Consider the following 72,089-nt stretch of genomic DNA (forward strand, 5'->3'; position numbering starts at 1 on the left):
CCTCTCTCACATAATGGTTCTGCTTTTGTTTTTTGTTGTTGTTTTGTTTGTTTGGAGAACTTTGGATAGCACACCAGACATCCTTCTATATATTTTACAAAATTATTTCATCACGCCATGTTATGCAACATTTACATGTCTGTAAACATTACCTTATTTTTATACTCAAAAATATGTTGACAACCTGAGAGTGCAGTGGGATATATTTGTACTCCTAGCCCTCAACAATCAAAGCAGAAATTTTGCCTTTGATGCCAACCTGATATATTCAGGAAGACCTTGTATAAAATAAAATAAAATAAATGTTATCTTTCAGGATGGACCATTTAGTATTAGATAACAAATGGGTGTGCTTTTTCCCTGGGGAAGACTGTTTTTTTTTTTTCATATGAGGGTATTCCTTAATTACCTACAGCTCTTTTTGTTGAGGCCTCATGATTTTTCCCATTCATATTAGCATGTCTAATTCTATCAATCTGGTTAAGCACATGTTTGGGTAGACATGTTGGTAGGACATGAGTGTTGCTGCTGACATTCTTAGAGGAGACACAGCCACACAGCAAATTCCTTATTTCTCTTGCTCTTACAGGAAGATATACCACTTGGTTACCCAATACCATATGATCATCCCTATGTACTCAAAAGTAAAATTCTACAGACAATGAGGTTACATTTATGTATTAGTAATGTATGTGAAGTATGGAATGGGAGACGAACTACTATATTTTGAAAGAGTTAATGGTTTACCATTTTAAAGATTTAAACATTCAGATGTGGAAAAAGATTTGTGATTCTATAGTGTCATAAACTACTAAGTGGCTGGACAGGAATGTCAAAACTCTTCTATTTAAGAGGAATCCTCTACATTTCTTAAGTAAAGCTAACTGCTTTAGGTGAGAAGTCTTATATTAGTGTTACGTTAAAAGTGTGCTTTGTTTGAAGTCAGCTAAAAACAATGGAATGTATACCTGTATGGAGTCATCTCCATACATTACTTTCACTTTAGAGCATGTGCTCCTTGATCTGAGTATAGCCAGAACTGTAGCTGTCATTTATTATACTTGCACTACAACCTTAACCTGAACGTGCTCAGAAATGTGATAACCTCCTAAGCTCTCATGGATGCATATGAGCTTACTAAACAAAATTATTTTTTCAAGGAAAGCACTGTTTGGAAATAACTTCTGGTGTTGTCTTGACTTGCTACCAATAATAAACCTTCCTTCCCTCATTTAGCTTTTGGTTATACTAGTTTCTCATTCAAAAAGACACATATACATTGTGCTCAGTAGCACTTTGAAACAGAGGAGATTCAAGGCTTTTGCATGTTTTTTGTTTTGTTTTTATTAGAGTTCATTTATTTTTATTCCCCTTGTAGCTCCCTCCTTCCTCCCTGCCCAACCCCACCCTCCCTCCCCTTTCTCCACCTATGCCTCTTCCCAAGTCCACTGACAGGGGAGGTCCTCCTCTCCTTCCTTCTGATCCTAGTCTATCAGGTCTCATCAGGAGTGGCTGCACTGTGGCCTGGTAAGTCTAGTCCCCCCTTAGGGGGAGGTGATCAAAGATCAATCAGTTCATGTCAGAGACAGTCCCTATTCCCATTACTATGGAACCCACTTGGACACTGAACTGCCATGGGCTACTATTCAGGGGTTCTAGGTTATCTTCATGGTCCTTAGTTGGAGTATCAGTCTCAGAAAATACACCTGTGCCCAGATTTTTTGGTTCTGTTGCTCTCCTTGTGGAGCTTCTGTCCTCTCCATGTCTTTCTATCTTCCTTTTCTTTCATAAGATTCCCTGAACTCTGACCAAAGTTTGTCTATAAGTCTCAGAATCTGCCTTGATACACTGCTGAGTAGAGCCTTTCAGAGGCCCTCTATGGTAGGATCCTGTGCTGTTCCCTGTTTTCTCTCTCCGATACCTTGTAAGAAAAGCGTTGGCTTAGAGTACATGTTTCTCTCATACTGAAGGAGTTGATGTTAAAACTTGTGGAATCTCCTCCAGACTCAGAAAATGAGTCCATGGGCACTTAATGTGAGGCTTTGTGACATCAGCACTCATAAGACCACTTGGAGTTCAGCTGCTCATAATGAAGCTCTCTTTTTAAGGCCACACCTATCATTTTGAACTCATACATTCTTTATAATCATTGTCTCCCCTTAGGTACTCAAGGGACAATGGTCAGGGTTCAGTATAAAGTTTTAAATGTTACTGAAAAGGAAGATGAAGCCTTATTTTCCAATATGCAATAGTATGACTCACTGGCCACCCTGACTTCAAATAAAGTTACTTCACTAGGTAATGAAAGTCCTCCAAGCTTACTAGACAAGGAAGAGCTTAATTAAAATCAATGAAGAAAAAATCTGTAAAAACAATTAGGCACTTAAGTTGACTCCTTTTAATTTGAGGTCTGAAGGTCTTCTTGGAAAATTACTGAATAGCTGGGATGATTAAATTTGGTGACTTGAATTAAGTCTGAGTAAAATCGAAATTGTCTCTCAGATACTGTATAATATGTACCACTGAGAAGCAATTCAGGAGTAATAAAAAATCCAAAGATAAAAGAAAACATTTATTTAAAGAAACAGCTAGATGCAAGAGTCAGCTCTTCTCTAGAACAGATTTCTTTTGTTGAAATATTTCTTAGCCTTTTTTCCCTTCCATAACAGCTTGTTGGGGCCATTTTTTTTTTGTTTGTTTGTTTTGTTTTTTTTTTTTTTTTTTTAGAAATGAATAGAAGTTTTACTTCAGGAAATGTCATGCTTCAGTACCAGCCTTTTTGTGAGTATTCATTGTTTCTAGGATTTATTTTGAACAGTACTATAACATAGGTGATGTCATGAATAATTGTGGAGAATACAATCATTATGACAGCCTTCTATCTCCTGGTCCTGATTGTCAGCTTTCCTTGAATTTTCCTGGGGAATTCCCTTTCCTCTACTCCTTTTCTGTTTTGTAGATGGCTAATCACAGTCCTGACCTTTTGCTTTTAATCTACATCAAATACAATTGGTTAATCTAGTTTACTGTATTGAGAGCAATGTGACTCAATTCCTTTAAAAATTAGTTATTGATTACATGAGATCAGGTGTGTTTCCTGGAGGTGACAAGAGTTCCACAAGGAGACCAACAGAGCCAAAAAAATCTGAGCCTTCGGGGCCTGCTAGAGACTGATGCTCCAACCAAAGACCATGCATGGAGAGAACCTAAACCACCTGCTCAGATATAGTCCATAGCCAGCTCAGTCTTCATGTGGATTCCTAGTAAGGGAAACATGGGCTTCTCTAACATGTACTCAGTGGCTGGCTCTGAGTCACCACCTCTGATCACCTCCCCTTAATGAGGGGGAAGCAACTTTGCTAGGCCACAGAGGAAAACAATGAAGCCAGTCCAAATGAGACCTGATTGGCTAGGGTCAGATGAATAGGGAGGAGAATCTCCCCTATCAGTGGACAACAGGGGGTCATAGGGGAAGAAGAGCTAGGGAGGAAGGGACTAGGAGGAGATGAGGGAGGGGCTACAACAGGAATACAAAGAGATTAAATTGTAATAAATGATAAATAAATATATAAAAAGTAAACAAACAAAGGACAACCAGGATATTGGTCCTCACCTTCCATTTTGTTAAAAATAGAGTCTACTAGAATTTTTTATTATTATTATTATTATTATTCTGCTTTTTAAACAAGGTTAGTGTGAATTTGGCTATTTAAATTCTGGAGAGTCTCCTATTTACATCTCTCTGTGTGAATGATGGGATTGCAGGTCTAGAACCACTTAGAGCAGTTTTTCACATGGGTTCTGAACATTTAAACTGAGGTTTTCAGTCTTGAATTACAATAGGTTTTACCCACTGAATCATTGCCCCAAGAATTTCATTTTCCATTGTTTTTGACAGGCTTTAAATTGAGAGAATTTGGGCCGAGCTTATTTGGGATTGCATTGTAAATAGGGGGAAAGGGTCAGAGAGAGAGAGAGAGAGAGAGAGAGAGAGAGAGAGAGAGATGTTGCAATTTCATGATAAAATATAGACTCTGATATAACTCATTCAAAAGTTTCCTATGATTTTTTTTTCAGAGTTGCTCATCTTTCCACATAGTGTATCTCAAGTGCAGTTTTTCTGTAATCTACCATGAAATAAATACTTTTAAGGAGTATCATTGTCTCACATCTCACTGCAAACCATGTGATATCATTTTGGAGACAAATATACAAATTTGCTTTCTTAGCAAAGGGTCCGTTTTTCTGTTTTTTTTTGTTTTGTTTTGTTTTGTTTTGTTTTGTTTTGTTTTGTTTTGTTTTTTCAATAAGGTTAACTGATGGGTAGGTGAAGTGTCTCAGCAGATAAAGGTGCTTCCCGCCAAGACTGATGTCCTGAATTAAATCCCTAGGAACCACATTGTGGAAAGGGACAGGCCATTCTCACACGCTGTCCTCTGATCCCCACCACACACACACATATTCTCACGGAACATGTGCACATGCAGACATGAACACACAGACATTTATAAAATGAAAGAAAAATGTTTCCTGTTAACTAATGTTTTTAATTCCTTGAGGAATGTATTTGACTAGTTTGAGAATTTTCTCATATTCACCTCAAATACGAATTCTGGGAAGTTTGTATCAGATATTTTTTTTTTAAAAAAAATATCACCTCTGGAGTTTTAGGAGGCCCTCTTATTTGTGAGGGTAAGGTGTTTGGAACTATCCCCTTGCCAAAATCTGTGTTCTGAAACTAACACATAGTGTGATCATAAGTGGAATCAGGGATTATGTTATTTAATTTTCTTGTTAAATGACAAAATTACTACCAAAAATGACTTGAGGGGAGAGTTTATTTTGACTGGCAGTTCGAGGAAATATCAGTCTCTTTTTAAAATTTATTAATCACATTTATTTATTTAGTTCGTTAGTTAGTTATTATTTTTTATAAATTACAGTTTATTCACTTTTGTATCCTAGCTGTAGCCTCCTCCCTCATCTCCTCCCAATCCCATCCTCCATCCTTCATCTCCTCCCATACCCCTCTCCAAGTCCACTGATAGGGGAGGTCCTCCACTCCTTCCATTTGACCCTAGCTTATCAGGTCTTATCAGGACTGGCTGCATTGTCTTCCTCTGTGGCCTGGTAAGGCCGATCCCCCCTCAGGGGCATGTGATCAAAGAGCCAGTCACTGAGTTCTTGTCAGAGAGAGTCGTGTTTCCATTATCAGAAACCCATGTGGAGACTGAGTTGCCATTGTCCACATCTGTGTAGGGGTTCTAGGTACTCTCCATGCATGGCCCTTGGTTGGAGTATCAGTCTCACAAAAGACTCCTGTGCCCAGATTTTTGGGTTCTGTTGCTCTCCTTGTGGAGCTCATGTCCCCTCTAGATCTTTCTATCTCTCCCTTCTTTCATAAGATTCTCTGCACTCTGCCCAAAGTATGACTGTGAGTCTCAGCATCTGCTTTACTTTATATGCTTTAGCCGTACCTTACTGGCTAGAGTCTTTCAAAGTCATTCTTTAGAGGGTTCCTGCCCTGTTCCCTGTGTTCTACCTTTTCTTATGTCCATCATTTGCCTTTCTGAGTGAGCATTGATCATCTTACTCAGGGTCCTCCTTCTTGATTAGTTTCTTTAGGTGTGCAGATTTTAGTATGTGTATCCTATATTATAGGTCTAATATTCATTTATAGGTGAGTATATGCCATGTGTGTCTTTCTGCTTCTGGGATACCTCACTCAGGATGATCTTTTCTAGAACCCACCATTTTCCTGAAAATTTCATGATTTCCTTGTTTTTAATTGCTGAGCAGTATTTCTTTTTTTTTAATTTTATTTTTTTCTTATCAGTTACATTTTATTAACTCTGCATCCCAGCCATGTCCCGCTCCCTCATTCCCTCCCAGTCCCTCCCTCATCTCCACCGTGCCCCTTTCCAAGTCCACTGATAGGAGGGACCTCCTCCCCTTTCATCTGATCCTGTTTTATCAAGTATCTTCAGGACTGTCTGCAAAGCCCTCCTCTGTGGCCTAACAGGACTGCTCCTCCCTTGGGGGTGGGGAGGCCAAAGAGCCAGTCATTGAGTTCCTGTCAGAAATAGTCCTTGTTCCCCTCACTTTGGGAAACCAATTGGTTACTGAGCTACCACAGGCTACATCTGAGCAGAGGTTCTAGGTTTTATCCATACATGGTCCTTGGTTAAATGTCAGCCTCACAAAAGACCCTGTGTCCAGATATATTTGGTCCTTGTGAAGCTCCTATCCTTTCCCCATCAGACTAACTCCCCTTCTTTCTTATGATTCCCTGTACTCTGCCAAAGGTTTGGTTATGAGTGTTTGCTTTAAAAACACTGCTAGTTAGAGTCTTTCAGATGCGCTCAGTAGACTCCTGTCATACGTTCAATGCACATCCCATCTGTCTTTCTAAACGAGGATTGATCATCTTACCCCATGTCTGCTCTCTTGATTATCTTTTTTAGGTGTATAGATTTCATTATGTTTATCATATCTTATAGGTCTATATAAGTGAGTATATCCCATATTTTTCTTTTTCCTTCTAGGATATTTCACTCAGAATGATCTTTTCTAGATCCCACCATTTGCCTGCAAATTTCATGATTTCTTCCTTTTTGATTGCTGAGTAGTATTCCATTGTGTAAAAATACCACAATTTCTGTACCCATTCTCCGTTGATGGACATCTGGGTTGTTTCCAGGTTCTGGCTATTACAAATAAAGCTGCTATAAACATGGTTGAGCAAGTATCCCTTTTGTGTATTGAGCAAACTTTGGGTATATACCTAGCAGTGGTATAGCTGGGTCTTGAGGAAGCACTATTCCTAATTACCTGAGAAAGCGCCAGATAGATTTCCAGAGTGGTTGTACCAGTTTACATTCCCACCAGCAGTGGAGGAGGGTTCCCCTTTCTCCACAACCTCTCCAGCATGTGTTGTCACTTGAGTTTTTCATCTTGGCCAGTCTAATGGGTGTAAGGTGATATCTCAGGGTCGTTTTGATTTGCATTTCCCTGATGGCTAATGAGGATGAGCATTTCTTTAAGTGTTTCTCTGCCATTAGATATTCCTCTGTCGAGAATTCTGTTTAGCTCTGTTCCCCATTTTTTAATTGGATTACTTGGTTTGCTGTTTTTCAGCTTCTTTAGTTCTTTGTATATACTGGATATGAGTCCTCTGTCAGATAAAGGGTTAGTCAAGATTCTTTCCCAATCTGTAGGCAGTCGTTTTGTTTTGATGACGGTGTCCTTTGCTTTACAGAATCTTTTCAGTTTCATGAGATCCCATTTATTGACTGTTGCTCTTAGAGCCTGTGCAGTTGGTGTTCTGTTCAGGAAGTTGTCTCCTGTGCCAATGAGTTCTAGGCTGTTCCCCACTTTTTCTTCTAAGAGATTTAGAGTATCTGGTTTTATGCTGAGGTCTTTGATCCACTTGGACTTTAGTTTTGTGCAGGGTGATAAATATAGATCTATTTTCATTTTTCTGCATGTAGACATCCAGTTAGACCAGCACCATTTGTTGAAGATGCTATCTTTTTTCCATTGAATGGTTTTGGCTTCTTTGTCAAAAATCGAGTATTCATAGGTGTGTGGGTTTATTTCTGGGTCTTCTATACGGTTTCATTGATCCTCCTTTCTGTTTTTATGCCAACACCATGCAGTTTTTATTACTATTGCTGAGCAGTATTTCTTTGTGTAAATGTACCACAATTTCTGTATCCATTCCTTAGTTGAGGGTTATTTCCAGATTTAGGCTGTTATGAATAAAGCTGCCATGAACATGGTTAAGCAAATGTCCTTGTTGTGTACTTGAGCATCTTTTGGATCTGTGCCTAGGAGTGGTATAGCTGGACCTTGAAGAAGCACTATTCTTACTTGTCTGAGAAACCATCTGGCCCTTGTCATTTTTTTGGAAGGGAGACATTTGATGACTGCTTCTATTCTCTTGGGGGATATAGGATTATTTAATCTGTTTACCTGATCTTGATTTAATTTTGATAAATCGAATATATCAAGAAAATTTTCAATTTATTTAGATTTTCACATTTTGTGGCATATAGGCTTTTGTAGTAAGACCTAATGATTGTTTGGATTTCCTCAGTGTCTGTCTTTATGTCCCCCTTTTTCATTTCTGATTTTGCTGGTTTGATTAGTTTCTCTCTGCCTTTTACTTAGTTTCGCTAAGGGTTTGTCTATCTTGTTGATTTTCTCAAAGAACCATCTCTTGGTCTCATTGATTCTTTGAATTATTTTCTTTGTTTCTATTTGATTGACTTCAGCTCTGAGTTTGATTATTTTTAGTTGTCTACTCCTCTTGGGTGTGTCTGCTTCTTTTTTTCTTTAGGGCTTTTAGGTGTGCCATTAAGTTGTCTATATAAGACATTTCATGCTTCTTTCTGGAGGCACTTAGTGCGATGTACTTTCCTCTTAGCACTTCTGTCATTGTGTCCTGTAAGTTTGGGTAAGTTGTGCCATCATTTTCATTGAATTTTAGGAAGCCTCTAATTTCTTTTTTTCTTTTATTCGCTTAACAAACTATCATTAGTAAAGAGTTGTTTAGTTTCTATGTGTATGTAGGCTTTGTTATTTCTGTTGTTGAGGTCTAGTTTTAGGCCATGGTGGTCTCATAGGATACAAGGTGTTATTTCAATCTTCTTCTATCTGTTGAGGCTTGCTTTGTTCCCAACTATATGGTCAATTTTTGAGAAGGTTCTTGAGGTGTTGAAAGAAGTTAGATTCTTTTGAGTTTGGATGAAAAGTTCTGTAGACATCTATTAGGTCCATTTTATTTAGGACCTCTTTAAATGTCATTATTTCCTTACTTAGCTTCTGTCTAGATGATCTGTCCCTTGGTGTGAGAGTGGAGTGTTGAAGTCTCCCACTATTAAGGTGGTGGGACGGATGTGTGATTTAAGCTTTAATAATGTTTCATTTATAAATGCAGGTGCTTTTGTATTTGGGGCATAGATGTTAAAGATTGTAATGTTCTCCTGGTGGATTTTTCCTTTGCTGAGAATGAAGTGTCCCTCCTCATCTTTTTTGATTAATTTTGGTTGAAAGTCTATTTTATTAGCTATTAGGATAGCTAACCCAGCTTGTATTCTGGATCCATTTGCTTGAAAAACATTTTTCTAGCCCTTTACTCTGTTTATCTTTGTTGCAGAGGTGTGTTTCTTAGATACAGTAGAATGTTGGATCCTGTTTCAGCAACCATTCTGTTTGTATGTGTCTTTTTATTAGAGAGTTGAGTCCATTGATGTTGATAGATACAGTGACCAATGACTGTTAGTTCTTTTTATTGTGGAGTTGGTGGAGTTACTGTGTTTCAATGTTTGTTTTCTTTTAATTCTTTGTTGTGAAGTTATGTATATACTGGGTTTTCTTGGGTGTGGTTGATTTCTTTCTTTTTTTATTTGATTTCTTTTGATTGGAGTTTTCCTTCTGTAGGTCTCGGTTACTGTATAGATATTGCTTAAGTTTATTTTATTTTTTATTTTTTTCTCTTTTTTTTTTCAATGCAGTTTATTCAGGAACCTTGAACAATCATCTGACCCTGGGGAAAGCCAGCCCACAGCTTAAATAGCCAGCGTGCCACGTGGGCAATGCAGATAGGTTCACATACATGGAAGCAAGCCAGATCCTCAGCCTTAGCCAAATGTGGAGTTGTTCATGACAGAGAGCACTCACCATCAGGAAGGTGGAAGTCGGAAACCAGCTCCATCTTTAAGGCGCGGCATTACGCAGCTCTCCACAGTTCCCCCTTTTTGTTTTAGACGCATCAGACAAGAGTAGAGGTCTGATCTCTGATATTAGAAATAAATTGGGACTTTGTACTGATGTTCATTTAGGTGTCATCCACCCAAAGAGCATCAGACCCGTCCGATACCTTTTTCTCAGAGGCGGGACCTGGGGCATCAACCTGCATGCAATCAGACAAGCTCTTCTCTGGGTCGAAAGCGGCTGACCCTGAGTGCAGTGCTTAGCCTCACATCCTGAGCATAACATTTTAGCTTTTTATGGTAGCCAACCATGCTTGGGGAGACTGCCCTGCTTCAATGGCTGTAAAGGCCTGAATGGTCATGGCTGCATTATGCTGTTGTGAGACTCTAATCTTGCATAGTCACTAGCATACAACATGAGAATTTTCCCTGTGCTGCAAATCTGTCTAAACAATTGTCTAGCTATATTTTAAGTAATTGGACTGGAGAATTCGGTACTACGATGGAACAGCTAAGAGTGGCCATTGTCACGGTAAATTCTACCAGAGTGCACGCAGGACTAGCCACAGGATTATCACCATGGATTGCTGCAGCCATGAATCATCTGAAGGAATGGGCAGGCATGGGAGCGTTAGCAGGCCTTCTGGTGTTGGTCTCCTTGGTTTGCTTAAGTTTAATTTTGTGATGGAATATTTTGTTTTTATTTTTCCATCTATGTTGATTGAAATGTTTGCTGGGTATAGTATTCTGGGCTGGTGTCTGTGGTCTCTTGGAGTCTGCATGATATCTGCCCAGGTCCTTCTGGCTTTCATAGTTTCTGTTGAGAAGTTTGGTGTGATTCTGATAAGTCTATCTTTATATCTTACTTGGCCTTTTTCTCTTGCAGCTTTTAATGTTTTCCTTTTTTTCTGTAGAGTTAGTGTTTTGACTATCATGTGATGGAAGAAGTTTCTTTTCTGGTCTAGTCTATTTGGTGTTCTGTAGGGCTCTTGTATTTTAATGGACATCTCTTTCTTTAAGTTGGGAAAAATTTTCTTCTATGATTTTTTTGTGAATATTTTTTGGACCTTGGAGCATGGAATCTTCTTTTTCATCTTTTTATTCTTAGGTTACATCTTTTCATGGCATCCTTGATTTCTTGGAAGTTTTATGTTTGAAACTTTTCTTATTTTACTTTTTCTTTGAGAGATGTATCAATTTCTGCAATTTTACCATCAGCGCCTGAGATTCTCTTTCATCTCTTGTATTCTGTTGGTGATGCTTACCTTTGTGGTTCCTGATCTTTTCTCTTAGTTCTCCAGATCCAGGGTTTTCTCTGTTTGTGTTTCCTTTATTGATTCTAATTCAGTTTTCATGTCTTGCACCATATCCTTCATCTGTTTGAATGTGGATTCCTGTCTTCCAATGATGGCCTCTATTTTTTTGTTCATTTCCTCTCTATATGCCACTACGTGTGCCTTTTTTTTTTTCGGCTGTATTTGTCTCTATTTCTTTGAGAGCTTTGTTTGTTTCCTCTCTGTGCCTTTACTTGTGTCTCTACCTGTGCCTCTATTTGTTTGGCTGTATTTGCCTGTGTTTCTTTGAGAGTTTTGTTTGTTTCCTCTTTATGTGACTCTAATAACTGAACAAGCACAGCTTTAAAATCATTTTCCAATGAATTGAAATATCCTTTGATTTGGGGGGGTTGCTGTTGAAACCATGATGTCCTGATTTTTATTGGATGTGTTCTTAAGCTGACCTCTAGCCATCTGCTTCTCAGTAATCTTTGCTGTTTGTTCCTGGAGTCTGTACTTCAGACTGGGTCTGTCTGTCTCTGGTGTCTGGAGTATTCTTCAGGAAGATGAGAGCAGTCCACTGGTTCAAGAGTAGATGTTGGTGTTTAAGCTGTAGCTAAGGGAAGAAAGTCACAGGGGCTTATGCGCAAGCACAGGCATGTGTGTGGGAGTGCGCCTTAAGCACGAGGATGCTAGAGTGTGTAGATGGCTGGAAGGGTGGAGCTTAAATGTGGGAGGGAGTGCTGAAGCTGTTAGCAGCTGTAATGTGCATGTGCACGTGGCCAGAATACAGGTGTTCTGAATACCTCAGTGGCCTACAGGCCTATAGTACTGTCCTCCTGATATTCAGACCTGTCTGGGCTCCAGGAATTGTTCACCTAGACTGCACTGGTAGACCCACAAAACAGGGGCTTCAATGTTGAGAAAGCTGTCCCAAGGATCCCTATGTTGCCCAAAGTAGGGGTGTGGGAAGGAAGGATCCGATGTCTGGATGCTATTTTAGAGGGACCCTGGCCTAGGGCTCTGCTTGTACTCACTTGAAGGCACATTCACTCACTTGTAGGCCTAATCAGAAAGCACAAGGATTCCCCCTGTTCTCTTCTCTCAGATTTTGGCCTGCTGGGTCAAATGCAAGTGTAGGAGATCCACGAATTCAGTGGTGTCCACTATTTGGCCACCAGGCAGGGAGGCCTGTACCTAGCTAAGCTGTGTCTGCCATCACAGTCACAAAGCATGGAGGTCCACGCTTGTACGCTGTCGTTCTGCTGCAGCCACAGCCACAGCTCTTGGTGGCCCACCTATGCCGTTTCAGTCACTGAGCATGGAGGCTCATGCTTGGGGCAACCATAGCCACCTCTGCGCAGAAGGGATATCTGTGCTTGGGGCAGGGGTTAAGTGCAGGGGAGTTGAATATTCACCACTCTCAGTCCCCAGAGACATCCACAGGTGACTTGTATCCACTTGTAACTGGCCCAGCTCATGGGTTTTCTCCTCTCACCCAGGAAGCCTCAATGTGGATATCCTGGCTTCAGATGCTCCTCCGGTCACCGGTTTCAGAGTTTCAGATCCTGTTCCCCTCAGATAGAATGAGCGCTGGTTTCCCCATATCAAACTCTAATGTTTAGAAATGAATGGCAAGGATGGCATGGCTGGAAGAGCATTGACACATCTGATCATGTTGTGTCTGAAGTCAGGAGAGATATGCAAATGCTCAGCTTGTTTTCTACTTTATATTCAGTCTTGAACCTTAGCAAATGGACTGGTGCTGATCACATTTAGTAAGAGTCCTTCTACCACATTAGGATCAGTCTAGACATTTCCTCATAGAAACACCCAGAGGTTTGTCCTCTATGGAATTCTAGATACTCTAAAGTTGACAATGTTAACCATAATAGGTACTGTGGAAGGTGAATGAGTTATGCAGCGGGAGGTGTCCTTATGGGAGTGTTTTTCTCTTTCTCACACACACATGCACACATTCACTTACACTAGAACCCAAACATACTAGCACAGTAACTACAGACTTCATTTTCTCCAGAACTGAGAGTCAGGGATGTGTGCAACATCTTCAAAACGATGCTGTCTTAGTGACAGCAGCTTCAAATGACTAAAGCACCTGACGTAAGCAGCTAAGAGACTATATGCCAAAATATCAATATGAGCTTTTATAATTCATCATCTACATCTGTCCTTCAAATCATCAGTTAACAATAGTTACAGGTAAAAATGACTCAAGGCTACTATTATAAAGTGAATTCAAGTTTATAAAAATCAAATAACAGATAAAGAGTATACCCTGAAACAAAACAGCTTTACATCATTTAAAATGTTATTAAATTGGTGTCATTTGTTTTCTAACTTTTGAAAAGCATAGGCATTTATACACTTCTATGGTTATACAACAAAATGGACTGAGTTTCCCAGTGAATCCTTCCTCCAAAATGTTTGCTTGTTAGGAAAAAGGAACAAACAGCCAAGCTAACAATAACACGTCAACATGGGTTTTCACATCCATGTTTGAGATAAGTTCAATGAGAATTCTAGAAAACCTATACTCTGAACCTCTGTGCCATGACAAACTTGTACTACAGTTGTTTGGCTCTGTTTGGCTTTCTTTACTCCTCTTTAATGGCTGACATAGTTCCCACTGAGTCACTTTGGATTTAAAATTATGAAATGATGCTGAAACTTTTTGAGAAAATGAAGTGCTCTGTATGTGATTCATAATCAAAACAATGATGTTAACTTCTACAGTGTCTCCTAAAATAATTATGTTTCACAGACTCGAAGTCAGTACAGCTGGCTCTAGTTTTGCTTACAAACTCATATTAGGTTTGACGCTTTAGGTCAAGTAAACTCAGATTAAGAGCGGTGAAGATGCTTGAGATCAGACGGTGTACTTGATTGACAGAAGACATCAAGGAAAAGAGAATCCAGACAAGGTTCACTGTAATCCCTATGCATAAACCAAGGGCTATCCTCAAGATTAGGGATACAATTCTTTATTTTTTTACAAGAGGGAGAGGCTGGAATTAAAGCTCAGTATTGGACAACTTATCTGGCATACACAAGACCTGAGGTTTTATCCCCAGCATCACAAAGGAACAAACAAAAAGACTTCACAAAAAGAGGCAGAGAACTGATAAAGCCAGGGCCAGATTAAGATCCTGCTACTGAGCCATGGTGATATACAGTGAACAGATAAACTAGGGGTATGTGCTTTCTTATCTATTTCAGACCACTCCATTAGAAATTGTATTTATTAAATCCTGTAATTCAGCCAAAAAGCAAAACTGGGAGTTCAAAGAATTAAGAAGCTTAAAAAAATGGAGCTTTATTCTAGAACCACAATTAGTTACTGACAAAATAAATACACTAAATGTGTTATGAAACTTTATTTTTTACAAAAGGATTTATTTATCATTTATTACTTGGTTTGCACTTTAAAATAACATATTTTCATCATTTACATAGACAAAGAAATCTAAATTATATTATAAAAGCAGTAACCTTCTAGTATCTATTTCTCTCCCTCTTCCTCTTCCTCTCCCTCCTCCCCATTTCCTTGTCCTTTCTCTCCTTCCCCCCCATTTCCTTGTTCTTTTCTGTTTCCTCCTCTCTCCCTTCCTCTTTTTCTCCTTTCTTTTATTCCTGATGTCCCACTAATGAATCTGGATTGCATAATGACCATCAAAACTGAAAAGCCTCGCTTACAAAGCATAATAATTATTCAAAACATAGTTGAAGATTGAAGTATAGTTACATTGAAGTGTTAAATGATCAGAGACTACTCATTATATGAGGCAGAAATTCCTGCTATCAACAGTGGAACTCTAATGTTATTTAATCAGTGAGAAAAGATTGGACCTCCTTATTAGATGAAAAGTATGCGGGCAAATAGACTTTCATGTCCACTAGAACCAATAACTGAAATGATCACAAAACCTTTGTTCTTTTTAATCAGACTCATACTCCTTTCTTTCAAAATTGCTTCTAACATGTAGCTCTTTTACTGTGTTGGGTTAATTAGCTTGTTTAGCAATTGTCAATTATATGTAAGACTAAATTCATATTTGCATACTGCCATATATTGATAACATCTATATCATCATTAACCTCACCATCCTCATATCTTCTTTATTTTTGTTCTGAGATGGAAGAATCAACACTAACATAGTAGACATTCCATTATTAAGCTCTTCTTGTTTCCCAGTAGCTGTGGATCAATTTCTGGGAAGGGATATGACTGATTTGCAGGCGTAAAATGCTCCATCTTTGGACCAATCAATGACACTGGGAAATGAGAACTGAGGTGGTCCATACATATAAATAGCTCTTCCCCTCTGCACACTCAACTGAGGAGGAGAGATAGACAGAAAGAGCAGATATTCCTTAGAAGCATAGATGTTTATGCATACACAACGTAAAACACCTTATTAATCCTCACAAGACATTCAACAAGCTGATGATTCTTTATACATACAATGAAGCAAATGCCAATTATGTCTAAGCCTGAATATCTCAGAATTAGGCTTTATTTTAATGCTTCGTTCTTTATATATAATGCAGTATTTACATTGTTCTAAAATTTAACAATTTTCTTATTTTTAGAATACTTAGTTTTAAGTATTTCTTTTCTGTTTTTTCTTTAAATATCCTCCTCCTATAATCTATTATCCACCCTCTTTTGATATGCAGAAGTCGGGGGTATAGCAAACAAAAATTATCATCAGTTTTACTTTCTGCAATTGCGATTACTATAGCTCTCAATAATTGCCTGGATATGCAAAAGAAACTTTTTACAAATTAATAACTCATAGGTATTAACACATTCATTCTATTGGATATAATGAAGAATTCTTGAAGTAATGGACTCCATCACATTCCTGTTTACCTAGGTTCTGAATCATCCATTTCTGTCAGGGAATCCACACTGTGCTATGACCTGCTAGTCATAGCAGGATCAATGATCAGACTGACTGCAGAAATAGGAAAGAAGCTTTCTAATAACCCACAATTTCGTAATACCACTCTCAGTGTGGAAGAGTATACTGAATACTCAAATGTGTCATACAAAATCTGAAAAATTTTTTCGTTAGGTGTCTCTATGTTTTGGGGGAATCCACCACAGGTCATGGACAACATCACTATGAGGAACAAAAGACTAACCAAATTGTCAATACAACATAGTGGAGAGCTAATCTGAGTTTAGTATCACATAAGATGACTAACACTGGACTTCTCAAGAAAAGTGTAGGTATATTGATGTTTTCTCAAAATAAGGAGAAAGCATTGCAATAAACATGTAACCAGGAAACTACTATCATTAAAGACATTGGTTAGCATTCACAGTTTCTGAACTCATTTTATATATTAGCTACAGTACCTTCACTGAAAATATCAAACACAGATTAGGATCTCAGTTTTTAATCTGAGGAACATTGCTGACAGTCCTAGGTTTTACGCAACTGCTAAAGAGACTGTTAAACATTTTCTGCCAAGGATAGCCTTCAGAGAGGTGGGGAATTAATATATTTGCTCAGCAAGCCTCTGCAGCTTGGCATCCCAAGATTTTAAGTATCTTCCTAATGTTCTCAACTTTAGTTTAGGATAGTTCAGACACTCCAGAATCTTGAATATCTTAATCTTAAAAGCATTATCTGGGAAGGCGGGGTATATGGCTCAGCAATTAAAAGTACTTAGCTCTTCCAGAAGATCGGTGTTCAAATCCCAGCACTCTATTCAGGTGGCTCAAAACCACCTGTAATTCTCACTCTGGGGCATTTGAGCCCCCCCCCTCTGGGCTTCATGGACATCCTCACAAACGTCCACACATAAACACAAACAGATGTGTGTGGGTGAGTATATATGAACACATGTATACACACACACACACACACAGAGAGAGAGAGAGAGAGAGAGAGAGAGAGAGAGAGAGAGAAGAAAAAATCCTTTAAAATACATTATATTTTTCAAAGACTCTGATTTCAGATTTTAGTTGGAAACTTAACATGAAATCTGTGAGAGTAATGGTTAGTGCTAATTGTTGTTCTGATGGAATCTAAACTTACCTGGAAGATTAGCCTCAGGACACGCTTATTTGGGGCTATTGTATGCACTCGTGAAGGAAAGAAGAACCATCCCCTAACTAGGAAACTGGACTGTATAGTTGGAGAAAAGGATCTGAGTGGTGGACCTGTGCTCCTCACTCTTTTCTCCTCATTTTGGGTGTCATGTGTGATCATCTCCAGGTGCCCTGAGCTCTCTGTAATGATAAACTGTACCCTTCAACCGTGCATTAGAATAAACGCTTTCTCTTCCATTTATTTGTTGGGCATATTTTAACATTGTAACAGAACAACAACAAAAAGACAGAAAGTAACTGTGTGGCAGGTGATAGCACCTTAGTCTCTGCTGGAATCTGAGGTATCACATTAAATATGGAGCACTTCACTAACCAATGCAGGACACCTTAATACAACACTTTTGAGGGTATTAGGACCATAGATATCATAGTCCATACTTTGTGATAAATGACTGCAAATAAATTTAGTGGAAAGGAGGATGCTGAGGAATCTTTCTTGCTCGTCTCCAGATACTGGTAAATGGACTGCATTTTATTCTTCACCCCCCTTCACTAATAATTACTCTCAAATCCAAGGCAACTTTGGAAATAAAAACATTAAACTGCCTCCATGAAAACTACATGTGGAATAAATAGGCATTGAGTTTCTCTGCTCCTATTCTTACAGACATCTTTTTTTTTATTATTTTGATTTATTTTTTATTTTTTATTTTTTTATCAGTTACCTTTTATTAATTCTGTATCCCAGCCATGTCCCAATCCCTCATTCCCTCCCAGTCCCTCCCTCCCTCCCTCATCTCCACCGTGCCCCTTTCCAAGTCCACTGATAGGGGGGGGGACCTCCTCCCCATTCATCTGATCCTGTTTTATCAGGTATCTTCAGGACTGCCTGCAAAGCCCTCCTCTGTGGCCTAACAGGACTGCTCCTCCCTTCGGGGATGAGGAGGGCAAAGAGCCAGTCATTGAGTTCCTGTTAGAAATAGTCCTTGAACGTATGACAGGAGTCTACTGAGCACATCTGAAAGACTCTAACTAGCAGTGTTTGAACGTATGACAGAACTCTATTGAGCGCATCTGAAAGACTCCAACTAGCAGTGTTTTCAAAGCAAAGACTCATGACCAAACCTTTGGCAGAGTACAGGGAATCATAAGAAAGAAGGGGAGTTAGTCTGATACAGAAAGGATAGGAGCTCCACAAGGACCAAATATATCTGGGCACAGGGTCTTTTCTGAGACTGACATTCAACCAAGGACCATGTATGGATATAACCTAGTACCTCCACTCAGATGTAGCCTGTGGTAGCTCAGTAACCAATTGGTTTCCCAAAGTGAGGGGAGCAAGGACTATTTCTTACAGACATCTTAGTAAGATCTCTTATCACTCATCCTTCAAGGATTTACTGTAACACACATATTAATGAATTTTGACAAGCGCATTAACCTGTTCAACAAGTTAATGTATAGTGATTTCAGTCAAAAAATCAAATCTCCAAGTTAAAATAACACATAAAAAGGAAAAAAAAAACTGTTTAAGAGAAATTTATTGATAACAAATTTCTTCTGTATTTCTAATCACATTAAAAAGTATCTTTTCATCTGATTCCTCTGCATTCTGTTTTCTCAAATTTTGCTAAATCAAAATATTAAAATATCAAAAATTAGAGAATGAGTTGATACTCATTTCAGAAAATAATGAACATACTAATTATGAAAATTGGGTATTAATATAATTTCATGCTAACAAATTTCATAAACAATCTTTAAAAACTAGGATATCTATTATCTAGTCATCCAAAATCTATCATCTATCTATATTTCTATAACTAGTCTCTTATTTATGTATTAATGATATCTTGGGGACATCTATGTTTGTGTGTGTATGTGCGTGCCTGTGAAAATCTCTCTCTCTACCTTCATCCTTCTCTCTTCTTTACTCTCTTTTTTCTGCGAAAGTAGTGCAGATATCAAAATCTTGACAAGAGCAATGCAGTGGCAGAAGTTACCTGAGGCAATGTAGCTACATGAAACCTCCTGTTAAAACCTTGCCTGGCAATGTTTCTGGTGCCTGTCACCTGAGCTTCAGAAACTCTGTTATTTGTGTTAAAGAAATTTAACAGACTTCAACCAAAACTGTGTCAACCTTCAAAGCCAAACTATGGGAAAGAGATCCAAAACAGCCAGCTTATTTTCAAAAGTGAAACGACAGTCTGCAATGAGGTTTGTAAAGTTGCTTCAGACTTCATAAACATTTGAAAAAATGTCTCAAGCACAGAGTTCCATATGCACAAGACAGTAGGCACAACCTTAAAGCTATGGCTTTGGGAGAAAAAAAAATTTTTACAAAATTCAGTTACTGTTTTATACCAAATTTCTCTAATTGAGAACATTGAAAAATGTGGTGATGAAAACTGTATTTTAAAACATCTTTAAAGAAAAGACTTTTAAATTGAGAATATTTATTGCGAACTGTAATGATATTTAGAATTCCTTCTTGTTGATGAAGGGATATTGGGACTAGTGTGATTCTGCCTATATCATGTCTAACTGGGCAGGGATTTCTGTTGAACAAATGCTGTCTTATAATGTTAGGTGTGCCCTCTCGATGCACAGAAACTCCAGATAATTTATATCCAGAAAGAGTTTATTAATGTTTGGTAATGTTATAATGAGTTTGTTAATGAATGGTAATGTTTTCATTTAAACTTATTCATAGGCTCTGCTTGTCATTTAAATTTGAGGGGATTGTTCCAGTTACACAGTCATTGAAATTGCTAACAAATATCCTTTTAATACACAGACTAAATCGCAAAGGGGACACACTATACAACGTCTGTACATTCCACTATGTGGCTTCATTTGAATCCACTGACATACAGAAAATGTCCCCAGTTGGTATCTTTCCTTCTGTCATGCAGACAATAAATCTGAGCTTTTGGGTCTTGAGTGGTCATCCTACTTATCAGACCAAACAAAGGGCTAATAGGGAGTTTTGCACTTGGGTGGTCCTAAGCTAACACAAGGCAGTACTGAGTTTCTAAACAATGGCCTTAGTGTTTGCAAACTATGATCCAATTATTTAATACTAAAATTATTCTATTGAACATCAAATGTTAACATACAGAGTTAGAAAACTATAGAATTTTGCCTTCATTCATTCATAGCCTAGTTATTAATTGAATATTAATTGCATAGTAAGTAATATTCTAAACACTACCCTGTCTTAAAACTAGAATATTTCTGTGGTAGGCTCCTGTCCTTTCCCTTCTCTTCTACAACATGGTATATACTCACATATAAATGGATATTAGCCATATAAGATAGGATCAACATACAAAAATCTACAGACCTAAAGAAGCTAAGCAATAAGAAGGACCCTAAGGATGTGCTTAATCCTCGTTCAAAAAGGAAAACAGGATAGACACCAGAAGCAGTAGAAGAGAGAGAACAAGACAGGTGCCTATCACAGATATCCTCTAAAAGACTCCCCCACCTATCTGAGATTTCAGTCAAGATAGTAACTAAGCGGTGAGGCAATTGATGGCCTTGTCTCATTTCTGACTTTAGAGGAAATCTTCAGTTTTTCTACACTTACTATAATGTTAACTAAGTTTGTCGTATAGAGTCTTTATTATGCTGTGGTATAGTCTTTATCTTTCTGGATTACGCAGAGCTTTCCCCATAGAACAATGTTGAACTTTCTCAGGGGATTTCTTATGTATTTTAGATGGTCCTGATTTCACCCTCTGAACATCTATGTGCCGATTAAATTTATTGATTTGTGTATGTTGAATCATTCTTGAAGCTCCAGAATGAAGCAAAATTGGTCCAGGTGAGTGGACTTTGAAGTGTGTTGTTGAATTTTATTTGAAAATATATTTTTTGGATTTTTTTGTGTTTGTATTCTTTAGAGGAATCATTCTACAATTTCTTCTTCTTCTATTTTTTTTTCTTCACCTTATCTGTTTTTCAGGTAATAGTGGCTTTATAGAATTCCTCTGGTAGTATCTCTCCCCTATCTATGTTCTATAGGATGTTCTGAGGAACGTCACTGCTAGTTCTACAAATGTCAAAGAATACATATAGTGATTACTTTTGTGGGGGTTGGGGCAACTCTTTACTAATTTATCAGAACTCCTACCCATTAAACATTTTAACTAAACTCCTATTTTTTGTTATTTTGGGTGGCTCATTTATCTGTAAAATTATATCCTTTTTTTCTGGGATTTTGCAGTTTAATAGAACTCAGGCAAGGCTCCACAGCAAGGGACTGATACAACCTCTAAGGCCCATCCCTAGTGACTAAATTCCACCAGCCAGGGTGAAACTACAAAAAGGTGCCATAATCCCACTTAGTGTTAGCAACATTCAATTTAGGGTACCCATTGGGGTTTTGCAGAGTAGAGGTAGCAAATGTAGCACCAAGATGAAAAGAACTCATCTCAGAGCCTGCTAGTCTTCGTGCTATCATACCCTGAGCAACAGCAAACCACCCTACAGGAGAAAGGAGGCTACGGAAGTGAATAATCTACTGGATCTCAGCAGATTGCTGAAGTGCAATGTTTCCAGTCCCCATATAGATCCAAACGACCACATTCAGCAAGGAGACTGCTCTGGAAGTAGGAAGACAGGCCATGAGTTTGGAATTTGTAACGTCCACAGTGTCTCTCGGGCTCCCTGGAAGTCCTATGGGAGTTATTAAGCTTTTTTTTTTTTTTTTTTTCTTGTCTGAATTTCACAGTGTCTGTAGATCCGATATCTTCTTTTCTAGAGCTGATTTCCTTGGCCATTTCATATCCAGACACTTGCTGGGTGTCCTCAGTTGTGCTGAATTTCATCTGTTTCTTATTTTCAGAATCCCAGAACAGCTGAGCTCAACAGGTGTCCTCTCAAGATGGCTCCTGATTAAAGTACTCTGAGATATGGGGAACATCAGAATGGATTTCTTCTCCAATGATATCCATTCATGCAGGGAATATCACAACCAAATCAAATGTGTCTACTCTATTTTAAGGCTCCTAAGAACTGTGGGTGTATCCATCAGTTATGACTTCCAGTCATTGTTGATAGGGTTCCTGGCTTATGGTTTTGACTTTGCCTTCTCTTCACCTCTCCTGGAAAAAGATATAAGAGCTGTTATACTATTACATAGATAACATACATATCAGTATAGAAGCTCTCTCTCTCTCTCTTCCTCTCTGCCTCTCTGTCTCTGTTTCTGTCTCTCTCCCTTTCCCTCTATCTATCATCTATCTATCTATCTATCTATCTATCTATCTATCTATCTATCATCTATCTATCTACCTATCATTTCTCTCTCTACTCTCCCAATATCTCTTTCCTCCTCTCTTTCTCTCCTTAATCCTCCTCTGCCATGTATACAGTATGCTAATATAGGTAATTACCTTCACCTGTGTGAATGCTTTTGGCTGTGTCTGTGGAAGGGAACCAATGATGTCATGTTCAATCATTTCTCCTGATGTTTTGAGACAGGCCTTCTCACTGATCTGGAGCTCACCGTGTTGAATAAAAATGTTGACCAACCTATTCCAATGAGGAACAGGGGTATCCTCCTGTCCTTATCTACTGGGTGCTGCCATGACAGGTATGTGTAACCCTTTAGATTTTGTGTGGATGCTGAGGATCCAAACTTGGTTCCTCTTGCTTGCCTTGTATGTCAACTCACTGAGCCACCTCACCGATCTCTTAAATCTTTATCTCTCAATCTCTGAGCTTCAGCTCTACTATGTACTATTCTCTTGGGTTCCACTGTGTCCCGGAAGTCTTCCCATAATAATGCAGATGCAGTATTTGTGTGTAACATGGTGTGTTGGTGTCAAAGAAAGGCTCAGAGGAATGTTTGTGAGCCAAAGGCAAGGAAGGAAAAGTAGCTCAGACATAATGTTTGCCTGTGAGAAAGATTAGTGTTGTAATGTACAGGTAAATTTGGTATGAGTCACAAATTTGGAAGTCACTTAAGGAAAAGATGCAATGGTTGGGTGGGTTTGTGTATCATACACAGACTGCTTCAATAGATATGTTAGTGAACAGAAGTCCTGTTAATAGTATCAGTAGAGGTAATTGAAAGAGCAAGGCAGTATTGCCTAAAAATGGAGTGGTCTAATCTCTCTGTGTGTGTGTGTGTGTCTGTCTCTCTGTTTCTCTGTCTCTTTCTAAATCTCTCTCTCTTTCATTTGTGTGTGTATGTATGTGTGTAATGTGGCTATTCCAACTGAGATAAAATATCATTTTGTCCAACTTTAGTATGTGTTTTTGTTTGTTTGTTTGTTTGTTTGTTTTTTCTTTAAATACCCAGTGGAATTTTTTGAGCCAGATTCTTCAATAGGTTTTAATTTGAACAGAATTTTTGTCACAGAATAAAGCTCCAATGTTTGGCAAAGCCCCCCAAATTTTAAAAAAAGACTTGGCCCTTCCCTAGAGAATTTCATGGTTTCCTTGTAGATAAAGTTCACATTAGAGTGTGGAAGAAGTAACTTCTCTGGGTACTTTGCAAAATCTCTTGGCACATGAGCTTTGATGCTTAAAAAAGTGAAAATAAAAAAGGGATGCACTTTTCTTTACAAAAGGAATTTCAGACCATAAATACAGGTTGAATTTCCAATTGTTGAATAGTACTCAGTGAACAGCCACTCAGACAATTGAGATGCTTTACAATATATTTAATTTCTAATTTTCATAAATTCTGCATGAATGTAATATAATTTGATACTTCCAATGTCTATCCCATTTGTCTTTCTAAGTGAGGATTGATCATTTTACACTGGGTCCTCCTTCTTATTTAGCTTTTTTAGATTTACAGATTTTAGTATGTTTATCCTATCCTTTAGGTGTAATATCCACTTACAATTGACTATATACTGTGTGTATTTCTGCTTCTGGGATACCTCACTCAGGATGATCTTTTCTAGATCCCGCCATTTGCCTGCAAATTTCATGATCCTTCACCAACCCTGTATCTGAAAGAGGGCTGATATCCAGAATATATGAAGAACTAAAGAAGTTAAAAAGCAACAAATCAAGTAATCCAATTTAAAAAAATGGGGTACAGAGAGAAACAAAGAATTCTCTGTAGAGGAATATAGAATGGCAGAGAAATACCTAAAGAAATGCTCAACTTCCTTAGCCATCAGGGAGATGCAAATCAAAATGACTGAGATTTCACCTTACCCTCCTCAGAATGGCTAAGATCAAAAACTAAGGTGACAATACATGCTGGAGAGGATGTGGAGAAAGGGGGAACCCTCCTCCATTGCTGATGGGGATGTAAACTTGTACAACCACTTTGGAAATCAATCTGGTGTTTTCTCAGACAATTAGGAATAGCACTTCCTCAAGATCCAGCTATACCACTCCTAGGCATATATCCAAAATATGCTCAAGTATACAATAAGGACATTTGCTCAAACATGTTCATAGCAACTTTATTCGCGATAGCCAGAATGTGGAAAAAACCAAGATGTCCCTCAATGGAGGAATGGATACAGAAAATATGGTACATTTACATAATGGACTACTACTCAGCAATTAAAAACAAGGGATGGGATTTTTATGAAACCATCCCTCTTCTGGGTGGAATGATGAATGGTAGGCCTAGTCTTGCATAGGTCTTAGGCAGGAGACAACAATGAGTTCTTGAGTGCAACAAGCCATATCATGACCTGAAGAGAGCATTTCACGGCACTCATCCCCTCCCCTTTGTATAACCCTCAGCAGGATAATCCAAGACATCTATTTATATGCCCTCAATACTGGAAAACCTAGAGCAAGAGGATATTTTTTGACATATCAGAATGGTACAAATCCATATAAACACTGGGCAACTTCCTGAAATATCTCTTCTAATAAGTAGTAAAGGATATAAACATCTTCAGATCAAAGCAAGTGTGATTTCTATTACCACTCATTTAATTTTAAGTTTTTAATATAATATTGTTTATGTGCCGAACAGTTTGCTAACTGCTTCACGTGGATTATATAGTTTTGATTAGCCTAATAACCAGCCAGCCAGGAACATTTTAGAGAAAAAAAAATGACAGTAATTCCAAAGTTAAAAATCAGAATCCACAAACTTAATTACTATGATGTATAATCAAATGCAAAGCTTTAAATGAAATCCTAATGACAGAAGACCTGATCCAATCCATTTCCTTCTACCCAGAAAAGGGTGTTTGGGGAGGAAAAGATGGCTCAGAGAGTAAATTTCTTCCCCACAAGATCCCAGTAATCCCATCAAACCAGGTACAGAAGTGTGTATCTGTAACCCCAGTGCTCCTACAGAGATGGAAGATGGACACAGGTAATCTCCTGATGATGCTAAGCCTGTGAGCACAGTTTATGCAGCAGCAAATAGAAAAAAAAAAAAAAACTGTCTCAAACATATACAATATGCACAGGCATACACATACATACCTCACACACACACACACACACACACACACACACACACATACACACACTGCAATATAAATTAAAAAGTAACAGGGTGCTGATCAAAAGATTTTTACATGATCTGCCACCATTTTATTTTATTTTTTCCACAGATTGATTAGTCACTTTCCCAGTTGCAATCCATGTTCAATGTCCTCTGGTAACTTCCAGCCATGACTCACCTCAGCTTCATTCCTCAAATGGCAAAATGGCATTTGCTGCCTGTCTAACTATAGCTTAGCTTTAATTCAGGACCTTTTTCTGGTCTTCACACAGGATCTCCCAATGAAGCAGTTGGTCATTCCTCCTACACTTCCATCCTCCATGAGCAATTTATGTTCATTAATCTCACTCCAAGTTTGAAATGGTAGACAGATTGTTCCTCCTAACCAAATGCAGGGGAAAAAAAGGTTTTTAGTATAAATCTTTTCTGCGTGATCTTGTGGAATACTAGGGCTCCAGATTGATCTCCCCTTCATATCCCACGTGTTCCACGAAACAAAATTTCAATATCCTAATGCATCTGATGCAATTTATTTCATCTCGATTTGAAATTGCAGTATATCTTGGGAACTGAGCATGAATGGAAGGCTCTGGTGAAACTGTAAAGATTGTCAGGAGCACAGAGATCAATAGAAAATGCATTTATGAAAGCTTGGATTTGTTCTCAGAAGCTGGGAAAAGTGAAAATCCTGATTTATGATCTAAGGATTAAGTGTGGATGTTATAGGCAGTAGGAGAGACAATGGGTTTGGGTTTTGTTTTGTTTTATTTTGTTTCCTTTTAGTATTTTGAGTTTGACTCATCTCAAAAAACAGATGAGAGAGCAAACAGATTTCTTTCACTAAGAGAAGAATGAAGACTTAAACTTGACTTAAAGGACTTATTATCTCCAACACCAGTTCAATCAAACAGTATTTTGTATTTCATGTGCTGCTGGGGCCGTGGATAATACAAAATGCAGGAATGTGAAAGATAAACTGAAGTGTTTTTTATGCAGATTAGTACAAGATAATTATGTGATGTGAGAAAGAACAGCAGTAACATTGCCAAAGCCTTAGGAAAGTCAACTATGCCACAAAATATTCTTTGCAGAACCTTGAATGATATTTAGCAATTAAATTTTTTGCTTCTAAGAATTTTTGCATTTGTTATATCCTAACTGATACTATGAAATCAACTAATTGTGCACAAATTCTTCCTTTTTGATATGTTCTTGGTACAAAAATATTCAGGACAAATTTTGAAAAGAACATGTCTAATTCATTATTTTATCATTGATATCTGAGAGAGAGATAGAGAGAGAGAGAGATTGAATGTATATGTCTGACAAGGGGGAGCATTTCTTGATAAATGTAGGTATGCGTGAAGGACAGAGGACAACTCACAGTGTGTGGTTTTATTTTTTTTTGGGGGGGGGATTCTTTTGAGGAGTTGTCACTGCTCCTGTTCTTTTGTTTGTTTGTTTGTTTTGTTTTGTTCTTTTTGAGACAGGGGCTCACTGGACTGGGGTTTGCCAAATAGGCTAATCACTAACCAGACTGTCTAGAGCCCCATGGATTGACTTGTCGCTGCCTCCCCAAAACTACCCTTGTAAGTACACACCACCCTGTGTGTTAGGCCAAACACTTTACCAACTGAGCTGTCTCTTCAGGCCCTCACTGCTGAAGACTGATGCAAGATAGAGAAAGCAGGCCATTTCGTGGAAGCCATAAAGTAGTGAGCATCATTAGGAGCAGAGGAGGAGGCAAGCCAGTCAGCCTGTCGGAGCATTAGGGTTTGAAATTCGGCTTTTTTTTTATTTGTATTTTCATATATTTATTGATTACTATTTATCCAGGTAATTTTGCAGTCTCATGGTCTCTCAGTTTTTTTTATTTTAATTTTATTTTTATTAGTTTATTCAATTTGTATCCCAGCTGTTGCTCTCTCCCCTATCCCCTCCCAATCTCACCCTCCCTTCCCATTCTTCTCCTATGCCCCTCTCCCATTCCAATAATAGGGGAGGTTCTCCTCCCCTTCCATCTGATTCTAGTCTATCAGGTCTAGTCAGGACTGGCTTCATTGTCTTTTTCTGTGGCCTGATAAGGCTGCTTCCCCATTAGATGGAGGTGATCAAGGAGTCAGCCCATGAGTTCATGCCAGAGAGAGTCCCTGTTCCTACTACTGGGAAACCCTCTTGGACACTGAGCTGCCATGGGCTACATCTGAGCAGGGGTTCTAGGTTATCTCCATGAATGGTCCTTGTTTAGAGTATCAGTCTCACAAAAGACCCCTGTGCCCTGATTTTTTGGTTCTGTTGCTCTTTTTGTAGAGCTCCTGTCCCTTCTATCTCCCCCTTCTTTCATAAGATTCCCTGTACTTTGCCCAATTTGGCAGTCTCAGAATCTGTTTTAATACCCTGTTGGGTAAAGTCTTTCAGAGATCCTCTGTGGTAAGCTACTATCCTGTTCCTTTTTTTTTTTTTTCCCTCTTCCGATGTCCATCCCATTTGCTTTTCTAAATGAGAATTGATCATCTTACCCAGGGTCCTCCTTCTTGATTAGCTTCTTTAGGTGTGCAGATTTTAGTATAATTATCCTATATTATATGTCTAACATCCACTTATAATATCTACTTATATGTCTAATATCCACCATGTGTGTCTTTCTCCTTCTGGGATACCTCACTCAGGATGATCTTTTCTAGATCCCACCATTTGCCTGCAAATTTCATGACTTCCTTGTTTTTAATAGCTGCATGGTAGTCCACTGTGTAAATTTACCACAATTTCTGTATTCATTCCTGGCATCTGGGTTGTTCCGAGCTTCTGAGCTTCACCTTTTTGAACACAAGGTCTCAAAATTCATCATGATTCCTGCCCATTAGACTGTAAGGTTTACGTAGGCAATCTTGTAAACAAAGGGAACTAGAGTGAATTAGAATGGGCTTTTGGCTGTTATGGACCACCCCGAAGTATGTGGGTTGCATGAAACCCTCCTGGCTTTGCTTTCTTTGAATTTGAGGATTCCTGAGATGCTGCTGATGCTGTTCCTGGAGCTAGATGACAGAATACTATGTGTCTGCCTTGTAAGAGTGTAACTGTTGAATGGTGAGAAAAGAAGTCGAAATCATGGCCCACCTCCCTCTTGGGGAGGTGAAAAAAAGAAGTCGAAATCATGGCCCACCTCCCTCTTGGGGAGGTGAAAAAAAGAAGTCGAAATCATGGCCCACCTCCCTCTTGGGGCCGTTGCCCTAGAGATGATTACCATAGGAAGAGTTTGCCATCTCAGCACAGATCTCCAAGAAGGAGAAGCTTCTCTCGAGGCCGGAGCAGGTCACTTTCTTATGAGAGTAATCACAAGTCCTCTTGATCATTCTCTAGGTCTCATGGCCGATCTAGGTGAAATGAAAGGAAATAGAAGACAAGTTTGCAGAAATTCCTTTGAGCAAGATTGAATTTGGTTTGAATTTTTGTTTTTCATAGACTGAAATAAACCTAGATCCTGCCCAGTTAAAGTATGATGTGCTAATAATATAGAAACAACTGGAAGAAATTGAACAGTCTTTGTTTGTAAATGTAAAACTAAGATACAAGTGTCCTATCAGTTTAAGGGTACATTGTAGAGTTAAACTTTGAGTTATTGTGCAAGAAAATTTTTTTCATGTTTTTATTTGTAATATGTTTGTGAGATCCTTGGGATTAAAGTTTTGGTTACAAATTTGTTGTTTAACTTGAAAGGCTGTTTTTCCTTGCATACATAAATCTGTGAGCTTGATATCAAGTGAGGTATAACATTTCTATTGGAAGTCATACTTATATTTTCTTGTAAAGTGCTTTTGAATTAATAAAATACTAGTATAATTGTGTAGTAAAAAAAAGATAGAGAAAGCATAAGTTCTTTGACACATAGGTTAACATGCTATTAATGGGTAGAATTTAAAAAAAAAGGCTGAATTCTGTTCCATGACAAGAATTTGGTTACACTTAATGAAACTGAGACCAATTGAAGCTTATTTGTTAGAGAAAAAGTAAATACAACCTATTTCCTAGCATACAGGATGCTTCAGAGACTTAATCAAGTGGCCCATAGAAAAATATGCATACTATATAATCAATAATTATGCAAAGTAAAATAAAGTCATACAGTCAAATGACCACACCTCAAGTTTGTGTCCAGTTGTTGAGTCATTATCTGCCCTTTCAAAATACTGTCCCTTTTTGTAATAAAGTCATATTTTAATGTGTCATTGACAGTAAAGATGTACTGTTACTCTGGTGCTTCAGAAAGCATGTAATATTACAGAATGGAGATTATGTCTTCCTCAGAATACAAGTGGAGTTCTTGGATATATTTGGTTCCAGCCAGGATTATTAACATGTTATCAAAGAAGTGTCATCATTCACTCAGTGATTATAAGTGATTCATCAAAGAAAAGAAAGAGCAGTCTGGTACATCAGAGGAACACCTAACATTTCATTAGAAAAATCAAAACGAACAGAGTACTGGGCTCAGGTTTACATCAGCGTAAAATGGGTATTGAGGCACCTACCTCATGAATGACTTTTCTTCGCTTTGCCATGGAAAAACGAGATTCATAATGTTTCAGGGCTGAGGCTTTCAGTGAGGATATAAGGACATATCTTTGGCTTTGCCCTGAATGTAAGCTTGCCATGGAAACTTCATTTTGGTTTCTCAGAGTATTACAGTTCCCTATTGCCTCTGTTTCTGTGTTTTCTCCAAGTCTGCGATGACTTGGATCCCTGAAAGCAACTGTCCCTCTTCTCTCTAAACCCTCATCATGCCTACCATACTCTCTGACTGGGAACAACTTTATTTCTCTCTAATAATTATCATCTTTCCAACCAATTTCTGGCTTGATCACATTTCTTTGACATGATCCTTCTATAAAATATAGAAATGTGTTTTAAGCTTTTAAAAACTAGAAGGGTGATGCATTTGGCTCATGCAGACTTTTTTGTTCTAATTTGAGTTATGACCCATCATTCCCATTTCTTGCCCTTTCTTTGCAAACTTATTAGTAACTGGGATCTTTATTGTTGTTCAACTGTTAAATGACAGCATAAATGTAACGTTTTTACCACCCAGTGTTAGTCTAAAGGAGTTAAATGACATCTGTTTACTGTCTTTTTCAATCTGTTTTGGTTGAGGTAACTACCTTCCTTGATTTTATTTAAGGAAATTAAAAATGAGGATGAAACAAGCTATAAACCATCAAAGTATTTAATTCTTTCTTTCAACAATCTTATAGCTGTAACCTCAGTCTCCTTGTATCACAGGATATCTGTAATCCCAGAGTGATTTAACTCCTACAGCAATGTAGATCTGGTTGAAGTCCAGGGTCTTCCATAATATAGCTCTTTATTTCCTGAATTGTCAAACTTCCAGTTTAAAATATCCAGTCTATTTTAAGATACTTCCTTATTAAAATGAAACCTCACTCTTAGAAAATAGCTTGTTATCACTGATATGCGCTACAGATGTCCAGAATCTGACAAACATCTCTTCAAGGCTCCAAGGTCATTATTGATGTGTCCAAATGGTGAGTGTCACTCTTCTGAAACTTATTTGATCTAAGACTCATGGGATTCTCATGGTGTTATATTTAAACTGTGAAGGATGTAGCTACAACCTTACACTGTATAAACTAAACAGAAAACCCAATATGACATTAGAATAAATGTGCAAAGTCCTATGTTACACTGAATATGGAGTTCCTCTTGTAATTCTTATGTGGGTCTTAACGTTTATTATTGTTAGAGTATTTCAGAACGAAGTTATGTAAGCAAGCAGAGGTCATACTCTGAATGCTGGTAAGCCAGCCTCGGGATAATGTTAATCAGTTTTTTAAAAATCAGTATTGAAACTTACACATTAATAAATCACATAAGATCAAACAATAGTACCTATTTATAATCAGTACCTAGTTATTTGGCCAGATGCCACATACATATGAACTAGAAACACTGGAAATTTCAGCTCTTCTACTTACAAATCTTAAAACATATCATGCACACTAATTTAAAAAGAAATACTTCTTTGTATTAATTTCTCTGTACCCTTTTTCATATCATGCCTTTCATGTATGATGTTCTAGTAGTATTTTAAAAGTATTTTAGATAGCAATGGGAATAGAATTTTGACCATCAAAACAAAATATAGGTGGGAGAATTACTATTGGATTATGATCAATGTGGACTTTTTAACTAGTCCCTTGCAAGTCTACCATTGTTGATGACCAGGCACCCATGTAATGTCTTCTCTGAGTACCTTGAAATAACCAGTTTCTGAGAAAACAAAACAAAAGAGGAGAAAAAAAAAAAAAACTAATGTCTTTGGTTATTCATGTTAACCAACACTGAAAGTGAGTGCAGCAACATTCAAACATTATTCTGTACAATCAAAATACATGTATGAGATCCACAAAAATTTTATACCAATTTTAAGTCAAGAAGAATTTGTAAACAAGAGATTTTCATCTTTTCGATTATTCCTTTTATCTCTTACAAGGAAAGGACAAATTGAAAAATAAATAAATAAATAAAAAATAAAAGACCAAAAATATTTTAAATAGGAAAACAAAAACAAACTAAAACCTTTATTCTGATGACCCTTTACTTTTTAAAAATCACTGTTATGGGCCTGCAGAGACCAATACTCCAACCAAGGACCTTCATGGAGAGGACCTAGACCCCTATGTTCAGAGGAAGCCCATAGGCTGCTCAGTTTCAAGTGGGTTCCCTAGTAAGTGGTACAGAGTCTGTCTCTAACATGAAGTAAGCAGCCAGCTCTTTGATCACCTCTCTGTGGGGGGGGGGAGGTGCAGGCTTGCCAGGCCACAGAGGAAGATGATGCAGCCAACCTTGATAAGACCTGATAAGCTAGGGTCAGATAGAAGGGGAAGAGGTCCTCCCCTATCAGGAGCCTAGGGAAAGGGCATAGGGAGAGAAGAAAGAGAGTGGGTGGGACTGGGAGGAGATGAGGGAAGGGGCTGCAAAGGGGATACAAAGTGAATAAATTGTACTAAATAAATAAATAATCACTATTATATTTTAGGTAGAAGATATAAAGAAAAAATATAAATATTTGGGTACGGATCAGTTCAAGACTTCATTATATGCATGATTTAGCAAGTTTTCCATACTCCGACTTCCTATGAAGAGGGGCAAATGAATGTAGAAGTACTGAAATATTTTCTTTTTTTTTATTATCTTGAATGTGTTTTTCAAAGTCTATACCTATGATGTTGAATCAAATTAGTTAAAATGTTTAAAGTTACTTTAACACTTCCTTAATAAAGTACTTGTTAAACACTAAGTACATGTATTTAGGATTTCTTTAGTAAAATTAGGTTAGTAAATATTCTTTAGTGTGTTAGAACACATTACACTATTTAACACCTAATTATGCAAACCTGCTGTGTGCCAGGTACAGTAACAGCATAAGAATCACAAAAGAAAAAAACAACGCTTCTGAACAATGCACAACAGGTGGGAAATATTTATCCAGAAAAAACACCAAAATTATTCCTTAAATATATTGTGTTCATAGGAAACCAATAGTCTGTTTCCATTGGTTTCTTGCTGTCACATTCAAGAAACGAACCCCAGATGCTAATAACCTTTAAAATGGGATGGTTGTGAGTAATATAAAGAGAGGAGAGGCACAGATTTCTCCCAAACATTTTTATTCTCTAAAATAGCATTAAAAAATACAGCAGGAAGGGGAAGGCATGGAAAAAGGATATAGTGTGGTGTGAACAATTTTCTTTTATAAATTTTACAGTTAAAGAGAAATCTCAATAATATTTTCTGATATTTTATTGCTACAGAACTCTCCACAGCTTTCAGGACAGGAAGCCTAAAATATGAACATGGTTAAATTTCTTGTCATCCACACAGGATGTACATTTAAGTTCATCACTGAATTAGTATGGCAAAATTGATGTGTGGACTTTTTATACCTCAAACTGGAATATGTGCTTGTAAAATAGAAAACTTCCTATTGTTGTAAACTCTGAAAACATGCAGATAGATTGATGAGGAATCTGTCTATGTGCGTATAATTAACTTGAGAACTCAATTTGTGAACAAGTGCAGAGAGTTCAGATAAATATCAAATGTGTGGAGCAAAACTGACTATGGTCCATCCTATGCCCCCTTCATTTTCCCAAGTGAGGAGTGTCTTCCACTACATGGCAATGCACTGCAACATCTGTAAAAAGTCACACATGTGCTGAACGCAGAAGACATGTGAATGGGTGTCTCGTTCAATGCTAATGTTATATGTGAATTTGCTTAAGGTAAGTGGGTGCCTAGATAGTTGTGAAACTTGAGATTGGGCATGTATAGGAAAGTGTTTGGAGGCATGGGCATCTGAAAGTATAGACTGGATAAAGGAGGTTCGTGCTCACTGACGTGGGCTTTGAAACATTCATGTCCTGTATAGGAGAAAAGAAGAAGAGGAAAATCAAGTCTCTACTATAGATCTGAGACCATCATCATTGCCTGTGCTTAGAAATCAGAGCAGTGGAGTTTCAGAATCCAAGACTCTAGGACTTAAACCATATCAACGGACTTAACAGTGTTTCTCAGAGGTGTAGGTATTAGCTGAGACTTAGAGGCAGCAATGTTATTGTTTCTCAATCTTTATATCCAAGTTAGCCATTTTTCATAATAAACCTTCTCTCAGACATAATAAATATGTAACTTCTTTGCTTTCTCTGGAGACTCCTAAGATCCTCTCCTTCCCTGCTCACTTACCTCCCATCTTCACTTCACCTTTCCTAAGATGCTGGCTGGCCCCAAAATACACCACATCCTTTTTCCTTGTTCCAATGTGATGAAGGCTAATATCCCCTCTGCCCCAACAACCTTGTTACACTATTCCATATTCTTCCATAACAAAAAGAGCGACTTTACTTTATAGAGAGCCTTGAGCACTCTAATGTAAGTGAGCAAGCATTTTACCATGCTGTTTAGAATTCAGTTCCTTGCAGGAAAACTTAACATTGCCTTAGAATCTATTTTTCAAAAACTCATAAGTTGTACAAAGGGCCATGTTTGATTAAAATATAGTTCAGATCCTGGCCATTTCTGAAAGTGGCTAAGCTGAAGTGTATGTGAGGAAACCAGGAATGATGCTTCTCCCTAGAGACTACCTAGATTTTGCCCAAGTTCTTATGAATTCATTCATAAAATAAGCATTATTCTGAGCACAGTTGTTGTCTTGTCTGGAAAACAGGTTATGCTCTGTCTTCTCATTTATAGACTTTCTGGCATTCTTCACTTTCAGGTTGTTGTTATTTTTGCAAGACAGTCACATGCACTTTTGCTAATGTTGAGTGATACATCATACATCTGGGAGCGGCACATACCCAGGCCCAGGCTGAAGACTACTCCTACCTCCCCTGGGCTAGGGGTACTCTTATCCTAACCCCACATTCGCTATCTCCGTTAGTATGTTAAGTCCTATGACAAGTGTATGAGACCATAGGAATCAACAAATGCCATAAATCATGGAGAGGCCAAAAGGGACATAAAAATCAGGGCCTATATGCACCTACAGATAGATGAAAAATGACAGTGAGACTTTTTCATTAAAACTCAAAGTGGTTTGGATACTTCATCTAGGTCATTGGTCTGGGTCAGAATTAAGTCCACGTGGTGTGCCTAGTGTCTTAACATCATGCAGTGCTTCTCTTATTTTTTAGGCACCGTTGCAAGCTTCTTCATCCCTAGACATCTCAGCCATCTATCTGTAAGTTGCCGAAATTTCCATGATAATTATATGATAATAATTTCCTCTGAGGTATGCCCAAGTAGCCTTAGTAGTTGGATAAACATATATAAACAAAAGATTTAATCCAAAAACAAATATGAATTATCAGGAAGGACTATTTTGTGATCCTTTGTCTGTGGTTGTTAGTCATACTCAGATATGTTCCACTTAGCCATACAGGAAAAAAAATACCTTTACTTGAATATCTTGTCCTAAATTCCTAATGAAGCTAAGTGGACTCCAATGGCTGTGAAATTAATCTTTTTTTTTAAAGTCTATTCAGTCCAGACACAGAATTCACCTTACTATTATTCTAAAATTATTTTGGGGTCAAACATGTATGCAATTCATAAAGGGTTCTGGAGACAACCTGAGCCTCCTTTTTTTGTGTGCTTTTTAACACATTAGATTAATTGTATTCTACAATCCGTTTATTTTGGAAATTGACTGGAAATACTACCTCTCTAAATGTGCCCCGAAGGCCTGGTGGCGTTTATCACGGTAGAGTGCAGAGGAGGGTGGAAGCTTTAAGAGTTGAATCAGCTTCCCTCTTAAGCCCTACAAAACTCTATGCGTCCCTAAATCAAGTCTTAAAGCAATCACTTAAGGCAATGTCAGGGAAATGCTTTGCACTTTTAAAGATAAAGAAATAGAGTGTTTGAGGTAAGCTGATTCCTGGCACCGAGGGACACAGTGGAGTTAGCCGCAAAAACAAACGCGTTCCCCTGTAACCCTGAGAAGAACCTCTTTATACCGTAAGAATGAGGATTTTTTTACTGCAGCCACTAGTAATGACAGATTTGTAAAATCAGGAAGTAGATGCCAGCTTTGATGTTTCTAGTACTTTTTTCAAATTTCAACCTTTAACATGTCTACCCTCAGCTACAATAATAATAATAATAAAATAATAATAATAACAATAAATATAATTAGAAGAAGAAATAAAACAACACTTTTAACTGACAAAGTTGGTTGCAAATCACACTGCCGAAACCTTAGAACATTATCACTCCCTGGGAAGCAGCTTACTGTATACTCCTTACATCTCCTCATGAGAGTGACTATATCTGCCTCCTGACTCTTGGTTTCCTACTTTCCCACAGGGAATTCTGAAGCCTCTTCAGGTATTTTAAATGAGAAAAATAACAAATATTCTTTTAGCAAATCCTTTTTCATTGCTAGTCAATACCTACCCCTCCCACCATGCTCTGTTGACAGGACTGATTTGCAGAAGGAGGGTTTAACATTACAAACACCCTTTCATCAGCTTGGAAATTGAAGCAAGTCAATATTTACATCGTGTTGCTGATCTGTAAAGTGCATACCCTGTGTTCTGTCCTAATAAATAGCTGCCACTCTCCTCTCTGTACTCAGCTGAGAGTAGGTTGGCTCGCTCAGTGGTCTCTGCATTCCGGGAAGGATCTAATATTTCAGGTCCCCTTTGTGACAGCAGGTCGATTTCTTTCTCTTGCTACTTCATATTGGTTTCCAATGACAGACTTTATAAAACCATTTAGGTCTTCTTAAAGGGAAAAAAAAAATCTATAATCATGCTGGGCTTATCTGTTTCTAGAATCACATGAAATCTAATTATTAATGAGAGAAGACGGGTGCTATGTTTTGGGCCTACTTTACTGTGCAATTTTCAGGTCATAAAACAGTGTATGAATTTAACATTTCCCAATATTCCTATGGATTACCGATGAAAGGAAACAAATAATAGGAAACCAGGGGGAGGGGAAAATCTTTCTAGCCCTCAGCCAGCGATCTACAACTATATAGTTCATAATGAGCTGTATGTCACACTACCCACTCACCCTGTGGGTGAAGAGTTTAGTTCACGTCTACACAAGGCGTGTTGCTCCAGTGGGCACACCATGACCACAGAGGAGCTTGGATTTCTTTGTTTGTTCTGAACAGTTTACATATTTTTCTTGGCAGTAGTAGTGACGGTAGTGACTGAGCTCACCGAAATAGCTAATACGGCTCAGGAGCTAGAACGTAGAGGCATATGGACCAAACATAACTACTTAATTTAGACACATTTGTTTCTCCAATGGAGGAAAAAAGGTCAACTTCAAAGAGCTTAATGAGAAAACTTTAAACATTTGAAGCAGAGGGCCTAAATGAAGACGATTTGAGGAAAAGTAAATTTTCAAAATACTCAGCCACATTCTTATTTACAAAAGTACATCAAGAACAAATGAGAGATTTTGTTTTAATTATAGCAATGTATATAATATCAAAGGTCAGAACTTTACCAATATGTTCATTGGAAAATATATTTAGACATAAATAAATATGTATATGTGTATATGTGTGTATGTATGTGTGTATATGTATAAGAACATAGACACATAGATACAAATGTGTATATAAAAGTAAACAATTGTAGTATATGTGTATATAATATTAAAACAATTCTGAAGGCTATCTTTTTTTATGCTTTATTAATTACACTTTATTCACTTTGTATCCTCCCTGTGGTTCCTTCCCCTCCCGTACCAATCCCTCCCTACTTACACCCTCTGCATGCATGCCCCTCCCCACGTCCAATGATAGGAGAGGTCTTTTTTTCCTTCCTTCTGATCCTAGTCAGTTAGGTCTCATCAGGAGTGGCTGCAGTGTCTTCTTCTGTGGCCTGGTAATGCTGCTTCCCCCTCAGGGGGAGGTAATTAAAGAACAGGCCAATCAGTTCATGTCAGAGACAGTCCCTGTTCCTATTACAATGGAACCCACTTGGATACTGAACTGCCATGGGCTACATCTGTGCAAGGGTTCTAGCTTATCTCCGTGCATGGACCTTGGTTGGAGTATGAGTCTCAGGAAAGACCCCTGTGCTCAGATGTTTTGGTTCTGTTGCTCTCCTTGTGGAGTTCCTGTCTTCTCCAGATCTTACTGTTTCGCACTTCTTTCCTAAGATTCCCTGCACTCTGCCCAACGGCTGCCCATAAGTCTCAGCATCTGCATTGATAGTCTGCAGGGAAGAGCCTTTCAGAAGTCCTCTGTGTCAGGCTCCTGACTTGTTCCTTATTTTCTCCTTCTGATGTTCATCCTCTTTGCCTTTATGGATAAAAATTGAACATTTTAGCAAGAGTGCTCCCTCTTGATTAGTTTCTTTAGGTGTACAGATTTTAGTAGGTTTATCGTACATTATATGTCTATATGAGTGAGCATATACTGTGTGCATCTTTCTACTTCTGGGATAGCTCACTCAGGATGATCTTTTCCAGATCCCACCATTTACCTGCAAAGTTCATGATTTCCTTGTTTTTTATTGCTGAGTAATATTTCATTGTGTAGATATACCACAATTTGTGCATCCGTTCCATCACTGAGGGACATCTGGGCTGTTTCCAGCTTCTGGCTATTACAAATAAAGCTGCTACAAACATGGTTGAGTAGATGTCCTTATTGTGTACTTGAGACTAATTTGGGTATATGCCTAGGAGTGGTATAACTGGGTCTTGAGGAAGCACTATTCCTAGTTGTTTGAGAAAGCACCAGATTGATTTCCAGAGTGGTTGTACAAGTTTACATTCCTACCAGCAGTGGAGGAAGGTTCCCCTTTCTCCACAACTTCTCCAGCATGTGTTGTCTCTTGAGTTTTTGATCTTAGCCATTCTGATGGGTGTAGGGTGAAATCTTAGGGTCATTTTGATTTGCATTTCCCTGAGGGCTAATGAGGTTGAGCACTTCTTTAAGTGTTTCTCTGCCATTCGATATTCCTGTTTTGAGAATTCTCTGTTTAGCTCTGTTCCCCATTTTTTGGGGGGAGGGGGTTCTCTTACTCCACCTTCCATGCTCATTGTGGCTACAATTTGCTAAGCAAACTAAGGGATTTGAATTGTCAAACCTATTCGTGAGTCTTGACAGATAAAAAGATGCATATCTAGGACATTTGTCCTTGCACTGCATAATTTTCTTTGGCATCATAAACCTGCAATTTCTTACCATAAGCTTGGGCCTGTATCTGCAGTCATAGAAGAGACACCAGAGCAATAACCACTGAAAAAGTCCTATTGTCAGAAGCCCAGGATTAACTTCTGCATGCTGGGGGAATGTGGGGCCAGGTAGTTATTGCTCCATTTTTAATTGGATTACTTGATTTTTTGCTGTTTAACTTCTTTAGTTCTTTATATATACTGGATATTAGGATATTAGTCCTCTGTCAGATATAGGGTTGGTGAAGATCCTTTCCCAATCTGTAGGCTGTAGTTTTGTTCTGACAACAGTGTCCTTTGCTTTAAGAAGCTTTTCAGTTTCATGAGGTCCCATTTATTTTGTTGCTCTTAGAGCCTGTGCTGTTGGTGTTCTGTTCAGGGGGTTGTCTCCTGTGCCAATGAGTTCAAGGCTCTTCCCCACTTTTTCTTCTAAGCAGCATAGTGTGTCTGGTTTTATGTTGAGGTCTTTGATCCACTTGTACTCTAGTTTTATGCAGGGTGATAAGTATGCATCTATTTGTATTTTTCCACATGTAGACATCCAGTTAGACCAGCCCCATGTTTTGAAGATACTATCATTTTTCCATTGAATGGTTTTGGCATCTTTGTCAAAAATCAGGTGTCCATAAGTGTGTGGATTTATGTCAGGGTCTTCTATTCGATTCCATTGATCCACCAGTCTATTTCTATGCCAGTACCATGCATTTTTTAGTATTGTTGCTCTATAGTACAACTTGAGATCAGGGGTGGAGATACTTCCTGAAGATCTTTTACTGTAGAGAATTGTTTTAGCAATTCTGGGTTTCTTGTTGTTCCATATGAAGGTGAGAATTTTTCTTTCCAGGTCTGTAAAGAATTATGTTGGTAATTTGATGGGAATTGTAATGAATCTGTAGATTACTTTTGGTAAAATGGCCATTTTTAGTATATTAAGCCTGCCAAGCATGAGCATGGGAGATCTTTCCAACTTCTGATTTCTTCTTCTAATTTTTTCTTCAGAAACTGGAAATTTTTTTCATACAAGTCTTTGACTTGCTTGGTTAGGGTTACACCAAGGTACTTTATGTCCTTTGTGGCTATTGTGAAGGGTGTTGTTTCCCTAATTTCTTTCTCAGCCCTTTTGTATTTTGTATACACGAGGGCTACTGATTTTTTTTAGTTAATTTTGTATCCAGCCACTTTGCTGAAGGTGTTAATCAGCTGTAGGAGTTCCCTGGTAGATTTTTTGGGGTCACTCAGGTATACTATCATATCATCTGCAAATAGTGATACTTTGACTTCTTCCTTTCTGAAGGCTATCTTTTGCCATTTTTCAGGAACATGGGTGGAACTGGGCGGCATGCTATGTGAAGTAATTATGTTATAGAAAGAAGAAACCCACATAGTGTGCCATAACTATGAGGCTGACAGAGAAGCACTGATAGCCTGTTACATGGAAGTAGAGAGCAGAATGGAGGTCACTAAATGCTCTTGAGAGTAGGGTGGTGAAACCAGATTGGATGATGGTGGGAGTAACTGGAAAGAATAGAGGAAGAGGAAACCATAAGAATGATGTATTATATGAGAAAAAAAAATATTTTCAATAAAAGAGAAAAGAATAAGACAGAAGCAGAACAGAGAGGGTATGGAAACTGTATGACAAAGTGCAGTTTATGGAGGAGAACTAGAAAAAATGCTTTGTAGCAGGCAGAGTAAAACAACATGCTCTACATTAGATTTAACGAGAGAAGAGTAAAAAGTTCCCAACACATAATAACGGTGAGGTGGTGGTGAAAATTTTGAGGTAAAGGCCTGGGCTCAGAAATGACTCAGCAAATAATTTCCCCAGTAAATGTGATGACCCGCATTCAGATATCCAGAGCCCTCAGAAAGAGTTAAGTCATGTACCTAAAATGTTGCCAATGGCAGATGGGAAGCAGAGACTCCTGAGTCCCCAGGGCTCTCAGTCTGGTAAAGTAACTTGTACTTAGTGAACGTTCGGACCCTTACAAGAGTGTATCTTTAAGAAAAAGTAGAAATGTCCTAATGCATGATAGATGAGGTTGTCCTCTGACCTCCACATGTAGGCACACAGAAGTTTATATTATTCACCCTAAAACACACATATACAGAAACACACAGACTCATGCTCTCTCTCTCTCTCACACACACACACACACACATACACACACGTGTGTGTGCACACAAGAAATAAAAAGGAATGGTAATCATTCTTACTATAATGCTCTATGGAAATATTAGAGTGTAATACAATGAAATATTATGTCATTTAAAAATGATGGAGATGATTCAAAGCAAGTTGTACCTACACAGGTGTGAGAATGAGAGGTAGACTTTCCTGAACTTACACAAATGTAGATGGATATGGAGGAACATCTGCAATTATAGCCTCAGAAATCAGAGAAAATGAATGCCCAGGGAAAGCTGGCTAGCCATGTTGGTTAAGAAACCTGGCATCAATGAATAAGGTGTCAGAGCCACCAAGTGTAATTTCTGGTGTTAATCTCCTCAGGTACATGCATAAATGCATGTACAGTCACAAACATGTGTGCCCACACATATGAGAACAAATATACACACATGTATAAGACATGCATACACTCAAAGAGAGAAACAGAGAGGAAATTTTAAATTTAAAATAGGATTTTAAATCAAGGTAAGAACACTTCTCTCAAATTCATAAATGTTTCTGGAACACAATTCATAAAAGTTTGGAACACAATCAATAATTTCCTGTATTTACCTCCTTTGGATTATGCAAGGAAAGGGTAAATTATTTGAAATTAAGGAAGCTTCTAGAAAGCAGAAGCACATTTGCCTAGATAGCTGCTGTTGTAGAAGGGACTTCACTTATGCATGTTTGTGTGCACATATGCAAATTGTATGAGGGGAGAAGGAAAGATCTAAGTCAAATTTCCACCACATTTGTTCATCCTCAACCGTTTAACTATGCTCACTCAGTAACAAACGAACATGGGATATTTGGCTCAAACATGATTAAATCTCAATGTTTGACTTTTGAGAACAGGTAAGTACATTTCCTTTCCTGGAAGCTGAAACAAGACAGAGCTGAAGGCAAGATGAATGAAGCCCAGCCCCTAATGTCCTTGAAGTCTATCAGTGAGCTTTATACCTTCAGTGGTTTGAGTGATGGTGTCCCCTTCAAACTTGAAACTTAGTCCCTATTTGTAGTTGTGTTTAGACTGCAACACTGAGATACGGCTAAGCCTCCCAAATGACATTAACCCCAGAATTAAAGGCCAAGGTAAACGAGAGTAACTTGTCTGCATGCTATTAGAGAATTCATCAACAACTGACACACAGTGGGAAGCAGGAGACAGCCTGTACCAAACATCAGCCCTGTTGGCTCCTTGATTTTGCAGCACAGGGATGAGGACATGGCACCTCAGCTGAAGTATTGTGAAGGAGCACTTCACGTGCCTGGCAACTTAGCTCTGGTTATGGAGTAGATGCATCGGATATGTTTGAGAGTCTCATGTTTCAAAATGACATAATTAAAGTCTTTGCTGATGCCTGATCAATAGTGATGTCTCAACAAACAAGATGAAAAGAAGTCCTACAAACAGATCTGTAGAAGTTAGGAGTCCTCAAAAGGAGGTTGGAACATGTCTAAGTAATCAATTGTACATTACATTGATACATTTTCAATAACTAATTAGGCTATTGATTTATCATCAACCAGGTCAATTACAAACCCTGTCCTCTTATATTCTTAAATGTAATTTTTTTTCTTGTAAAATGGGACAATTTTACATTTCCTGTGTTAAACCAGCAAGCTTATGAATAAACTGTTTTAAATAACTCTTTCTACTTGCAGTAGACACTTTGTTTAGTTCTCTGTTCTTTAAGTATTTTTCTTTAGCCTGACAGAGTAGGTCAGACATCATATAATGGTGTTTTGTTATTATATTTCCCAATCTGAGAGAAAATTAGGTAATCGATCAGTGGAACCGTATCTGAAAGGAAGATGAAGTTATATGGAGTGGTTGAACAATAGACTGAAAGTACAGCAAACAGAACTTGGACCAGCTCCAAAGATAACAATCTTATCAAGAGCACCATGGGATCTTTATTCATGATCCCATAGTGAGGCAATGAGGCTCACAGAGTTGGATCTTAACAACCATGCAGTATCTTGGAATCACAGGAAGCTTCCCAGCCGTGGCCTGAGATTTGTCCTGTCTCACAGGGAAGCCCTCTTTGCTCCTGGGCTATTATCATTTTATGTATCTACTCCTCTTGGAGTTCTGTTTCCTTCTACCTTGGAGCCCTTCTGAGAGAGGATGTCATGTAATAGTTTTGTTCTAGTTTTCCAGGGCGATAATATAAAGTGTTCGGTAGATTGATGTTGATCACAAGACCCAGTAGTTTAAATTCTCATTCTGTTTGGAGTTAGATTTACTGCATAAACAGAAGTGACTTCATTTGAAATGCAGCCCACTGTGAGCTCAGGAGATTGTGTCCAGTTAAGATCAGCTGGCAAACACATATGAATGATTCCAGGTGAAAGAGAGGCCACACCATCAGCTTGATAAACAGAGCCCATAGTTCAAAGTTCCAAACTCCAAAACGAACATTTAAATAGTAAGTAACACTAAAAGTTTCCTATATCTTTAAAAGGACAAGAGAACACTTTCTTTTGCGAGACATACTGGAGAAGTCATCGCATCTCATGGAGTTGAACCAAGATATTCAGTCTCTGCTACTCATAGGTTCTGATCACACCACTGTGACAAAAACGGATCATTTTAAACTGCTACTAAAATGACAGAGCTAAGGTTGTTCAATATTCAACATTCACACACTGCCATGAATCTTTATTAAAACAATAGGAGACAGATTTTTCTTTTTAATATTAACACATTAGCAAAGGCTGAAATTGAAATCCCTATGTAAGTGCTTTATCTAAGCAGTTAAGCTGGGTCTTGGGGTTTTGTTTATGGCCATTTGGCCTGTTGACTGATTTGGGATGTTCCTGTTACAAGTATCATTCTGAAAAATCTTTTTTGTTGATTAAGATAAGAATTCCCAAAGCATCTCAGCTTTAGGATGGAGCATTCTCTCCCCTGCCTCTGTTTGCCACCAAGATGATTTCGTTTAGATGAAAAGACAGAGAAGTATTTTCCACCAGCTCTTCCTGCCTGACTTTTACCAGCCTCACTTCACTCATGTTGCTCATAGGCAGCCAAGCAAATGGATCAAACAGTAAATCCTCTCCTATGAGAAATCAGTCAGTCTAGAGAGAAAAATAATTTAGATTAACCCTGTGCTGTGAAGCTAAGTTCAATAGCAACAGGAATTAAGTAGAAACCTCAGAAGAGCACGCCACATTCACCCCATAGATAAAGAAGGACTCAGAGGAAGAATGCAGTGAGTACTAGTCCAGAGTCCTTGAGGAAAAGTAAAGATTTTCTAATCATATCTTTGCTAAGAAATTGTGTCTGCTTTTATCCTTATATATTCTTCCATTTTTGAAGAAATAACTTTAAAGTGCTTATTTTTATGGGAAGTTGATGTATATTCTTCTCATGACTCTGAGTCTTGTCAGCTTACAGGCAGGTTACCAGCTTTGCCTTTTTGTCTCACTTCATGGTGTGTTGTCCGAATTTCTCATGAGGGAAAATTTCAGCTCTGAGTCCCATGCCCTTGAGAGACGGCTAGACTTTGTTGTGTATGTTTACCAAATGATATTTTTTTTTTCAGTAATAACCTCAGTGTGGTTTTATAGCTCTGTGCTACCTTCTCCAGAAGAGCTCAGGGGGCCACAGAGATCATTTTCAGCTGCAGCCATCCAACTGCATAGCATGTGTATCAGGGGAATGTAACCAAGTCTTTAGGGGAAGAAAGATTGTTAGAGGTCAAGGGCAAGGAAGGCCGAGCAGCAGACTGCTGTCCCTCTGTCTGTGCTTCTTAAAGACAGGTTTTCTGGCTGTGAATAGGAATGCCTGACAGGGAGGAAACTCAATACAGGGGGAAAGATCTAAAACTATACTCACTCACTGATGCCTGCATGTTTACAGAAGTCTACCTTTCCACAGTTGTTAAACTGATACTTTTAATTACAATTGTATTGGTAACTTAGGGCTGTCCTAAAACACACAAACTGGTACTTGTTGACATGTTCTCAACCAGAGGTGGCTTTTTTTGTTTTGAGTTTTGCTGCTGGTTAGTTTGCTTGCTTATTTGTTTTGTCTTGGTGGTGGTGGTGTTTTGCTTTGCTTTTGTTGGGAAAGATTTTAATATTTTAATGTTAAAGGAAGATGTTCAGGGAGACTGGGAGTGATTCAGTGGATGGAGGACTGCTTCAGTAAGCATGAGAACCGGAGTTACAGGTCCCCAGACCCCATGTAAAGGGGATTGGGGAGGGTAGCACACATCCGTAATTCTAATAATGCTTCCAGCAAGATGGGATGAGGAGACAGGAAGCTTCTCAGAAGCTCACGGATGAACATAATCAAGAAACCTTGCCACAGGCAAGGTAGGAGGCAAGGAGTGACGCTTGACATTGTCCTTTGACAATCATTTCTGGGCACCTAGGAACCAACACTCACAGATACAAACCCTCACATGAACACACAACACATACACACACGCACAAGTATGTGTACTATAAAGATACAATGCCAAAAGACGAAAGAAGGAAAAAAGAGAGGTGCAATACAAAGACATACTTCATAGTAAATATGTGCAACTATGCTCTACTCTGTTGCTGGCAGCAGTGTCCCGTAAGGAAAAAAAAAATGAAATATAATCCAATACCAGATTCTGAAAAGAACATAAGACACTGCAGAATTTTTCAATGATATTCTCTCTCTATGTTAATTGAATAGCTAGTTCAAATTTATGGTTACTGTTCCAAAGGTTAATTCAATTAGGATTTCTGAAAATTCATTAAAATACAGGCTTTAGGGACTAAGGAAATTATATTTCTATTAAATCCAGCAAATAAGAAGGTGTTAGTCTTTGGGGTAAATGGTTCTCTTATTCCGATATTTCCAATATCTGATTTCTCTCATATTAAGCCCAACTGATTTGTCCTATAATATTGTTTGCAGATATTACTATTAATCATGCCTGTCATGAGCTACCTCAACACTGATGGAATTTTTAAGCTACAGATCTCAAACAAGCGTGTATGCAAGTCACCGTGCAAATGTATAACACAAATTGTTCACATTTGTCCTTACGTTAAATTACTTAAAGTTCTTGAAGATAATTATAGGTATAATATATGTACACACTTTTCTTTGCAGCAGAGCAAGGTTTGAGGTAGGAAAATTATGAAGTCAAGGTACCTGTGCTATATTACAACACCCTGTCTCAGAAAAAAAATGGTATGAAAAACTATGATTTAAAGTTTTATGTTAGCATCAGTTTGCTAACATCGAGAGTCTTTGAGCTACCTTATATGAACACTGTAGTTTTAAAATGCAACCTCAGTAAGAAGCAGTTGTGAAAGTTCTTACTAAAATAGTCTATTTTTTGAGATTATAGTACAATTGCATCATTCCCCTTCTCTTTTTCCCTCCAAAAAGTCGCATGTACTGCATATCACTCTCTCAAACTCATGCTCTCATTTTCTATAATCATTGCATGTGTATGCATGCATGTGAATGGGAGGGAAGGGGTGTATTTTTACATATATCACTGCCTCTGTATCCCTGTATCTCTATAACCTATTATCTTTTATCCTATACTTTAAACTTGTACCTGAAATATTTGCTTACCCCCAAAACAAGTAATTTTGCTTAGATTTCAAGAGAAATTAAAGATTTTGTTGTACATGTTTATTTCTAGAATTTCCAAGTTCATAGCAGAATAGCAGGGTTATTACTATTTCAGCTCAGCAACTATGAGGAAGAAAGGGGGAGTAGTATTTTTAATATCAAAGTACAAAAATATTACTACCTTAAAAAGTTTACATCAAAATAAATATAAGTAAATCTATTTTATTAGATATTAGAATGACTATTCCTGCTTTCTTCTTGGGTCCATTTGCTTGAAAAACTGTCTTCCAGACCTTTACTCTCAGGTAATGTCTATCTTTGTGATTTAGGTGTGTTTCTTGTATGCAACAGATTGTTGGGTCTTGTTTACGCATCCATTCTGTTAGTCTGTGTCTTTTTGTTGGAGAATTGAGTCATTGATGTTGAGGGAGATTAATGACCAGTGGTTGTTAGATCCTTTGATATTGATGTTGGCTATGGTAGTGTGTTGGTGTGTTTGGCTACTTTTGATTTTGCTATAGTGTGGTTATTTATTTCCTGTGTTTTCTTGAAAGTAGTTAGTTTTCTTGGGTTGTATTGTTCCTTCTAGTATCTTCTGTAACACTGGATTTTTATGTAGGTATTGTTGAAACTTGTTTTTGTCATTGAATATCTTGTTTTCTCAGTCTATGATGACTGAGAGTTTTGCGGGGTATAGTAGCCTGGGCTGACATCTGTGTTCTCTTAGGGTCTGCATGATATCCATCCAGGCTCTTCTGGCTTTCAGTTTCTGTTGAGAAGTCAGGTGTGATTCTGATGGGTTTGCCATTATATGTTACTTGGCCTTTTTCCCTTGCAGCTTTTAGTAGTTTTTCTTTGTTCTGTATACTTACTGTTTTGATTATTATGTGACAGGAGGATTTTCTTTTCTGGTCTAATTTATTGGGTGTTCTGTAGGCCTCTTGTATTCTTATAGGCCTCTCCTTTCAGTTGGGGAAATTTTCTTCAATGATTTTGTTGAAAATATTTTCTGGGCCTTGGAGCCTGCAGACTATCAATGCAAATGCTGAGACTTATGGGCAACCTTTGGGCAGAGTGCAGGGAATCTTATGAAAGAAGTGGGAAACAGTAATATCTGGAGAAGGCAGGAACTCCACAAGGAGAGCAACAGAACCAAAAATTCTGAGCACAGGGGTCTTTCCTGAGACTGAAACTCCAACCAAGGACTATGCATGGAGATAACCTAAGACCCCTGCACAGATGTAGCCCATGGCAGTTCAGTATCCATGTGGGTTCCATTGTAATAGGAACAGGGACTGTCTCTAACATGAACTGATTGGCCTGCTCTTTAATTACCTCTTTCTGAGGGGGAAGCAGCATTACCAGGCCACAGAAGAAGAGAATGCAGCCACTCCTGATGAGACCTAATTGACTAGGATCAGAAGGAAAGAAAAGAAGTCCTCTCCTATTAGTGGACTTGGGGAGGGGCATGCATGCAGAAGGTGGAGGAAGGGAGGGATTGGGAGGAGAGGAGAGAGGGAACTACAGGGGGGGATACAAAATGAATAAAGTGTAATTAATAAAGAATTAAAAATAAATAAATACAAGTATCAAGAATAGTGAAGCCTAAGCTTTTATACTTTTTTCCAAGGTAACAAGTTAATCTGCCACTGTTTTTGTTTTTTTTTTTTTCGATTCAATCAGTAAACTTGAGACACAAGATCTTTGACACAGGTTTTTATTACTGAAAACAAGAATGGTAATCAGATTGTCTATATTTCCTTCCCAGGGCTACAGTCACTGCAGCATGACAATAGAAGGACAGCTGACATTTTCAGAGGTTGCAATAAGAAAGCATCCTATACATTGGAGAATGAAGCTTTACAACGTGAGCATGTCTTCTTTGTGCTCCACAGGAAGACACTGCCTTCAGCACAAGTAGTGCAGTGTGTTCTTTCTTAAACAAATTTGGTGACTCTGCTCACTAAAGTGAGCTACCATAGTAGATAAATATGGATAGTAATACTCATTTATTTAATAATCAATCATGATGTATTTATGCATACTTAAATACAATGTCTATATAAGTTTACACTTTGGTTAATGCGGAATAGCAGTAAAGTATATAATCAGGTTCCTTTGCTAAAGTAATATATAATATATTTAATAATAATAAATTAATGTTATTATCTTTATCTGGGGGTAGGTCTTCAAAAATAGTTACTTCTGGTTTCTCTGTGAAGCAGCTCTAAAGATAATGCCAAGTCTGTGCCCTAAGTAAAGACCCACTGGATAAGTTCTCTATTCTCTACCATTGCATCAGGAAGGCTCATTACATGACCAATTGTCATGCTTTCTCTAGTATAAGAGTTATTCAATGTATTATTTTCCTCTCTTCTCATTTTGGCTCAACAGTGATTTTTTTTTATGCAGTCCCAAATATTACAGTTTTCGTTAATTCAGCTATAACTCCAGCAAGTTATAGAAAAAGGAACCAACAGAAAAACAAGATAGATGTTGCTCCTTCTTTCAGACATTCAGAAAGTTCTGCATTGCAGAGATTTCTTTACTATTGTCTGCCAGTGCACAACAAAATAAAACGAAAATAATAATAAAGAAATAATATAAAATATTGAAACATTCAAAAATATCAATACTTCTGTATTTGAGTATTTGGAATCCTTCTCATTGAACTATTATTATTATTATTCTACTTGATTATTATTAGTATATCTGAATTAATGTATTCTTCAAATTTTCTTATTTAATTGTATAGCCACTGTATAGGTTCTGAATTTTTTAAATTCTATGAAAATAACATTTTTAGAAAGTTTGTTTGAATCTGTTAAGTATTATGATGCACATTAAGTATGATATTTATGTTGTTATGAAGCATTTCCAATTATGTTTTTCTTGTTGATACATAGTCTCTCTCCCCGTATATCCCTGGCTGATCTGGAGTTTGCTATGTACACAAGGCTGGCCTGTAAGTAATGGACATCTGCCTGCCTCATCCTCCAAAGTGTTGGGATTAAAGGTCTGTGCCACTTCACCCAGCTCTAATATCTTCAGTCCTACTGTTTAAGAAATATCATCTTCATTACCAAACAGAATGAACCTTTAATTTCTATTTGTTCATGATAATACTGAAAAACATATAGTTACTTTTACAGACATTAAAGACGCACCAACAAATAAGTCCTGTCTATTTTTATGATTAACTAAATAAAAATTAATATCTGAACACACTTTAAATTGAAAATTTTTGTTTAACATTTATTAAAACTATAAAGACATAGACTTCTGGAAGAAATTAAATTGTACTTAGTGCTAAAAATTGACAATAAAGTATAATAGTTTGAAAGTATTAGAACAATGTGTAGCTTAAAAATACTGCTATTAAAAGCCAGGAAGGCTACAGGTCCAGGTATGGTTTTTATGAGCATCTATATGCATAGAAGACCACATGAGGAGTAATTATTGAATGCACACTAGTTTTGAATCACAGGTGTTGAGGTTGCTCTGATGCTTGCTGCCCTATTCTTGTCCTATAAACCTGCCTAACACGTTTTTCCTGACTGGTTGATTAAAAGGCCTAAAACCTGGACAGCAAAGGAGGGGTAGCTGTAAGGTTCCAGGGCTTTGGCGACAGGAGAAACCCAGGAAAAAAAAAAAAACAGAAAAATGGGAGGAGAGGAGGAAGGAGGATGACTGATAAGTTAGCATGGAGAAGGAACCATGTGGGCCTCGAGAAAGGACTCTAATAATGGCTTGGAAAGGCTCTGATAAGTATTTATAAGAGTATGGATGGAAAGTAGCCCAGATAAAAATGGTTAAGGTGGATGGCATTGGATGGGGCTGAGGAGTAAATAGTGAGGTTATTGAGATATCGGTGGAATTATCTGCCCAGCCCAAGGTGTTTTAAGGCATTTATAAAACTAACAGGTGTCCAGGTCTTACTGATTGATATAGCAGGTTAAATAATACTGCCACGATCATCACAGGGCTAATACTAAAGATTATTTAGCCCAACATTTTATTTACATCAACACAAAGGACTAATTAACGTGTTTCTAGGAACGCATGCATGGCTTCTACAGAAAACCCTTGTCCTGTGATGTCTCTGCATAACTGTCATGTGTGGATTCTTCACCAGCAGTGGATTATATGGAGGTTTAAGTGAAAGTTTTTTTTATTAGAAATCACTATCCATGAAGAGGAGGAAAAACAGGTAGGACAGGAGTGAGAAAAACATGTTGCAAAAGCTCAAGAGATCCTCAATGTGTAAAGGACAATGTCTTTGCCATCAGTGTGCTCTGAAGTGTTAAATCTCCAGGAGTTTGGACCCCCTCTCCTCTGCCATTAGGCAAAGGTTGTAGTGGATGAAGTACAATCCCAGTCAAGGTAGCTCTGCTGTTGAGGCAGATCCTTGAGATACTGCCAGCCACACACTCCCTACATCTAGACATAACATCCTTTCAGGGACATTTCAGAACTACCAGAGACTACCTGTTAATCCTCACAGATCCACTACTATCTATAGAGCCAGAAAACAGCTTCTCCAGTCACCAGTTCCCTAGGGGAACATTAAAAAAATTTAAAAAAAAAAGAGACTCCAAAAGCTTCTACAAACACTTCTCCAGTTATTCTCCTGCATTCACAGTCTAGTCTGCTACTTTTTTCCCTTTTCTGAAGCTAATATTTATTCTACCATGAGTAGAAAATTCACTGTCATGAACAAAATATCCTGAATCTCTGATACTCATAGATCTCTCAGGCTGAAGTTTCTGCCTTGGTCAGTAACAGTCATAAATATGCAAAGGAGAAGCAAGACAGGCATATGCATGGATTGCCTTGGCTTTGTTTTCTCTCCTCTCAGAGGGAGTCAACAGCCCAAACACTTTTGATCTCCAGATGCAATTAATCATATAACAATGTAGCTATCCTTTTCTGTCTCCCTACCCCAAAGCTGCCCCAAATTACAGTGCAAAACTGTAGCTATAAGGATTCTTTTAGTGTTATTTTTGAAAGAGTGAAGATCTTTTCTCAGTCTGTAGGCTGTCGTTCTTTTCCTGACGACAGTGTCCTTTGCTTTACAGAAGCTTTTCAGTTTCTTGAGGTCCCATTTATTGATTGTTGCTCTTAGAGCCTGTACTGTTGGTGTTCTGTTCAGGAAGTTGTCTCCTGTGCCAATGAGTTCAAGACTCATCCCCACTAATTCTTCTTACAGATTTAGTATGTTTGGTTTTATGTTGAGGTCTTTGATCCACTTGGACTTTACATTTGTGCAGGGTGATAAGTATGGATCTATTTCCATTTTCCCACATGTAGACATCCAGTTAGACCAGCACCATTTGTTGAAGATGCTGTCTTTTTTTTTTCATTGCATGGTCTTGATTTGGTCAAAAATCAGGTGTCTGTAGGTGTGCGGGTTTATTTCTGGGTTGTCAATTCGATTCTGTTGATCCTCCAGTCTGTTTCTATACCAGTACCATGTAACTTTTATTACTGTTACTCTAGGCTACAACTTGAGATCAGAGAGGAAACAGGCCTGGAGCCTTCCACAGATGTCCTCTTAAAGACTCCATACAGCAGGGGATTGAAGCAGATGCAGAGACTCACAGCCAAACTTTGGGCAGAGTATAGGGAGTCTTTATTATTATCATTATTATTAGTTACACTTTATTAATTTTGTATCACCCCCAAAGCCCCTCCCTCCTCCCCTCCCGATCCCACCCTTTCTCCCCTTTCTGCATGCATGCTCCTCCCCAAGGTGGTTAGGGGAAGTCCTCCTCTCCTTCCTTCTGACCTTAGTCTATCAGATCACATCAGGAATGGCTGCATTGTCTTCTTCTGTGGCCTGGTAAGGCTGCTCCCCCCTCAGGGGGAGGTGATCAATGAGCAGGCCACCCCTGCACAGATGTAGCCCATGGCATTTTAGTGTCCAAGTGGGTTACATAGTGATGGGAAGAGGGACTGCCTCTGACATAGGGAGTCTTATGGAAGAAAAGAGATATAAAAGGACACAGAGGGGATAGGAGTCACAGAAGGAGAGTAACAAAGCCAAAAAAAATAAAAATTAAAAATTAATTAATAAGTTAATTAATTAATTAATTAAAACAGGGTTCAGGGAGGCAACTGCAGAGACTGATTCATCAACCAAAGACCATACATAGAGGACCTACATCCCTTGCTCAGCTGTAGCCCATAGGCAGCTCAGTCTCCATGTGGGTTCCCTAGTAAGGGAGAAGAAACAGTCTCTGACATGAACTCAGTTGCCTGCTCCTTGATCACGTCTCTGGGGGGGGGGTAGAGGCAACCTACCTAGCCCACAGAAGAAGAGGATCCAGGCAGTTCTGATGGGACTTGATAGGCTAGAGTCAAACAGTAGAGGATGGGGGCTTCTCCTATCATTAGATAAGGGAAGGAGGATATGGGAAAAAGAGGAAGGGAGGGTGGGACCAGGAGGAAATGAGGGAGGGGCCTACAACTTTATTCAAAGTGAATGAAGAAGAAGTAGAAAAAGAAGAAGAAGAGGAAGAAGAAGAAAAGAGCACTGACAAAACGTGATATATTTGGAGTCAGGCTGTCTAAACCTACACAGCACACAACAATAAGGCTGGTGTAGAGGATTAACCGTATTCAGGTTCTGGCTATTACAAATAAAGCTGCTACAAACATGGTTGAGCAAATGTCCTTATTGTGTACTTGAGAAAATTTTGGATATATGCCTAGGAGTGGTATAGCTGGGTCTTGAGGAAGCACGATTCCTAATTGTCTGAGAAAGTGACAGATTGACTTCCAAAGGGTTTTACCAGTTTTCATTCCCACCAGCAATGGAGGAGGGTTCCCCTTTCTCCACAACCTCTCCAGCATGTGTTGTCAACTTAATGGTAGACTCTTTGACCTCCCCATCCCCCAAAGGAGGAGCAGTCCTGCTAGGCCACAGAGGAGGACTTTGCAGCCAGTCCTGAAGATACCTGATAAAACAGGGTCAGATGAAAGGGGAGGAGGACCTCCCTACTCAGTGGACTTGGAAAGGGGCAGGGAGGAGATGAGGGAGGGAGGGAGGGATTGGAAGGGAATGAGGAAGCAGGACACAGCTGGGATACAGAGTTAATAAAATGTAATAATAAAAAATGAACAAAAACAAAAATAAAAACAAAAAAAGGTTGTAAAACATGAGAATGGGATTTATTTATTATTATTTTTTAAGGATACTTAGAACTTACATGATTCAGACTGGTGTAAATCATGAAAGTTGATTAAATGAAAGATTGATACCTCAAGGTTCCACAATGCAGGGAAGTCTGTAATAAAAGGTTTCTTCTGAAAGTGTAAAACAAACAAACAAACAAACAACAACAACAACAAAAACCAAAAACTTATTCAGGTAGAAGCAGTTCTCTGCCTCTGACTTTTAAGACTTAATCTAACACATACATGCAAGACTTCTTTGCATGTCAGGATTTTGTTTCCCAAACAGAATCTTAATCTTGACAAAACATAGTTGTCTTTATTTATACATTTAACTCTCTTCGAAGTTCATTCGCTTTGACTAATAAGCCTCAGACTTAGGGTCTTTGATTTTATAACTTCCGGCTGAATAATGTGGTTTTCTTTTTAACTCTCATGTTTTATATCCAATCAACGACCCTTTCATTTCACATCTCAGCCTTGCTTCCAGCTGTCCATTGAGTTCGTCACCATCGCAACGGGAAACACAGTGGTATTTAGCAATGACTACCTGCTATTGTATGCACACCTTGCATCAGACAAGAAAGCACTTCCTCGGTTCCTTGGAATGAAATCTAAAAGAGCATCCTACAGGCAAATGCTCTTTTAGAATACACACACACACACACACACACACACCTCAGAGACTAGAAATTCAAAATGAGCCAATAGTCGTGGAGCTTCATCCATTTATTTCCCTGAGCTCCAGTGCCATTGGTCTTTACCATTGGAGACTATAACTGACCTTCATTTATTCCTGACAGGCTATAGAGTCAGAAAAGTGATTAGGTTAGAAGCTAGAGCAGGATTCTTACCTGTGGACTGCAACCCATTTGGGCCTCTAATGACATTTCACTTCTAACCATCAGATAATACAAATATTTACATTGCAATTCATAAGAGTAGCAAAATTACAGTTACGAAATAGCAGCAAAAGATTTACTGTTGGGGTCACCACAAATATACTTGAGGGTGAGAGCATTAGGAAGGTTGAAACATGAATAGAGTTGGCTCTGTGGATGGATGTTACCCTGCCGCTAAGAGCCAACATGACAGTGATCGCTAACTGCCTCCAGGATATTTGCTTAGATGTAGCTATTACTATGGGAGCAAGGCCTCCGTACCCTACAAGTATATAGTACCCTTATTTCAGTATTTTTTTCCAAAGCGCAGTCTAGTCAGCCTATCAACTGTTTTTAATTTGCAAAAAGAACCCAAAGTAAATGTCGTTTTGTTTGTTTTTTGCAAACTAACAATCACATGAACTGATGCCCCACAGTTGCAGGAAACAAATTTAGGTACTGAAGAGAAACTAGGGCTGAGTAAAAGAGCAATTTTACCCTTCAATGGGTGCCGCTTAGAGGGCTGGGGCTGGGATGTCTCCAAAGATTATGTGGCTCTTTATTCTCAGGTCTACTAAAAATAATTAAAACAGCTGCAGTTTCTTAGACTGTACTCCAAGTGTTTGATATGCTTCATCTAATTTGGCCTCAGAAGTAAGCCGGAAGTCTATTTGGACGTTGAGGTTTGACTCACAAAGGAATTTCCGCAGGGTTGCGTGAGAGGCATGTAGCGTTAGAAAGCCCGTCTGAGTGGTCCCAAACCCATCCTCAACCACAAAGCCAAGCTGCTAGATGAAACCTTGGCATTTGGAGCAAAAAGCAAAGTGCATTATGAGGAAATAGTAAGTTTATGCTCATTTTAAAATATTGAATCTTCCAATGATCCTTTACTTCGGGGATGGAGGGGACATTTTATTGTCTTACTCATGAATAGTTTAAAGTTCAAAGTATTTAAATGACTCACAGGAAACAAGATGGTTACGAACCTGGAAATAGGAAAGTTGCATTCAAATGTGTGTGTGTGGTTTTTTTTTTTATTTTATTTTATGAATGCAGTTAGAAATGATGCATAGGAAAATATTAAATATAAGCTTCTAATAAAAAACAGTAAGCCCCAAATGCATATTGCCAAACTATGCTAACCGTCCTCCACAAATAACAAATTTTGTTTGAGGAAATTAAAACATGGTTTATTGGAAAGGGCATCCAGCTGCATATTCATTTCTGAATCTCAGGTGCAGTTCATGCTCTAAGCTCCCCATAACTAAGGAGATGCTGCTATTGTAGCAGTAGCCATTACAAACACAGTGATGTTTCACAGAGCGCCTGGTCTCTGCCAACCCCACCAGTACTGTATTTCTGTTATATTACCACATTGCTCCTTACATGTCCCTTGCAAATTGGGGATGACCATGCCAAGATACAATCTTAGAGAAGATCGATGTTCAAGGTAAAAAAAAAAAAAAAAAAAATGAAGTTAGCCATTTAAGAGACATTAGACTGAAATCTTAACAGGATTTGAATAGATGTCAATCAATTACTTGCTAGCTGAAGGAACTTAGAAAACATGGCTTACCATATCTAATGTAGGATTTGTACCAGATGGACATTGATGATCCTTCCAATTCAAGCTCTCTGAGGCAGGTTTCTCTTTGACACTCGTGCTTACAGAACTGTAACCAATTTGACAGGAACCCATAGCATAAGGGTGTTGCCTCTGGGATAAGGTTTCAGTGTCAGTAAATTTCATGGTCCACAACTGGAAAGTCGATTTCTAGGATTACCTGGAATAAACTTGAGGGCAAAGAATTAGCATAATTGCTGAGGAGTAGATGGTGTTGCTGTGAATGTGACTCATTTTCTGGTTGGGGAAAAGTGATTAATTTTCATATGTATCATATGTACATATGTATCATATTAATTTTCACTGTATATCAACCTCTACTGGCTACCTGTATCTATTCATATCTGCAAGAGCTCAAGACCTTTTATTCTCTTATTTTAAAAATTACTTTTAGCTGTATTTTCTGTAAGCTAGGCTACCAAAAAAAGCTCTGTAAAATGGCTGATATTTTGGCTGATATACCAAAATATAGATAGAAAAAAAAAAACAAAGAATATTTCCTTTCTGTTTCTGATAAAATTAATAAAACCATTCAGAAGTTACAGGACTTGGAGTCCTTCAACTTTTGATAACTAACACCCAGTCTCTTGAGTTCACTGAACTTGGTAGAAATGGATTTCGAACACTATAATCCTTCGTGATATGTATTTTAGGAATATGTTTAAAAATGGAAACACCCTCTGAATATAGAGTACATTCCAAAATTCTAAAGCATTTTCAAAGCAAATTCTTGGTATGGTGAAAGGCGTTTAAAACGGGAGCTAGATTTGAGTCTCAGCTCTAACATTCTATGGTGTATGACCTTGAGCAAGATCTTCAGTCTCCTTTTGCCTGTGTAGTGACACTAGATGACCACGCTGACATTCCAAGGTTTCAATCAAGATTAAACAGGATAAAATTTAGAACGTGTCTGCACACCAGCTATGACCCAAGGAGGCTTCTGTGAACTGTTGATTTCCTTTATTAAACACAAGTAACATCTCATTTCTGAGTTCTCATTTCCTCATGAATGAGAATTGAAGAGTGATATTTATGTTGGAGAGAATAACATTCTTGGCTGACTTTGTGGAAATGGGCAGAGTGGGTTTTTTCCCCCTTTTAGAATCGTCTGTTTCAGAAATTATGAAACCTACCCATTCAACTTAAGCACCTTCATAGCTGAGCCACTGCCCAGAAATTATGACACCGTGTCTGGGAAGTTTGGAAGGACTTTGAACTTACTTTCTGCCATTGCTTCGCATTCTGTACTTCAGGGCTTCTCTGTACAGCCATGCCTTGGCTGGAACCTGCGCTGGCTGTGCCAGCATATTTCAACCTAATCAAGGCATAGAGCCCTGCAAATTTCATGAGATTCTGATTTTGTGACATTTCCAGAAACAAACCGAGTTGTGCAGATCCCAAACAGATGCATAATTCGGGAAATAAAATAAGAGTCTGCCCACTCTGGGAACCAACAGTTGACATGGTTACTTCAGGTTCAATTGAAGGCCATCTGGGAGGATGGTGGCTTTTAATTTTACCCTTGGTGGGAAAAAAAATAAAAGCTTCCAAAACTTTGCGGGATGTTCCTTCAAAATGTAACGACTGCACAAAGTTCTTATAGTGGCTACAAAATAATTGTAAGATATTAATAAAAATACAGAATCGAGTCATGATCGATTTCATGTAGGTAATATCATAAGCTCTCTTATTTTCATGTATTTTTTTAAATGAAATGCTACCCTAAGCATAAAAACTTAGCAAGGCTTTTCAGAAGTTATCAGATACCTGTTCAATGGTCCAGCCATTTATTTGCCTTGTCCACTGTCTTAATGCATTTATATACACAACATATTCAACCCCGATAATAATACAATTTATTCTATCCTGTAATAAAACACTTCTGGAAATATTTTCTGAGTTTGATGATATGAATTTTGCAACAGCTAACTGTTTTCTCTGTAAGCTGACCCATAAGCATCAGCCAGAGTGCCATGCTGATCTCATTACATTCTAAAAAAGTGAGAAGAAGCAAGGTGATTTAGTTAATCCTGTACAACCTTTTTCTAGATGAAAAGTTTTTCTTTTAATCAAGAGAGCAGACATGGGGTAAGATGATCAATCCTCGTTTAGAAAGACAGACGGGATGTGCATTGAACATATGACAGGACTCTACTGAGCGCATCTGAAAGACTCCAACTAGCAGTGTTTTCAAAGCAAAGACTCATGACCAAACCTTTGGCAGAGTACAGGGAATCATAAGAAAGAAGGGGAGTTAGTCTGATGGGGAAAGGATAGGAGCTCCACAAGGACCAAATATATCTGGGCACAGGGTCTTTTCTGAGACTGACATTCAACCAAGGACCATGTATGGATATAACCTAGAACCTCCACTCAGATGTAGCCTGTGGTAGCTCAGTAACCAATTGGTTTCCCAAAGTGAGGGGAACAGGGACTATTTCTAACAGGAACTCAATGACTGGCTCTTTGGCCTCCCCACCCCCTAAGGGAGGAGCAGTCCTGTTAGGCCACAGAGGAGGGCTTTGCAGCCAGTCCTGAAGATACCTGATAAAACAGGTTCAGATGAATGGGGAGGAGGTCCCCCCCATCAGTGGACTTGGAAAGGGGCACGGTGGAGATGAGGGAGGGAGAGAGGGACTGGGAGGGAATGAGGGATCAGGACACAGCTGGGATACAGAGTTAACAAAATGTAACTGATAAGAAAAAAATAAAATTCAAAAAAAAAGTTTTCCTTTTTTTAACCAGACCTACAATATTGAGAATGAAACATCTTTTTGATTTATTTTGTTGATTCCTAATGACATTTGCAGCCTGAGAAACATTGTTTTATTCATTCCTTTATCTATTATCCCTTCATCAAACAATGTACTATGTAGTAGTAGCCCAATGAAGATAGAATATAGTCATCATTTGATGTCTATTAAAATATAGATACAAAAAGAATCATTGAGAAATTAATATGAATATAAACATTCAAAGAAATGTATTTAATTCTCATGAAAATATTCTTCTTTGCCTAGCTTGTTATATTTAAAAAATTTATTCATTGCTTAACAATAGTAATGTAGTTTTATAAATTACTCTTTTGTTGCTACTATTGTCATAGAGACATATTGAAGCTCACCTACTCAAAGTAATTGGCTACAATGTCACCAGGCAATATTGTTATATAATAACTCAATCATATATGAGTATTTTGTTGACTTAGACTTTGTAATATTTCATGACTAGATAACGTACCTGTTTGGGACAACTGTTTCTCCAAGTCTTATACATTCAACCTATAAGAAAAGACAAAAGGTATTTGTTTACCATTGAGTTTTTGAAAGAAATAGTCAACTATTTTGAAATTCATTAGTGTATGACTGACATAGACCAGGTTAATCTTGGTGAAAGCCCGATACCATCAGGATTACCTCTCCTCATTTGTTATGTTCACTGTGCTTAGCTCTCATGTTCTAAATGTCTTCTTATGCGATAAAGCAACCAACAATGGGAGCAACTGCATTAGAAGATACAATGAAGTTGATTTCCTAGCGCATGTTGGGAAGCTAATGGGTCCTTCCTGTTGCTGTTGATGAACTGATCATGGCTGGCCTTGAGTAGTTGGAGTACAAGGCTCTTGAACAGTATCATCTTCTACGATAAAATAAAAATAAAGGGAAGGAGCCCAACAGTTTAAAACAAAAGACTGAATCTGGATGTAAACTTCATTGATTCTTAGTTTACAATCTGGAGCGATGTATTTATTCTCTTTATAGCTTGGAATTCTCCTGTGTAAAATGAACATGATATGGATATGATGCATATTCTGGTATTGTACTCAAAGGTTGGAAGCATTATTGTATGACTATGGAATAAATCAAACCTTGATTTTCATGTTTAGTTTTTATTTATTTTGTGTGCGAGTACTCTATCCGCATATGTGCCTGCATATCAGATGAGGGCAATAGAGGGTACAGATGGGTGTGAAACACATGGTTGCTGGGAATTGAACTTAGAACCTCTGAGAGAGAGGACAGTGTTCTTAACCATTGAGCCATCTCTCTAGCCCCCAAAGTTGATTTCAAATTAATGGTTTTAAGTAACTAAGGAAGGGCAATAGGAATAGAGAAGTAATAGATGCTTCATTCATCATACAAGATACATACACACAGAGAGACACATAATACATAGACACATAATTACATATGTTTCAGCACAATTCAGATTTACGTAACTTTTGCTTCTTAGAGGTCTAGTCTTTAGTGAAGTTGATCAAATATGCCCATGATTTTTTATTTCTTTAAGTGTTTTTCATTGGGTTATTTCGTGCCTTCTAGGGCACGGCTGAAATCAACATGGTTTTATGACATTAAATGTTTTTATTTTCATTACTTGTTCACATTCACATCGGTTGCCACAAACCAAATGCCATGTGTGGTACAAGAAAACCTCACGCTTCTGCTTTCTTTCGGTAAATTGATGGAAGCCAGTCAATGTTTCTGAGGCCAAGTGTCAGAAGCAAAATTTCCATGGAAACCATATTCGGTCATTTACCAGGAGCTCCACCACTCTTATTGACTCAACACTGAAGTCTATGATTTTCAAATTATATCTGGCTAGACCATACCTTTAATCCCAGCACCAGGGAGGCAGAGGCCAGTAGATCTCTGTGAGCTTGAGTGTCTACAGAATGAGACACCCCAGGACAGTTAAGGCTACACAAAGAAACCCTGTCCCAGCTGGGTGTGGTGGCCCATGCCTGCAATTCCAGCACTTGGGGAGAGACAGAAGCAGGCAGTTCTCTGTGAGTTCAAGGCCATCCTGATCTACAAAGAGAGCCCAGGACAGCCAAAGCTGCAGTGTCTTGAAAAACAAAACAAGAAAAGACTAAAAAAAAAAAAATTGTCTCAAAAAATGAAAATAATAAATAAATAAATAAATGACTAAATAAAAATAGATAAATGAAATGCTATCTTTTCCTCTCTAATTTACTAACATGGCACTTCTTTGAGTCTTGGAAGCTTATCAACTTGTCACTTTGTCTAAGACATTGGATAGTCAACAAAAATATTTAGCCTGTTATTTAATATTTAGATTTGTGGCCCTGTGTTTTTGTGGAAGGGAATTTTACCACCAATATCCTCATCAGCAAACTAGATATAACTAATTTTTGTTATGATGTTGCTTCTTTCACTATATCCCAACATATGTGAAGGTGCTTACACAATATTCTGGCTCAGACCACATGACCGAGGTAGATTCCATTCCCTTCTCCAAACCTCCTTACTAGATAAAAATGAGATGAGAACTGCAAGGGAATTAAGTTACTAAAATTTTCAAAGGGCTTAGTGGTATTTTAAAACCAAATGTTGTGTCTGTGAATTAACTCTCACTTTTACATACTTCCAGAAGTCAGTTATGCAAAAGCAATAGCCATTATATATTAACTATATGTAATGTGTCAAAAACAGCTTAAACAGAAACATTTCCAGAAAAATAAAGAATATACATTTTATGTTTCAGAAAAATGTATGTAGCATATCTCTATGATTCCCTGGTATACCCGCCTTTTTAAAATTAGCAGAGTTGGACATAGAAAGAAAAGAGAGTAGTGAATTCATTTAAAAGTCTTGCAACGAAAAAGCAATTAAATAGTAAATATTTGGCAGATCTGGAATGGGATATAACAAAAGATTAGTCATGATCACTCAACTGATAATCATTCAAACATACTAGCTTAGAAGTTTGCTATCCAACTGGCCTCTTCCCACATTTAAGCTCAGTTCTTAGCCTCACAGGTGTTAATGCAGAGAGGTGTTATAAATCTTAGCTCATGCTCTAACGGCCAAGCTGTCATTGTATCAGCTTCTCCCTCATAATGGGATGTCTCCAGAGGTATATCTTTGGTCAGTGCATCTTTATACTGAGAATGCTACCTACACAGCCCACCTGTTTTTGCCAGGGGACAGGTGGCTTAAAAAGGCAAATGGGACTGATTCCTGTGACATTTTGTTAAACAATGAATCATGCAAAACAAAACCGGCTCATGAAGTCTTGCTAATAAGGCAGATGTCCTCTGTATAGCTCCATGGGACCTAAAATGCAAATATTGATGTGCTGATAACCATCAGAGCCTAGTTTTAGTGACTGCTTCCATCTTCATCATTTCCTATTATTCTCCATTGAAAAACCCATTTGCGGCCAAAGATCTGATCTATAGAATATAAGTGATATAAAAGGTTTAATAGCTTTTCCATTGATAAACTGAGTTAAATCTTTAGATAATAGTGATTCTCCAATAGGGACAAGAGATGATAAAACACCATGATAGACCCTTCAGAGACAATGTTTTCCACAAAATCTCAGTGTGGTTGGAAAAGGATTGTAGCCACCTGCTCTTTTAGAAATATTGGGTATATCTATCTCCTTTTAAGTATAACAACTCTAGCTTAGTTGCTTCAAGAAGCAATCCTTATTGTCAGAATGACATATCAATGCACTGTCCAATACAGCAGAATCATAAACAGTGTTAAAGAGGTATCAAACTATTTGGCTTAACTTAGCTCCTGCCAAGTGATACTCAATCCAAAAGCTGGTGATATATCAAACTACTTTTCTTCTTCTAGATTTAGTCTAAAATTTTCTTCTATTTTGCTTTTCCCCACCCCCTTCAAATTTCTACTTACTTCTTGAGCTATGTTCTAGTAAAACTGCCTTTCTTTTTCTTTCATTATTTAATTGTTGTATGTAATGCATGACCAGTTACAATAAAATAGAAGTAAGAAAGAGTAGTCTGAAGGAACAAATGAAAAGCTACATTCAGGTAAGGAAGTGTAAGTTTGCTGCCATCTGCAGGCTGGCTGCAAAGTTCACTGCCACTTGCACCTCTGAGACCATGTTAACATAGCAATTAGACATTGTCTGGCAAGAAGGAAACTGGAACTTCCCAAGATGCAAGTGAATAACATCATTTGCTTAGTTTATCTCTGCACAAAATAAATTTTATTTGGTGTGAATACCAAAATAAAGTTGAAGTTTAGATAGTAAATTATTTTAATAAAGATTTTTTTAGTTAATAGTAATTTAAAAAATTAATAGAAATAAACTATTATGGAAGATTTTCACTGAAAATAGATTCTTCTCTCATACAATACATCCCAACCACACATTCCCCTCTCTCAATTTTTCCCAACCCCTCTACCTCCCCTCTCTCCCAGATCCATTTCCCTTCAGAAAAGAGCAGTTTGTTCTATGAGGTGAATTTGGAAGTCATACTAGTTTTCTTTCTGCTACATTCTCTGGCCAGTAATAAATTTTTTGTGTCTTATGTCATTCTTTCACCAAATCCATTTACATATAATATTTACAACCACTAAATAAGAGTTCAGTTTAAAACACTGCTTTGAAATAACATGCATTTACTTAACTCACAGTTTTCTTTCAGGCATGAATCTCCAAGGCAGGATGAATTCTGATTTTGACAAGAGCTCCGACTTATACAGTTTTACAAACCCATCATCCTTCATCACTCTTCTGCCTCTGGATTTAAGAGACATTGTGGGCCCCTTTGTTAAACTCCCTGGAGCTTCTGGAAGCAGCCCGTGCAGAAAAGGAGCCCCACGTTGTTAAAAGGATGACTGCATCTCTTCCTATAGCTAAATGGCCGGCATGTCTTGGAGGTGCACCACGCAGCCTTCCCTAGAGGCTTACCAATGGGAGCCACAGCAATTGTCACCACACTTCCTGAGAAGCCTCGGGGGGGAAAAATACAAATCAGTTGCTAATTGTTTTCTTTTGCTCCTGCTGTTAACACGTGTCCAAAAGTCTCACTCTGTCCGGTTTTACTGCCTCAGCTTGGAAATGCATGTGTTCACAATATGTCTACTGTGCAGCAACAATGTAAAGATAACAGATGTGGACTCCTAAAAATCACACCCGTCCTGTTCCCCACCCCTCTCAAAACGATGAAATATTAATAAAAAGTTGATTGAAGACATAGGAAAGCTAATTACTGACAAGAATTTAAATGTAAAGAATGATATACATTATGTCAGAGTAAAAACCACAAATAGGTGGGTTCTCTTCTTGTTCCCAAAACTATACAAAAGCAGAAAGTGTGTGAACTTTTGTCACTGAAGACACTATACCTGCCCAGCATCTATTTGTCATCTTTAAATTGTTCCCCGAGAATTTTCCAAATGCCCATATAATGCTAGTAACAATGACTGACATTATCAGATAGTGTGCCCTTAAGGCTGTGACCACATTTAGTAGCAGCAAAATGGGTGCCTCGCTGCTCTCTCTGTCTTATCCCATTTAGTCCACAAAGCATGGGCTCTGCTGAATTCCGTGTTCAAAGCAATTCTTAAACAAGTTATCATTAGGAACAACAATCTTGAGCATCTGCCATAGAGAAACCTTTGGTTTTGATACCAAAGGACCTATGTACAGCCTGCCTTTGAACGTTTCTCAGAGTTGGTGTTCTCGAGTCAGATAAATTCACTAAGACTTGGTTTTCCTGTAAACATAAAGGGGCTAATGCTTTTACAAAAATCTTTTAAAATCTTTTAATGAACGAAGGCAATGTATAAAGCACAAATTCCTCTGAGAATATATGTAATTATTATTACTAGCAAATTAATACCAAAAAATAGTGGTGTAATCGCTCCTATAGTCAGATCTCATTCTTACATTTTTAAATTTTCTTTCTGGGTCAACTGAATATCCCCGTCCAAGACCCTTCCTTGACTTCACCTAGGACAGGTTGGTACTTTCTTTTTACTTGGAATTTGTATTGTGCTGAATATTCACTAATTTACTTCAAGAAGCACTCTGCATGTCCATGTACATAATGAGTAGCGGGTTCCTGGCGGCAATGTAAGTCCCATCTTATAAAACTATCTGTTCTCTGCTGGTTCAGAATCATCTTCTTCCATCTTTTCTGACAGCCAAACATGTGTCATACTGGTTCCATTTGTCTCTCTTCTGGCAGGTGCAACCTATGTCAAAGCCAACAAAGACTTCATCCCTTACACCATGCCACTAATGTGTATGGGTGTGTGCACCTGGGTCTGACTAATGCCTTTGGGAACACTTTCAACCAATACACTGAGAGCCAGGTGCTATTTTTTGTCTGTGATCCTGGGAATCTATTCTATACTGTAACTCTTTTTTATTTATTACAATTTATTCACTTTGTATCCCAGCTGTAGCCCCTTCTCTCATCCCCTCCCAATCCTGCCCTCCTTCCCTCTTCTCCTTCCATGTCTCTTCCCCAGTCCACTGACAGGGGAAGACCTCCTCCTCATCTATCTGACACTAGCCTATCAGGTCTCATCAGGACTGTCTACATTGTCTTCCTTTGTGGCTTGGTAAGGCTACTCCCCCCTTAGGAGTAGGTGATCAAAGAGCAGGCCATTGACTTCATGTCATAAACAGCCTCTTAGTAGGGGCTTACATAGACAGTTCCTTACTAGGGAACCTACTTGGACTCTGAGCTTCCATGGGCTACATCTGTGCAGGGATTATAGGTCATCTCCATGCATGGTCCTTGGTTGGAGTATCAGTCTCAGAAAAGACCCCTGTAATTGTTAAAGTTTCTCACAAAGTCTAGGTACTTTAGACCCCAATGATGAAGGTCTAGCATCACAAAAAAAAATAATAATGTGTCTCTTTATTTTCAGTTCCTTCTCCATTTTATCCTACTGCCGTATATTTCTATCAACTAGTGATGTATTATCAAATAAACTTTCAAATGGTGAGCTTTGGGGCAAGGACAACATGGGGTATTGTGTTTCAGGGACCATCTCTCACATTGTAGAATGGCATAGTCCTTATTGAAGTAAACTGATTCTTCTTTTCATTCATTGCTCTATAGATCTATGTCCTAATGCCAAGTCTACATCATATTATAGAGATAATCTGAGGTCACTCAGGAAATTAAGAACAGATTTTAAAATGTATAAACAGGTTAGACACTCTTTTCATTCTGAGATTGTGCCAAATCACATAGTCACATAGACTTAAAATTTGACAGAGTTGGAAAAATAAATCAAACAACAGCCCTGTTAGGTAACATCCAACCTTCTGTGCTTAGCTTGCTGATAGGAAATCCAGGTGCACATGCCATTCTGCTGTAATGATGCAGTGCTCTCTTGTACCCTTTATAGAGGCTGAGTAAGTAATGAAATAAACCTGGAAAATGATAAAACTTGGAAAGTCGTGTAATTATACAATTTCAGGCTCACTACTTTGCTGTCCCCTTTTACCTACTACAGAACCTTCTTAAAGGATTATGGCAGAATAAACCAGTGTTCTTAATAGAAATTTCTAAGTCAGCTTTCATTTATTATCTACCACTGCCACTATCAATAACAAAATAAAGTGCAACCCCTGAGAAACCATGAGCATTTATCCAAGGATCATGAGAAATCATGAGCAATTATCAGCATGGGAAATAAGAAATCAAGGCTTGAACCCAGGTATTACTGAGTTTAATAGCACCAAATTAACTACATAACATTCATACTGAAAGCAAGGGCAGTTCAGCAGTAAGGATTCTTTAAAACTTGTTGTTCTCTATAGATATTTGAGGAAAGGGACAAAGAGTAGACAGGTCTTCCAAACAACCAAACTAGTTGTTAGTTGAGGTCCTCACACCTGACCTCATGTTGCTTAAGCATTCCTTATTGTTGAGTGCTTATCAGAGAACAGGGCAGAATGGAGTTGGAATATTCTCAGTTATCTTTGATTTGCCTTTCTCTTGCTCAGTATATGAGAAAGCTTTTTCATCCATCCAGTGGAGATCCACTAAGACCTAATCCATCTGGTTCTCAAGATAAGCAGCCAGAATCCACTGGAAATTTCACTGTCCTTCAAACCCCGCTTACAGGCCTTTCTGGGTAACCATAGCATTCAAAACAACAATGGTGTCCTTCCCTTAGACACTGTGTTATACCGTCATAACAGGAGAGGAGATTGTGCCTCAGTGACAGTCTGTGGTGACGTCAATAATGATTTGATGAGTGTAACTCAGTAGCCTCAACACATCTCTGCCTGTGAAGAATACAAACTTGTTCATGGTAGCTATTTTCATACCCTAAAGTATCAGGATGCCCAACCATGTTTATTTATATTGATGTTCCTCATTCCATGTACTAAGCAATATCTACTCACAGCATCTAAAACAGTTCCTAGGAGTTTACATATTAAAATATGATTCTGACACAGGGGATGAAGAAAACTACCTGAGACAAACAAGGGAACACTGACTTAGAAATTTACCAATGGGAGATCTTCAGCCTGGAGATATATCCAGGAAGTTAATTACAGAAACATTAAAGATGGTGAAGTGATTACTGAAAGAGGCACCGATAATAATTGTTGCTATGCCCTATGGCCTTGTTGCACGGCCAACACAGGGCAACATTCAGACATAACAGAGTTATGCCGAAAAGGCATTTATCAGAAAATGGCATAAAATACATAAAACCAGTGGAATAGCAAGGAAACAAGGTTGCCATGAAGAATTAAAGGCTGTGCATCTTCTCTGGGATGTAAAGTGAGATTAACAGCTACGAATTCTGCCATAGTCACTGGAGAAATTTGACAGTGGTGGATCACATGTAAATTTCTGACTGATGGAGATGGAGCTACAAGATTTGGAAATAATGGACTGAGTAATGTGAAAGTCTATTTTTCAAAACTAGTCTTCTGCCACTTAATTCTTTCCTCAGCCCTTTCATGATCTCTTTCACATTTCTTCTTTTATCCCAGCGGTCATGAAGCAAAGATAGAAGGTCCCAGGTACCAGTGGGCCTACCGGAATCGGTGAGCACCGAGTTCAGTGAGAGACCCTTCCTCCATTAAAATGGCAAATGACTAAAGAAGACACGTGACGTCTTCTAGCCTCATATACACACATTTTCACATATATGTGAGTATGCATAAACACATGCAAGCACACTATACACAGAGAAAGAGAGAAACAGAAAGGAAGAAACAAACAAACAAAGAAACAAACAAAAAAAAAACGAAGAAATGCTAGATACAAAAAGACTCTAGGATGGGCCAAATATTATACAATGAATGCAAATTCCTGCTCTTGGAATTAAGCTTTATTTTTATTTTAAGAAATGTTGAGTCCTTTCTAAAATCTCTTTTTATAGAAATATTAGTCAGCAATGCTTTTATCCCCTTAGCAGAGAATGACATATGAAAAATGAAATGAACTTTGAATGGGGTGTACTATGTAAAGTTTGAATTGGGACCAAAATATTAATTATTTTAATTCAGTGCCCCAAATTAAAAGTGCTAAATCAACAATGCCTAGAATATTAGATGTCCATGTCCTAAACATGACATGAAAATACAATTATTTCTTTGGTTTGATCTATTCACTATGTAAAATAAAATCTACTTATCAACTGTCAATTAATACATGTACAGAAGTGGCAATAAGATTGCCTAATGCCTTTCATTAATTCTTGGATCAGTTTATTGTTTATTAGTGTACCATTATAACTGAATATGTTTAGAACAGATTTTTTAAATTTTTTTCTACAAAATTTGAGGGAGTTTATTCAATACAGGTTTATTTTGTTCTTTTAAAATATACCTTGCAGGAGGTTTGATTCATGCAGGTTACCCTCTCCATGATGCTTTTCTGATATTACTTTTCCACTCTGTGCTTTTTCTCAGTCCCTAAGGAGTCTCACTATATTCTGTGTCCACACAGGAGAGGGAGAAGCTGTGTGAAGCAGTGTGAAGATAGCATACCTACTTTGGCTACATTGGCCCACACATGCTACTCATCAAGCCAAAGATACTCATTTTCCATAGGTAATTGACTTGGTTCCATTTCTGTATAAGACAATCAGAAAAGTGTGTCTGGTCATAGGACTGTTTCTATGTAAAAACCGTGTGAATAGGAGCGGGAGTGTAGACCGGAAGATGTTCTTTTTGTTTATTTCTTATGTATAGCTCCATGTGTCAGTGAATGGATCTGTGGATGTAAGTGCAGGGCCTCTGGGGCTAGAAGAAGTTGCAGATCCCAGAAGCTGGAGACAGGTAGATCATTGGCAGCCCCCTGACATGGGTGCTGGGAACAGAACTAGGGTTCTTTTCAAAAGTGGCAAAGTGCTAATAACTGCCAAGCCATCTCTCCAGTCCCAAGAACTGACATTGAATGTGTAACTCACCGACTCTGTGTACAATCTTGTGAGTTGTCAAATTTACCCGTGATTCACATCTCATAAGAAATTTTACAAACTAGAGGAAAATATAACTATGCAGACTAATCATTTTTAACTAAAAAGCTCTTTTCATATTTGGATATCATTTGAATTTCCTCAGAGGGTCTTGTCCCTTTTGATGACAAGCAATTTTTACTCCCCAAACACGATTTCCCTTGAATAATAAAAGAGACTAGAGGTTAATGGTTGTATAAGTACAAAGTGCCTAGGAAAATTTGTTGCTATGACAATGTAATTCACATTATTAATAACTTTTATGTATTTATTCCTTTCCAAAATAGGTGGAGTTTAGTGAAAGCTAAAAATAACCTCTAAAATATCAGAAAATTAAGACATTTTCATTAGGATCATAAATAATTAGGTTTTTGCTTTTCGAAAAGATTAAAATAACAAAATAAAAATTCTGTAGTCAGCAAAGATGTATATCTGTATATTGATATATCAAATAGAATTGTATGTAATTCACATATTTTGAAAAAAAACAATAAAGTAAAATAAAATATCAGTAATGTCTTTGTTTAGAGAACTGAAAGGGGCTATAATTTATGCATGGATATTAGCAGAAATGTCATTACTATCAAATTCTTAACAGTAAGCTGTCCCTTCTGATATGTGGTTCCCATGCACTAGAGCACTAAACACTGCTATGTTCTTCCTATCCTAAATTTTGATTTTGGAATGCTGGGGGAACTATAATTCATAGTACTTACCAATGCATACACACATACAGAAAGAGGGAGAGAGAGAGAGAGATAGAGAGAGAAAAACAGACAGGCAGACAGAGATGAAGAGAGAGATAGAGAAAGAGACTGAGAGTCAGGGAGACAAAGATACAAAGAAAGACAGAGAGACAGAGAGATAGCTGCTCTCATACACATGTGTTGAATTCCCAATGGAGTATCAACAGTGCATTAATGCTCCAAACAATAAAATTTCATTTCCATTTCTCCTTCCCCATTTGACCTTCTCCTCTCCACAGTATATTAAACCTGTATTTACCTTTCTTAATTCAAAGCCACAGATAAAGAAAATGGACAATGTTCCTTAAACCAACAGTCTCTTTTGTAATTCTGCTTTCTTTCCTGTATGGAGCTGTTGGATACATTTTATATGATCAGATGTTACAGGCTAAACTTGGAATGCCAGCCCCTTGCAATGTTGATAGAATATGAAAAAAAATATTCTGAGTAATATTTGTAGTGAAACACTTCTCCTAAGACGTCCTATAATATTAATGCTCAGTGGAATTATTCTCCAGGAATTGCTAAATCAAACTCTCACACAGGTTCTCAGGACCTCTTAAAGGTGAACGTAACTCCCAGCAGCTCGTTAAGTCTGGGTTCTAATGCAGCTTAACATGAGCCCAGTTTTAACAGTAAGCTATTCTTTCTAATGCACCCTTTATTTATGGCCCAGCACTAAGTGACTTCTTTCTTAAAAAGCATTGACGAAAACATACTTTGTCTCAGACGAAAGGCAGTCTTTGCTAGGGGAGGAGAGCAGAAAACAAGATCTACACTTCCCACACAGCTTTGGTTTCCAACATGCTTGCTTCAATTTATATTGCTTTGTAAGATTAGAGGTGAAAAATAATCTTTCAAACAGCAATTATCCAACAAGTAGACCGTGGGCTCTCTAATACCTGGTCCATCAATAACACCATGAATATAAAATACCTCTTCCCAGAAAACCTCTAGGTGAATAACTGTTTTAGATTATTTTCAACTTATAAGAGCCCTTCAAAGATAATATATTTTCCATGGATTATCCAGTCCCATTTACTTATGTAGAGATAAACATAATATAACATTTTGGCAATTTTCAACAATGCTATTAACTGGAGTGCAGAATTCATTTGGATTTGACTACCCTATCTGCTGATGTTCTCTTTCAATTCCCAAATTCAACCTAAGTTGATTCCAAAATTATATAGTTTGAATATCTCCTCTACAATTTATCTTGATATTTAAGTGCCATTCTTAGGGAATTAAGAAATGGGACGTTTAAGATGTGATTAGATCACAAGCTCCATACCCTGGTGTATTGATTGATGTTATTATTTTTTATTTTAATTTTAATTATTATTATTTATTACAATTTATTCACTTTATATCCCAGCTGTGGCCCCCTCCCTTGTCTTCTCCCAATCCTACTTTTCCTCCCTCTTCTCCCCCTA

At 38.0% G+C, this 72,089-nt stretch overlaps 1 pseudogene; it reads left to right on the forward strand.

Annotated features, from left to right (window-relative positions):
• The first annotated feature begins 25,379 nt into the window (after window positions 1-25,379).
• Window positions 25,380-28,921, forward strand: LOC110542883 (serine/arginine-rich splicing factor 3-like; annotated as a pseudogene).
• Window positions 28,922-72,089: the final 43,168 nt, after the last annotated feature.

Source organism: Meriones unguiculatus, chromosome 7, assembly GCF_030254825.1.
Source record: "Meriones unguiculatus strain TT.TT164.6M chromosome 7, Bangor_MerUng_6.1, whole genome shotgun sequence".
NCBI classification, from domain to species: domain Eukaryota; kingdom Metazoa; phylum Chordata; class Mammalia; order Rodentia; family Muridae; genus Meriones; species Meriones unguiculatus.